Source organism: Amborella trichopoda, chromosome 13 (assembly GCF_054954075.1).
Source record: "Amborella trichopoda isolate Santa Cruz 75 chromosome 13, AtrichopodaSantaCruz75HAP2 v2.0, whole genome shotgun sequence".
Classification (NCBI taxonomy): domain Eukaryota; kingdom Viridiplantae; phylum Streptophyta; class Magnoliopsida; order Amborellales; family Amborellaceae; genus Amborella; species Amborella trichopoda.
The window spans coordinates 27,795,634-27,867,722 of NC_142348.1; the positions used below are offsets into that span (position 1 = coordinate 27,795,634).

At 39.8% G+C, this 72,089-nt stretch overlaps 1 protein-coding gene across 1 annotated transcript; it reads right to left on the reverse strand.

Annotated features, from left to right (window-relative positions):
- Positions 1-16,049: 16,049 nt before the first annotated feature.
- Positions 16,050-36,258, reverse strand: LOC18444981 (D-3-phosphoglycerate dehydrogenase 1, chloroplastic). Its single transcript, XM_006855131.4, has 5 exons — positions 35,555-36,258; positions 29,595-29,971; positions 29,384-29,494; positions 29,187-29,282; positions 16,050-17,097 (listed from the first exon to the last, which is right to left on the reverse strand). The coding sequence occupies exons 1-5, from the start codon at positions 36,153-36,155 to the stop codon at positions 16,426-16,428; spliced, it is 1,857 nt and encodes a 618-aa protein (XP_006855193.1). The 5' UTR covers positions 36,156-36,258; the 3' UTR covers positions 16,050-16,425.
- Positions 36,259-72,089: the final 35,831 nt, after the last annotated feature.

The window sequence follows — 72,089 nt, forward strand, 5'->3', positions numbered from 1 at the left end:
TCACTGCCTTAGACATATCTGATCGCGATAAAACTTGACAGGTGGCCTTTTGGAGTGCTGATGAAGATCGTGACTAATTCTGGAGACATTCTGAGACTATATAAATTTTCACTGTTTTTGTAGGCTTTATTGACCTACTTCCTCTTTATTCTGCGTCAGGGACCAAGGCGCTTAAAAATGTGTTCAAATAGTGAGACCAACCCTTGGTGCAGTGAGGGGTGGAGTACTCGTTGTACCCACTCATTTAGTTGGTGAGGCCACAAAGCCTCGAACATGTAAGTGCACCCATTTAGGGGACTTTCAATTGTCTAGAAAGTCGTGTGTTTGTCGTGCCTCAGCATTTGGGCTGCCTCGAACTAGAAGGTCAGCATGTAAGATATGGGCGATCTTAGGATCACCCCTGATGCGTCCAGGTCGAAAGAGACCCGAAACAGTTGAAGAGAGCGGGGTGGGTTATCGCCTGCCCCTACTCGTTATTGTGACGATTGGACCATCAGCAATAACATATGTGTATGAGCGTGCGGCGGTCAGTCGACCGCAGATTAGCATAAAAGCCGCCAGCATAAGGCGTATCCATGGGTGGGATCACCTTTCGGTTACCCACAAAGGTGGTGGTCCTGCTGGAACCCACGAGGCAAGGAGAAGTATGGTGCGAGGACCACGTTGAGGCATGTGACTGGTGGAGTGTCCGCCAGTGACAAGGTGCTTGTGTGAGGGGTCAGCTATGACGTCGTCCATGCAGTTGGCATCAAGGGATGTTCCCTTGACGTCGGAAGAAGAGGGGCAAGGAGCTTGAGCACTCATGCCTCAAACTTTTCTAGGAAGGACTAAGATAGCAGGGCTAGCCAGTCTGCTTGAGTAGGACACAGGGGAGGCAGAACCAGATGGTCTACTCGCCCCAGGTGAGGCCGCTGATTTGAGGATGTAGAAATCCTCAATTCAGAGAAAGGAGGGACAATGGGATCCCATAGCAACTTTAGACAGAGGAAAAAGAGAGATTGGTAGCTGAAAACATCCCAAGTCAATGATAGGGTGATGTGTCCCCAGTGGAGTCGCTAGTTGGTTGGACCTGGTTCTCGGTGGGTCAGGACGAGAACCCTCTCTCGAACAACCGTGGGGTCACTCGCACGGGGGGATGAGGGCACGCACCGGTGAGGGGTGCGCATGAGCGCGTGGGGATCCTGTGGGTGGATAGGCACCAACAATGACAGAGATTTTTTTTTTTTATTGTGAAAACGCTCTGGGGTGCTAACCTCACCGCTTGGAGTTCGAGGGACATGTCCTGGCAGTCGACCCTCTTAGAACAGCTATGAAGCCCTCCGGTTGTACACTAGCATGGTTTGGACATAGACTCTCTTCAGGCTCACAACCTCTCTACTCTCTCTCTCTCTATTACTTGGGACCGGTATGGGATCCGACTGTCCCTCCTTATTACTATAACCTCGAGGGAGGTGTTGGCTAGAGGCGTGAGAGAACCCGAGGGTTGGTGCCCATGGGTTCACTCACATCCGCGCGTTTGTTGATGATGCGCGTAGTTGCGTGGGGTGGACGATGTGCCGCGTAAATGGAGAGAGTGAGAGAGAGAGAGAGAAGGGTTAGGGCGTGACCCAGTTTAGGAGAGAGAAAGATGCAGTTTGTGAACTCAGGGGTATTTTTGTTTCACAAAGTTTTCTTTCTCCTCTCAGCTGAACTAAGGACTCAAAAGCTAACGACAAGCATAATTCCCTGTTTCATAATGGGAAAATACCATGCCCAAAGAATATTTCCAGCCTTCATTTACAAGTGACTTAAGCTTGCTTATATAGAGGATCCACCAAATAGGGTGAATGCCCAAAAACAAAGCTTAGTTGCAATTTAAGAAATTGGGAATAAATCCCGAAATTAGGCATAATGATCAAAATGTCCCTGAGATCTTTTCAGCTAATGATAAAATTGTCCCTGCATGCAGGTTGTTTCGCCATGGCAAGATCTTGGAAGCTTTTCTTGCAACTTGCGATGATGGTTCAGATGATTCATCAGTATATCTTCAATGTCCTGGCGACCCTGAGCAAATTGATGCCTTTTAGTGGTGTTGTGGTGGCCTTTTCCCACAGGGTGGAAGTCCGGCCAGATTCGTGAACTTTGTTCACCAATGCACTTCGATCTGTGATATCCTGGCTCCTGGCTCTGCTTGTAAATAAGAGAGGAGACAGTCGCGGTCATTTTTCACCAAGTTTGGACTGATTTGGTCTTGGTTTGCATTTTTACCTAATTTGGAAGGTCGCCGGAAAGAGGGATTCTGGCAACCGGGCATAATTACTTCTTCTGTGACTTGGTGACTTGCATTCATCGGACCTTGGAGTAAATGCAAGAGTTATACCATATTGCAGCTCTTCGTGAGGTGATTGCATTGAACTTGGCCCCGCGGTGATCTGATGCTTAGATGTTGAGCTGTGCTTCACTGGATTTGAGGCTTATTCTTCTTCTTGAACCCTGGCTTCTCTGGTTTTGCGGGTACCTTCTTTTCAGGAGAAGTTTGACTCTAGGTCGCACTGCAGTGTGTGCCTTAGTTCAAAATGACAAAGCTGGCGTGATCTAGAACATATCTGAATCTGGGCCCTTCCTTATTTCAATGGAAGGCGTCATGGGTTCTTGAGGCTACTCCCGAAACACGATGTCGCAGTCTCCATATTTGGGGATTGGTTTGGTGAAGCCGCATCGCGCTAGTGTGAAACCCACCTGCTGCGAGGTCGCATGGGCATAGACTCCTTTCGATGGTTCGATTGAGCCCAAATTTGGTCCTCGAGGGTTTTTTGACATTTTGAATGCGATTTTGGTGGTCTGGCATAATTTTGAAGCTGCTAGCATATGGCTACATTTGTAAGGTCCTTCCTTAATGCGATAGCACCGTACCCAGGTCATAAGGTTCGAGGATTTATTTTACAGCACAACTTTGACCCGTCGGTGTCTTGTGTACCCGCAAGACCAAGCTGTTGCTGGCTCTATCCTTGTTCGCTTGGGAGATGTAAGTACGTCAAAAATGATGTACAACAACAGAGAGTGCCCTATAATAGTGTTGTTGGATCTTTGATATATCTTGCCCAAGGAACCAAGCCAGATTTGGCTTTTACCTAGAATGTGATTGGTAGATTTTAGAGTAACCCAAGGATAGAGCATTGGAAAGCTATCAAGAGAATATTGAGATATTTGAAAATAATTGGATCACACATGGAGGTGCCACAGACCTGGTTGAGCTTGGATATTACCAGGGTGATCTGGATGAATAGAAATCTACCTCTGAATACGTTTTCATGTATGAAGGAGGAGCAATATCATTAAAGGATTCATGATATGTGGTAGCCTGCCTGGTTATTAAAGGAGTCAATGAATTTCTCGGCCATCTTAGATATGGGTCATCAGCATATGAAATTGATAAGAAGTCAAGATACATTAGATTTAAATTCTATCTTATCTAAGAGGATATAGAATATGGTAATGATGATTGTACTTATATACCTGCGGAGGCAATGCATGTGGACCCCATGAAAAAAGACTGACATCTAATGTTTTTAATGGGCACCAAGGGCATGAGATTGAGAGTGCATGATAAATGGGAGAGTTGATGAGGTTTGGGACATTTGCATTGGCATCTGTTGGTTTATGTTGATATCCATGTGAGTATGTAAAGCAAAATGTTGCTCACTTGTATGCACAGAGGGCCCAGTGATGCCTAAGGGCTTAGTGTTGCCTGGGAGCATGGTGTTGTTTGGGAGCATGGTGTTGTTCATATGTGAATATTGAGAGCACAAATGTGTTGCTGCCATTTGGATCTAATAAATATAGTGTTTGTATATGTTTTCTAGGCCTCAAAGGGCTAAGTATGAGAATGTTGGAATTATGGTCTTTCAAGGCTTTCTGTGCAATACTAGCATTGTTCAAAATCACAGAGGGAGTGACCAAGAATATAGTAACTGCTGGAATCTTTGTACTAGGATCCGGATAAGCCAAAATAACCCTAATTGAATGGGGAAAAGTGCTTGGACCATGTTTTGAATCGATATGATTTAGGGTTTTCCTCTAGTGAGGGTCAATACGATTGTGTTCACCTCATGTCGGCTAAACCAAGGCTTGGAGATCAGTGGATCCCGATTTGTTTGAGATATTTTTGTAGAAGTCCTGTGTTAGCATAGCTGGGCTTTAAGAGGGCATAAGCCCAAATCCATAATATATGTATCTTTCTCATAGTGAGTGCACATATAATCGCATTTTGGGAAGCCATTCAAATGAGGTAAGATCCATCTATCAGAATTGTGCACACGTCCTGAGAGAGGACCCTCACATCTGCAAGAGTGCATGTCCTTGGGCATGTGTAATCCACTTAACACCCCGGGATCCATCTTATGATTGGTTAGCTTTGATAGGTCCACTCATGTCTAGACCAAAATTGGTGACTCATAGGGGCCTATTGTGTTCGTATGAGCAATTAGATTGGGTTTTTGAGTTTATTCCGGTGGAGTATCATATAGCCTAACCTCCTGTGGGACTCTGGTTTCCCAACCAGATTTATGAGAAGTGCTAAACCATGATAGTTTGATAGAAAATAATAAAAAACAATTTCATAATTTTAGATTATTTTTTGGAATTTTATTTCTAGGAAAATGTTTTATTAAAATTATTGTCTATTAATTCCAAATGAGGACGTTTACACGTGTGGCGTGTGGAACACAAATGGTCAATGTGTGCTACACGTGAATCCCATAGGATTGTCATGTCATTGTCCAGTGGGCATAATGTGGATAGCCCAACCCTAGATGTAAAACCCTTTTATGTTAGTAGCACATAATATTGATAGGTGTAAGTGTTATATGGCATATGTATGAGGCACATGTGTGGTGGTATGTATGTGTTCACATGTGAGAATGTATAAATTTTATATTTTTTAAAAAATATTTAATCTTCTAATTTAATTATTTGAGAACCATTAGAAAATGATGTGTTGCTATTGATGTTAAGAAGATACAGAGGACACACCATAACATAAGTTGAAGTAATGTCCTCATGATAGTGATACTTCACTGCGTTCAGTGAAGTACAAGTTTAATCCTCATAGGTGGTAGAAAGGAGTGGCACGCCACCCTCATTAGGGTTTTTCAAATTTGAAGTTAGATCTATAATGTGATTAATTGTTTTAAAGATCAATGGTTAAGTTGAGTTCAAATTTGAAAATTAGGGTTTATGGCACTTACAAAATTATTAGAGGTTTGGAGGTGTTAAGTGGGCATACTGATAAGGGTGTACTCAATCATCACCATCTATGTGATAGCCATCAATGGTGATTGATAAGACTAAGTATTTAGCCTCTCTCAACCTTTAGATCACTTAATGCTGGTTGAGATCTAATCTATATTTTATGCCCTATATAGAAATTCTGTATAGGCGTCACCCCATTTCATTCAATATTCTTGCCTTCATTTTTAACTTACCTTCTCTTCTCCTCAAGAGGGCCACGCCCCACTCCATAGCCATCTTCCTTTCATCTCAAAGTTGATAACTTTGAGCTTCTTAGCTTCAACAAAATTAGTACATGCTTTCCACCCCATGATGGAAGCATGATTCTTCAAGCTTGATCACATACCCCTCCATAGTTTTAAGTTGTTGTTAAAATGTGTGCTGTTAGAATTATCATAATAGCGAGTTTACTTCCTTCATCTTTTATTTTTGCAGTGATTTAATCCATGCATTAAAGGGATTTTATTATATGCTCCTTTGATAGTGAATTTTGAGCCTATTGCATGTTTTCCACTCAATATTAGAAACATGACTTGTTGAGCACCATCACGCACTTCTCCATAGGATCAACCCACTGTGATGAAAGTATAAGCTATTGGAGCCACTCATAGCAGCAAGCTTACTTGATCTTTCATCTAATGTGTTTTAATCTTACATTAAATTGCCTTTATTATATGCCCTTTTTGATAGTATAGTTTTGAGCCTTTTATGTGCAAAATGTTATGTCATTCATGTTGCTGTAAATGCTAATATAATGTGCATAATAGTGAGGTTCTCATGTGCCACACGCACCAAGCCTATCTCACTTAATCCTATTGATGTTTTGATATTTCAACCAAACCCTAGCGCATAAACTACTCAGTTTTGAGTCAGTTTTGGCTTCGATTTTTCCCACTTTGGCTCTCATGGTCTTGAATCCCATTTGAAGTTATTTTGGACTCTTTATAAGAGTAATAATTCCATGATGTGGTAGTAGTGTGGTTGCTTTCGAGATTAGAACAAAAGCACCCCTTCTTGCGCTTCGGTTTCGAGTGATAGCAAGGTTTGTGATCATATTGTGGTGGTATTCGCATGGCAATTGTTTGGAAATAGCTTCCCATAATAAATAAATTCATGCACATTTTCTTAGTTTACTGCTTTTGATGTATTTTATTTTCAAATAAATTGTAAAAGAGCTATGCTCAAGTACTAAGTTTATTGTTCCTTATCATAGTCTATTATAATTTCAATCTGGTAGTTTGTAGTAATTCGAGGTTTTCCCAAAGTGAAGTAGAAGATTGTGTAACATCCCTTTTGAATTTTTTTATTTTATATACCTTATGTGATTCACCTGGCACTACTTCATTATTAGGGCTTGATATTCCACCTCATTGTTTGAGCACTCCTTCTGCAATCGGAATGCAAAGAGGATATAACCTCCTTTTAGGGTTATATAGAGGATTCCCAGCTCCCAAAGTTTGGGTGGCTCCAACCCTTAAGTTTTCATGATCTCTTTTTCTCCCTATCTTCCTTTTCCCAAGCTCTAGTTGGAGCTTTTTTCGTGTTTTTACAGACAGGTTATCAAACAAGGGTTCTCAACTTCGAGTCACAGTTTTCTACTTCTACATTTTTCTTGTGCTTCCAGTTTCACAAAGATTCTCCATGAAAACAGCTTTCTTAGTTACCAAACAGGGCCTTAAGCTCAAGGAAAAATAATCTTCCAATCTTGGTGCATTTTCCAATCAAGTATCTTCTTACATGATCATGTACAATACATTCAGTATGAGGGAAGCACATGTCACAACGAATGAGGAACGAATGTGAATTTGATAATGAAAAGTTTTCTTTTTTTTTAAGAGGGAAGGTTCCAAGAAAACCTTACGTTGAGGCTGATTAAAATTTTCAAAAGGCGCAATTGATTTTTGTACTTCGAAATTCAAAAGAAGTGTGCAAAAGAATTCGGATTATCATATGTTCAAAAACCAAAACATTCCATAAGTGTTATTTTCCTCGTCTTTTGCACACTGGTCAATGGCGGCAGGGTGAGTCACATTTCTGTCAGAATCTATCTGAACCTTGGTGTTTGAACTTTGAAGCAGGTTTGAGAATTTATTATTGTTTTGATCTTTGTTTTTCTGGCTTAAAAATCCAGTTGAGATGCTAAAATAGAGTATGGTTTGCATAAGGTTGCAGCCTTAAACAATCAAAATAAAGTTCACCTCTAAACTTTATCATAATATGTAATTTTGGTGCAAAATATTCTAAGAACGGTTAGAGAATCTATTTTCATTTCTAACTATAAATTTGAAATTCTAAAATGATCTATAAATATATAAAAATCTTGAAAATAGACTGTCCAAATAATATGTTGTAAGATAAACTATTTTTGAGACTCCATTTTTTTTTTTTGTCATAGCTATATATTGCGATGTCGAGATGATCAATTAAAGAATTTTCCATCATCAAAAAAACCTTTCAACATGAATTTTTGAAGTGTGTCTTAATTTTGTAGTTTAAGATTGCGGAACTTTGTACTTTAAAATAAGCATGAAAGTCATTGTCATAATTTTCTTATTTTTTACAATAAAAAACTATACAAAGAGGTCATTTACTTTTAATATAAGGAGATCACGATCACTCTTATCAGTCAAATTTTATATCACGTAGTTGTTAGTGTGCTATTGACTAAACTCAAAGTTTAAAATAATAATAATAATAATAATAATAATAATAATAATAATAATAATAATAATAATAATAATAATAATAATAATATACTAATAATAATAATATTATTATTAATAATAATAATAATAATAATAATAATAATAATAATAATAATAATAATAATGGTAATAATAATAATAATCATAATCATAATTCCTGAACTTTGTGTCACACCTGAAGCCATCCAAATTGACATCTTATAGCCGGTAACAATTGTGACCTTCTTGTAACAAAAATAAATAGTCTCCTAGCATACAATTCTTTTTACAAGATGATGAGGTTTTGGTTTCTTACTTTTGAACATTAGGATGAGGTTTAGGTAATGTTGTGCCTTCACAAAATGGGGTGGTAGTGCCCACATCGCTTGAAGGGTTGAACCATGTCATATCCAATAGTTAAAAACAAATTTTGTTTCCTAATTTTTATTTATAATCTACAAAACTTGAAATTTTAAAAATATATATATTTTTATATGGCGCATCAAATAAAAATAAAAAAAATATCTAGTATAAAATAAAAACCAAAATACCCCTAAATTTTAGAGGTATTTTGGTCAATTATTTTATTAAAATAAAAAATTTATTATTTTTATTTGCTGTGAGATATAAAAAAAAATTAAATGTCAGCTATAAATAAGATTAAATAAAAATTAAAATTAAAATACAAAATTTAAATTAACCGTAGTTATGGTGTGGAACCGTAGGCAGGGTGCCTGTGCACCTTGCCACCATCCACATGTGGACGGGAGACTTTACCTGAAGGGTGCATGTGCACCTTGCCACCATCCACATGTGGATGGGAGACTTTACCTTACAAACACAGTAATGGGTCATTTGGACCCTAAGGTATCCAAAGTTTTTTTTTTTTTTTTTTAATGAATGTTCCAAATTTATTGATAGCAGAGAAAATTACAAGATATCAAGGATATTAGTAAAAATCAACAACGTGTCCAACTCAACTCCCTTTTTGGCCAAGGAATCAGCTAGAGCATTTGCTTCTCTATAAACATGAACTAGGTACACCGTCAAAGAAGCCAAAATGGCAAAGATCTGGTTCCCAAGTAACTTGAGTTGCCATGGAAGCCGTTGTTCTCTCTTACACCATTTAATCACATTTAGCGAGTCCCCTTCAACAATAAAAGCCTCCATACTATTTCTTACCGCTAAAAGTTTCAACCCATAGAAACTAGCAAGAAGTTCTGCATAATTAGCCGTCGCAACTCTGCCTGGCCCTGCATAAACAATAATGACATTTCCTTGCCAATCGCGAATGGCTCCTCCATAACCAGCCAGACCTGGATTTCCCATCGAGCCTCCATCAAAATTAAGCTTGAGAACACCAATGTCTGGTGGTTTCCATCTAGTGACCGGTCTAAACAAAGGAACATCCAATTAAAACAGGTTGGGGAGGTTAATCCACCTTAGAGATACCCCAACATTCGTTAGCAACATGCAGACAAGACTAGAGAGTGAATTTGATGTTATTAAGAACCCTATCAAAGCAACAAATCTTTCGATCAAAGGTTCTACAATTTCTCTCCAGCCAAACTTCCCATAAAATAATGCCCCACAAGATCCTCCAGATAGAAGCACCAACCTTTGACAAAGGCACCTCAAACTGAGTTAGCAAATCCACCAAATGTTGTGGTACAGTAAGGTTAAACCCCAACGTTTAGAAGCACCAGGACCAACTATTGGAGATAAAGGAGCAGTGTAAAAAACGATGCTCCCCAGATTCTCCATCCTCCTTACACGTCAAATAAACATTTGTGATAATTTTACCTCTTTTGATCAAATTATCCATAGTGAGGATCTTATCTTGAGCCGCAAATTATAAGAACACTTACACCTTATGAGGGATGGGCCACTTCCAAATTCTGACACACTGGAAAAGACTAGCGTACTCTATCAAATAAGAGTAAGCGGTAAACAGACTTGACCGAAAACTATCCATCATTCTCACTTCGTCCTCACTATGCCCCCTAAGAAAAGATTGCTCTAATATTTCAAGCAAATTGATAAGTTTTTGAAACGAAGATTCTGAATTCTTTCATAAGGAAAGCTTATATTCTAACTTACCTTATCGCCACTAAAATCCACCAAAGCAGCAATCATATCCTGGGAGCAGCTAACCTTACCAAAAAGAAGAGGAAATGCATATTTTAGTGGTTCATTACCTAGCCATTTATGGTGGCAAAATGACACCTCATTCCCCGCACTCGGGATCCAACGGACATTGCGATCTACCACTTGCTTGAGTGCTTAGATATCTCTCCACAACGAAGAGGTATTATCCCTACCCACTCCTCTTTTAATCCACATACCGAAACCATCTACGCCATACTTTGAGGCGAGCACTTTATACCAAAGTTGATCTTTATTCAAGAGGCTTCTTCACCACTATTTACATAACAGAGCATCATTCATCACCGAAAGTCTCGTCACACCTAAACCACCTTTACATTTAGGAGTACACACCTTTTCCCAACGAATAAGGTGAAATTTCCTCTCAAACAAGAATTCAAAAGGGTAACTCTGCTTCCTAAAGAGAGATATTTAGGCTTCCAGAGATCAAGCTTGATTTGAACTCTCTGTATGACATATCCCATGCAAAAATAGGTAAGGTTCCAACAGAGATTGGCAGGCTTAGGTATTTGAAGGGAAATTTATCCACCCTACATCCAAGCCTCAATGCTAAATCATTTACCAACCCCTCATCACAATTGACACCAATCAATGTCGTTTTAGAGAAGTTGACCTTGAGGCTTAGTAAAACCTCACAGCAAATCAAGAAAGTTTCAATCTTCTCGATTTGATCTCTCCTCGCATCGCAAAACAGCAACGTATCGTCCGCATAATGAAGATGAGAGATACGTGGAGCATTCTGAGAGACTACGAAACCTAAAAAATATGTTTTACTCACAATGATACAGATCATCTTACTAAAGCATTCGGCATAGAGCATGAATAGAAAAGGTGATAAAGGGTCCCCCCTGCCTAAGGTCTCAAGAGGCCCTGAAGAAACCTTTAGGGCTCCCATTAATAAGAACCGAAAAGTGAGCAACCAAAAATCCATCTCCTCCACTTAGGACCAAAACTCATATATTTCATGACTTCTAACAGAATACACCATTCAACTCTATCGTAGACTTTCTCCATATCCAATTTAATCACAATACCCGGTTGACTGCTCAAAAGTCTAGAATGGATGCATTCCTAGACAATAAGCACGCTGTCTGAAATTAACATATTTTGGATAAAAGCCGATTGCGTATTAGAGATGATCATAGGGAGAACCACTTTCAACCTTTCAGCAAAAATTTTTGCTACAATTTTATATAGGCTAGTAAGGAGGTTGATAGGCCTGATATCCGAAAGAGAGGATATAGCAGTTCTCTTAGGGATTAAGGCTATGAAAGTAGCATTAAATCCCTTAAAAAATTCCCCCATCTCCATGAACTCGCTAACCATATCCAACAGTTCTCCCTTAACCAAGTGCCAGAACTGTTGCAAAAAAGAAAGAGGGAAGCCATCAAGGCCTAGGGCTCTATCTCCTGGAAGTTTAAAATTGGCAAGTTTAAGTTCATCCATAGAAACCTCTCTCTCCGAATCTTTAGCAACAGAAGGGGAAAAAGAAAAAAATGCTAAGCCGTCCAGCTTGGGTTTAAAAGGGATTTCAGTTAATAAGGCTTTACGAAAATGAGCAATAATACCCTCCTCCCACCTAGAGTGGTCATCTTCAGCAACACCAGGAATCACCAGACCAGACAAGTCATTTTGTCTCTGACGAGCACTAGCAATGGCATGAAAGAACTTAGTATTGCGATCGCTTTCTTTCAGCCATCTCACCCTGGATCTCTGTTTCCAATACATTTCCTCTACTTTATTCAGAGACTCCAAAGTGAACAACAACATACTTCTCTCCACAATATCAGCCTCAGAAATGAGCCCTATATGTTGGATACTCTGATCCCACCTTTGGATATCATCGAACCATAGCTGATCAATTTTCCTCTTAACCGAAGACCAATTCTCAGCTTTCCAAGCCAACAACTTATGTTTCACAATGAGGAGTTTCTTATGGAGAATGAAGTCCACTAACCCAAAGCTAACAGAATTCACTCAGGTGGATTTAATAAGATCTACAATACCCGGTTCATCCAACCAACAGAGCTCTAAATGGAAAGGATTTTTTCCACTTATACTAAAAGTAGTATTCAGCAAACGAGGGGTGTGATCAGATGAAAGCCTAGGCAGTGCTTTGACAGTAACCAAAAGAAAGGCTTCCATCCAATCCTGAGTCACCAAAAAATGGTCCAACTTAGATATAATCAGATTATGAGCACAACAATTTGACCAAGTAAATTTAGTACCCGTTACAGGTAAGTCAAACAATTGAAAACGCTCAATAAACGAATTAAACATCCGCATCAACGAGTTAATAAGAGGATTGGATGACATCTCATCCAACCAGCGAATGAAATTAAAATCACAACTAAAACAAATGGGCACATCATAAGAAAGCAGCATATCACCCAAATCACTAAGAAAACCTTCTTTAAAAGAATGCACCACAGGGCCATAGACATTGACAATACCCCATTTGAAACCACCACCTGGTCCCTTAAAGAAGATGCCCAAAATTCTATGCCTCTTACCTACATCAAAACAATGAAAAAGAAGTGGATCCCACAAGATCCATAAACCCCCCGAAACCCCTAAAGCATCCACCCCCTCAAAACTAACTGTCCTATTACCCCAAATGTCTCTAACCACAGACAAATATGGAGCAGAAGACTTAATTTCTTGCAAAATAAGAACTTCAGGTCTAAACTTGTGAACCAACAGTTTAGACCAGAGTATGTTGCACAAAAACATGTTTGGCAACTATTTTGGACACAATCGTGTTTCTGTAAGCAAGAAAGGGGGCCAAATCATGGGTACACAAGATCAAAAAAAAAAGTTGGATTATCCAAAGGAAAATTCTCATACAGGTTGGACCGCATAACTACATATAGGGTCAAAAAAGTGTAAAACATCTATCTTAAAGATGAATGCAAGTAGGTGTTCTATCTAAAAACAATAGAAACCAACAGTCCAAATGTTTTCTTAGGGCCTGTTTGGATAGGAAGAAATTAGGAATCCTAGATATTTGAAATCCAAGGAAATCTATGAATTTTCAATATCAAGGATTTTTGTCATGGATTCCTCAAATCTCTTGTTTGGATAAACTATACAAAATTTATGGATTCCTTGCGAGCACTTCCATATCCATTGTTTGGTTATAAAACTTGATACAATTTCTCTCTCTAAAATTTTTATATACTCTCTCTCTCTCAAACCCAAAATTTTACCTATAAAATTTTGAGATAGTTTCTATATCTTAAATTTGATATAGTTTGTCTCTCTAAAATTTAATGTACCTTCTATCCAAAATTTAAAATTTGAAATTGTCTATCTAAAATTTTTTAAATAATTTCTCTCTCTAAAATTTTTAGGTGTTTTACTCTCTATAAAATTTAATATAGTTTCTCTTTCTAAAATTTAAAGATACTCTCTCTCTAAAACTTAAAACTTGAGATAGTTTTCCTCTTCAATAATTTTGAGATAGTTTCTCTCTCTAAACATTTTTAAATAGTTTCTTTCTCTAAAATATGATATAGTTTTTCTCTCAAATTTTAAGATACTTTCTCTTTCTAAAAGCTAACATTTGAGATAATTTCTCTCTAAAAATTTTGCGATAGTTTCTTTTTCTAAAAACGTTTATGTACTTTCTCTCTCTAAAATTTGATATAGTTACTCTCTTAAGTTTTAAGAATCTTTCTCTCTAAAACTTCATGTTTGAGATAGTTTCTCTCTCTAAAATTTTGAAATAGTTTCTCTTTAAAATTTGATATAGTGTCTCTATAAACTTTGATATATTTTCTCTCTCTAAAGTTTAATAATTGTGATACTTTCTCTCTCTAAAACTTAAATTTTGAGATCGTTTATCTCTCTAAATTTTTGAGATAGTTTCTCACTCTAAAAATTTCATATACTTTCTCTATTTAGAATTTGATATAGTTTATCTCTCTAAAATTTTAATATACTCTCACTAAAACATAAATTTTACGATAGTTTCTTTCTCCAAAAATTTTGAGATAGTTTCTATCTCTAAAATCTTTTAGGTAGTTTCTCTTTAAGGCATGGATTCTTAATATCTTGGATTTTGTCAAAAATCCACCGTTTGGATTGTTTAATTAGGGTACTTAAAATCTGGAAAATCAAAATCATGGAAATAAGACCTACATTTTCATGATTTAATTTACGCACCATTTTTGCATTTTCAGGGCCCATGGATTCACTTATTAGCTCCCTCGACCCGAAACATAGGGAGCATTTGGTAGGTATGAAAATTTTAGAGAGAGAAAATACCTAAATTTTTTAAAGAGAGAAACTATCTCAAATTTAGAGAGAGAAAATACCTAAATTTTTTTAGAGAGAGAAACTATCTCAAAATTAACTTTTAGAGAGAGAAAGTATGTTAAAATTTTAGAGAGAAAAAGTATGTCAAAATCTTAGAGAGAGAAAATACAAATTTTTTTATAGAGCTAAACTATTTCAAACTTTTAGAGAGATAAACGATCACAAATTTTAAGTTCTAGAGAGAAACTATCATATTTTAGATAGAGAAAGTACATGCAGATTTTTAAAGAGAGAAACAAAGTCAATTTTTTTGAGAGAAACTATTTCAAAATTTTTAGAGAGAAACAATCTCATATTTTAATTTTTTTAGAGAGATTAACTGTATCAAATTTTAGAGAGTACCTAAAATGTTTCAAAAATAAAAACTATCTCAAAAATTTGTAGAGAGAAACTATATAAAATATTAAGTTTTAGAGAGAGAGTATTATTAAAATTGTCGAGAGAGAAAGTATTCTTAAACTTTTAGAAAGAAACTATTATAAATTTTAAAAAGAGAAATGACCAAAAAAACATTTGGAGTATCAAATTTTGAGTTTTAGAGAGAAAATATCTCAAATTTTGAATTTTAGAAAGAAAAAATATATTAAAATTTTAAAAATAGAAATTATATTAAATTTTAAAATCCATGCATCCAAACAGGCCCTTACTATAATTATTATTTATAGTTTTTAAAATTTATTTATTTTTTCATATTCATGATCTCCATGTTAGAGATTACGTGTCCTTAAAAATCAAGTCCAAACATCTCAAAAATAAATTTATTAAGCCCACATTTCTACATATGTGGGCTTGGCCGCATAAAAACTGGGTCCATATCCAAAACATGACTTGGTGCAAGCATGAGAGACAATATAATATAATACAATTTACGATACTACTATCTTTACACATTGAAGCGAAAAGTTTATATGAGGTTGCAACCTTAAAATGTAGAATCACATATACACCTCAAAAATCTATTGGAAAGGCTGTTTTAATGTTGAAAAACCCTCTAATTGATCATCTCGACATCGAAATGTATGAATATTAAAACAAAAACGTTTTTATGTGTCAAAAATAGTGCATCTTGCAACATATTTTCTAGACCGTCCAATTTCAAGATTTTCATATGTTTATAGATCTTCTTGATTTTTACCATTTTTGAAGTTTAAAATTTTCTAATTGGATATGAAAATAGTTTTTTAGACAACTTATGATAAAATTTGAGGGTGCGCCTTAATTGGATTGTTTAAGGTTGCAACCTTATAAAAACCGCACCCCCTTATTAAATACATTAATTCTTAGTATGCAAAAGAATTAACCACTACAAAAGAACTTATAATACATGCCCATAGTCAGCAAACAACCAATCATCCAAAAGCCAGAAAAGTTGACTAAAAACAGTTGTAAATGATCATTTGTTATTCCTTCAACGAGTCCATTCAAATTTTCCGATAAATCATTTCCTCAAGAAATTTGACATAAATCAAAGATCAGAGCTATCAAAATAAAAAGAAAATTCCTACAGTTCAAAAAGCAAGGAAAATATCCACAAAAAACTCTTATCGACTAAAATTTCCACACGTATCACGATAAAGTAACAGAACAGATCGTTATAGAGAGAGTATTATGTCATCAGAACTGTGAATTTTCAATCTTGAATGTAGTAACACACTCTTTCCTCGATCAAATTACAAGGAAAGCAAAATAGACTACGGATCCTTACCTCTCTTTGTTTTGGTTAAGATGCAAATCCTAAACAACGGTTGCTAAAAGAGAATGATATCAAAACAACATTACTACAAAAACTCCATAACTAACAAACCAATCAACACACTGATGGCACCACAAGAAAATACCCATAACTTCGAAGAGGTAACAAATCGTTCCAAACGAGCAACACCGTCCTCAATATTAAAACAGTTGGGAAAAAATGATAGCACACAACCAAACAGACTACCGTCTCTTCTTCAAAATTGGCCGAACAAAAAGAGTAGTGTTGAGGCTGCTACAAGTTGAGGAAAACAAACTCTTCAACAGCAGGTATTTCCCCAATTTTCTTGAGAGTTTCCTTGTTGGGCTCTTCATCCACACCAATGGCCATCACTGCGTGCTTCCTTGGTGCAATCCTTCCCACACTCATGAAGCTCACATTAACATTCTCCTCACCCAAGATGCTCCCCACCCTACCAATCATACCAGGCTGATCAACCTGCCTGCAAAGAATAAGGCTCCCCTCTAAGCTCACATCTACCTCAAACGAACCCACCTTAGTGAGATGTGGGATCCCATCTTTCACCCTCCCTTCCACTTTGATTTCACCAGCCTCCGATATGGCACTAGCAAATTTCGACTCCACATTCGCAATCTGAACTTGGATGAATTCCAAGGGACTCTCAGGAGATCCATCTAATAAGATGCGCTCCTCTGTTATGCGAAGGCCCCTCTGTTTTGCTGTGAAGTCAGCATTCACGAGGTTCACAAACACATTTGAAATTGGTTCGATCAACCCTTTTGTGATCATGGCACGAAGTACTCGGGTGTCGAGATCGTCGGGAGCCCGAGCTGATGCATAGGTCACCTTCACTGATTTCACTCCACTTCCTCCAGCAACTAATTGGACAGCTAGTCTGCCAAGCTTCTCAGCCAGCACAACAAACGGTGCAAGTTCTGATAAAATCTGAGTGACAATAGAGAAATTTTCAGAAGTAATATAAGTTGATATCCATACTTTCCACAAAGTAAAGTGCACAATCATACTTAGTACTTATCCAATCCTATTTGTGAAGAATAAAGATCTCATATGAACACTAAGGAGTTGAAATTCATTGATCTAGATATAGGGTTTCTAATATCTATGATATAGGGTGGTTACTCATAGATGGTATAGCAAGTTCTTTCATATTCTTAGGCACCCTTTGAAGAGATTAACACATCCTGAAATTGAGTAAATATCCACTTTGACACTCAAAGGCATGTTCTGCATTTTTGTAGGTAATCCTTTTCATTGGGATTCATTTGCCAAAACAACTAATGATATTTATAAGATATACGATATATTCAATGTTCAAAAAGCGGTTTTATTCAATGTTCAAAAAGCGGTTTGGTCTCTGGGCCGCCTAGGTAGGCGCCCAGACCCAAAGGCGGCCTACGATGTCTTTTTTTTAAAGTTGGATCCCCCACAGCTCCCACCATTTTACTGTATACACTATAATAAGAATTAATACTATTTTTTTGGTTTATCAATAAATTAATAATTTCTACCGCATGCAAAATGCATTTTCAATAAATTAATAATAACAAATTAATAAAAAATTTTGGTTTACCAATAAATTAATAATTATTGTTACATGCAAAGCGGCAAGTGACATAAAAAGTCTAATCCTTCCATATATTAATTAAAACTTAAGTAATACTATGTTTTGGTTTATCAATAAATTAATAATTAAGAGTTAATATTATTTTTTGGTTTACCAATAAATTAATACTTACTATCACATGCAAAAAATATTTTTGATAAATTAATAATTACGAATTAATATTATCTTTTGGTTTACCAATAAATTAATAATTATTATTATATGTAAAAAGCGTTTTCAACAAGTGGCATAAAAAGTTTAATCCTTCCATATAATAATTAACACTGAATTAATACTATTTTTTTACCAATAAATCAATTATTTCAAATGAATATTATTTTTTGGTTTACCAATAAATTAATAATTATTGTTACACGCAAAAAGTATTTTTGATAAATTAATAATTAATAATTACAAATTAAAACTAATTCTTTGGTCTACCAATAAATTAATAATTACTATTACATGCAAAAACATTTTCAATAAATTAATGATTACGAATTAATATTATTTTTTGGTTGACCAATAATTAATAATTATTGTTACATGCAAAGTACCGCAATTTATTTTTCACATGAAAAACACCTCAGTTTATTTTTATTAGCAAAAAGTACCGCAAATCATTTTTTTACCAAAAAATACCTCATTATTTACCTTTACCTCATTTCATTTTTTATTACCGAAAAGTACCTCAATTTTTATTTTTCATGCGAAAAATACCTCAGTTAATTTTTATTAGCAAAACCTACCTCAATTGATTTTTTTACCAAAAAATACCTCAAATTATTTTTCCTTACCTCTTTTTATTTTTTAGAACCGAAAAGTACCTCAATTTATTTTTCAGACGAAAAAAATACCCCAGTTTATTTTTATTTGCAAAAAGTACCTCAATTTACTTTTTTACCAAAAATACCAATAAGTTAATAATTACTATCACATGCAAAAAATATTTTTGATAAATTAATAATTACGAATTAATATTATTTTTTGGTTTACCAATAATTAATAATTACTGTTGCATGCAAAACGACAAGTGGCATAAAATGTCTAAACCTTCTATATATTAATTAAAGGGAAAATATTATATAGAGTTGAGGCTCTAAACAATCAAATTTGAGCCTATCTCAAAAATTTCACTAGAAGAGATTGTTTTGATGCCCAAATATCTTCAAATTGGTCATTTCGACATCAAGATACATGGACATGAGAAAAAAAAACGGATTTCAAGTTTTGGAAATAGTATATTTTGTAACACATTTTTGGACCGTCAATTTTCAAGATTTTCAATTTTTCATAGATCTGTCGATCTACATTATTTTTGAAGCTTTAAACTTTATAAATAAATATGAAAATATATTTTAAGGCTATCACAAAGGTTTCCAATAGAGAAACCACATTTCTCGACACTATTTGAAGGTGGGCTCTAATTTGATTGTTTAGAGCCTAGGCTCAATACAAACCGCACCCTGAATTAAAACTGAATTGATAGTATATTTTGGTTTACCAATATATTAATAATTATGAATTAATACTATTTTTTTAGTGCAGGTCAAGGCGGCGCAAACAGGCGCTTAGAAAAAGCCAGCCTAGGACAAGACGCCTAGTCCACGACTAGGCGTTTTTCAAAAAATGCCGCCTTGGTTGTCATCTTGCCAGCAGCCTAGGCGGCTAGGCGGTCGAATATTCATTCATTGCATATATAGAACTGTAATATACAACAATGCCTTAAAAGCCAGCCTGCCTTGGCACCTAGAAGCAGGCTAAGGCCCTAGGCACCTCACCATGTTGAGGCGCCCTGACATGGATGAGGAACCTTGAGCCACCCATCTAGGTGGTCTGGGCGCCTTGGCTCAAGGTGGGCGAAACCTGCCCAAGGGAGGAAATAGACACTCAACGTGGAGTTTTTCCAACTTCGAGAAGGGCCAAAAAACATCATTCCCTCCCGACTCCAACCACCCCAATCAAAACAACAAAAAAAAAATAAGAATAAAAAATTTCCCAAAAATAAAAATAAAATATAAAAAGAAAGGTGGGGAGGAGAAAGAGGGGGCAACGGTTTTGGGGGGTATTACAACCCCACAAAACCCTTAAAGAATGTATAGAGAGAGAGAGAGAAAGAGAGAGGGAAGAAAACCCCATAAAAACAAATAGTTAAAATCCTTTTCTTTCTTTTTTTTGGTCAAGCTTGGAATTTTTTTGGGTTCTTTCATAATCTTGTAAAACCATAAAGGATAGAAATCATTTGGATGTGAATGTACCAGGTTTTAGAGGTGTTTTCATAACCAAAGCCCTCCAATTCGAGCCTCCTCTCGTTAGGTTCCTGATAGTCAATTTATTTCAATTTTGGGTTCGTGTTTGTTGATACCTTTCAATATTGGGTTGTGTTTTTTTTCTTTTTTTTAATTGGTATTTGTTTTCTTCTTCTTTTTTCCCCAAGCTCAGGTTTAGGTTTCTTGGCTTTTATCAAGGTTGGGTTTGAGCTGTTTCGCTGACCTTTTTTCAATATTAGTTCTTGGTTTTATGATTTCTTCCAATCCGATATTAGGACCTTCTGGTTCTAAATTTTTTGTTCTATGCGTTTGGTTTCTTGATGACTATTTCCAAGATTTTCGATTTAGTGACCTTTTTCAATATTGCATTTTAGTTTTCTACATCTTTTTGAGTTTTGGCTTGGGCTTGTTGGCCTTTTCCAAATATGGTGTTTTGAGTTCTGAAAATTTTTTCTGGTATGGGTTTGGATTTCTTGATGACTTTTGTCAATATTGGATTTTTGTTTATGTGTATTTCTTTTAAGTTTTGGATAAGGTTTGTCGGCTTTTTTCAAGATTGGGCTTTGGTTTTCCATATATTTTCAGGTTTTGGTTCGGCTTTGTTGACTATTCAATATAAGATTACAGTTTTTTTATTCATTTTATGTTTGGGTTTTGTTTTTGTGAAAAAAAAAAAATTTCGAAATTTGTTTACTTCAAGATTGGGTTTTGATCTGTTGCATCATATATTAATGATTGAGTTTTGGTTTTGTTAATTTTCCAGGTTTGGATGTTAGATTTCTGCTCTATGAGACTAGGGACAATGTCATCTTCTATCCGAAATAAACAAAATGATCCAGTATGCCAATACATGGCCCAATGGAAATACATTGCTTACAATGCCACTTGCTTGAAGAGCTTAAGCCATGTCGAGAGTGGTGGGACATTTTGGGCCTGAGTTGAAGGCCCCTACACCATATGAACACTTGGAACTTGCTTAAGAAAGAGGTGGAGGTCATGAATGAGTATTTGAAGACCCATCAGGATGCATGGGGGAAGTAAGGATTGTCATGATGACTGATTCATGGACCAATACAAAGGGGGAGAAGTATTAGGAACTTTTTGGTGACACGTCTAATGAGAACAATGTTTTTGAAACTCCATTGATGCATCCAAGAAAACACAGAACACAGAGTTCATGTTCAGCATAGTGAACCAACGTATAGAGGTGGGCGAGTAGGACATCATCCAGGTGGTCACAGCATAACTGCAGCAAAATATGTCAGTGCCACTATTGCGGGAGCAGAGGCCACATATTTTTTGGACACCATGTAGTGCCTGGCATCGACCTCATGCTTAGGTGAATACTAAATTGAAATTTGTGAGTAAGACAATAAAGAAAGCAAACACCATAATTGTTTTCATATATAACCACACAAAAGTCCTTGTCATGATGTGGCTGCTCACAAACAAGAGGCAGTTTGTGAGGCCACAGGTGACAAGGTTTACCACTTTTTACTTTACCCTTCAGTCTATCTTTGCCAAAAAGACAAGCTCAGGGTCATGCTTGTCACTGAAAAATGGGCCAAGAGCAAGTTCGACAAGCATGCAAAGGGGAAGAGGCTCCCCAATATTGTCCGGCAACCCCAATTAGGGAATGGCTTGGCCTAATCCTTCCAAGCATTTAATCCTTCGATGAAGTCGTTGTACAGAAAAAAAACAACCATAGGTCACATGTACAAGGTGATGGAGGTTCCCGAGGAAAAGAGATAGAGGAACTTCAGGTATGATGTGAAAAAGTATTCATCAATTGAAAGACTGCATATGAAAAGCAGGACAGCCGACTGCATAGGCCCTTGCATGCAGCAGATATTTTCAAAACCCAAAATATTTTATACAACTAATGAAATTGATCTCAAGGGCTAGATCATGGATGGAGTTAACATGTGCAACATTACACTCAATCCCATCGTGAACCTTCAAGACCTCACGATAATACTGTTCATTATGTACAAGTTCTTGATGGAATGGAGTCACATGGTAATTGGGATAGAAATAACAATAAAAACGAGGAATCAACTCAATCCAAGAATGTTTTACTTATTCATTGTGAAATTTAAGGTTTCAAAACATGCTAAGCAGCCAGCCTGGCACCTAGCACCCAGTGTCCAGGCGGGCGCCCAAAACCTTGGGTGCCCTGTTTTACTTTAGAGATAGAAATGCACCCTGGGTGCTGCACCCCCTCTTTTGTTGACATGTATTCTCTGTTCTCATTTTACAATGGGGTTATTGCATCAATATAAAATGGGATTCCTATGATTATGAAAACATTAGCCAATTTTATGAGTTATAGAAATCAATCAAACATAACATTGCATCTCTCAAGCAAGGTTCAAAATTGGAAGTAGGGGAACAATTGGAAGTGGTTGTTTTTGTTTCACATGGTATGAATTGGCAATTATGGCCTCCCTGAGGGTATGGCCTTTAATAGAGTAGAATGGCAGACCAAGATTCATCATATAGCCAACTCCAATTAATTGGGTAAAGGTTCCGATGATGATGGTATGAATTAGCATTAGCCAAAAAAACATTAAAGAATAAGGAGATGTTTGAAAAAAAAATTTAAAAAAATACGACAATCAAAATATTTTGAAAGGACTTTTTTTTTTTTGCTTTATTGAAAAATGGCAGTTTTTTCACAGTAACTACGAATGAAAAATGGTTCTTTCTTCAAAAAAAAAAGGCACAACCCCTGGCCACCTGCCCAGGACTAAGCGTTGGGATCTTGCCTAGTTGCTTTCCTAGGTAGGCGCCCAGGGAGGTCGACCCAAGCTTGGGCATCCACCCTGTGCCTAAGCACTAAGCGGACCATTTTTTGAAACTAGGATGAAATTTGAGTACAAGTTATATAATATTATAATAATGCTATAAATAGTTACTTGGACCGAGATGGGGACTGGTTCCGAGATCGGATTGGGAGTGACGACTCATGAAAGGCTAGATGGTCCCTAGGGTGGGGATCACCATCCTCACACCCTAAAATTTAGGGATCATTATCTCAATGTGTTCGGGAGCTCAATCCCCACTTTTAGCGGTCAAATGAGAAGTTATATGGGTTGTGATCCATCTGGTTAAAAATTGAGGTCCTCCAGTGCAATTAACTAGGATTCTCTAGGTTGAAAACGTAGTCTGTAGAATATTATAAATAATTAATAGTTTAAAAATAAAAGTAAGAAATTCAATTATGCTATAATATTCTAATATTTTCGTACTCCTATGAGAGTAGTTTATCTATACTATGTTATTAAACCACGGATAGGGGATGGACACATGTTGCAATAATAAAAAACGTTCCATACCCCTAGAGATAACATAGGGTAGGGTAGGAGACCGTAAAAGAGAATGATAGAGAGAAAGTTTGGGGAACTCTCATTTCTCCTATAACTTGTGTGTAGAGGTTCTCCCTTAAAATTGTCTTTTCTAATTTTATGTTCAAACCTCCTCAAACATTGAAGGAATTTACGATTGCAAGGATCTCATACCCATTTTATCTTATCTTGAAGTCATAAATTTACCTAAAAAGTAAATATAGACATTCAAAATTTATCAATTTAAGAAGAATATGATAAGCATGAAGATATAACTAAAAGGCTTTTAATGATAAAATATAAAATAAAAATACACTTCATATCTAACAGGATGTTTATCTTTAGATAATATGTGTAAAAGGGTATCATTATAAGCCCTAACCTTTTTTTTGTTGTCCTCTTTTCTCTACTTTTGTTATAGTGCACGAATAGGGCCAAAACTCTAAACTATCATTTTGTCCGCTTTTGTAATTGGGCATATATATAAGCCCCCTCTGCTGTAAGCCCCCCCTTCTGTTGTGTAAGTCTTTGTAGTGTAAGTCTCTACAGGTTGTCCTCTCAGGGACCGCGATGCTGTTGACGACATGCCTGGTAGCCCCACAGTATCGACAAAACTCATGTATATTGTTTTATTTAATGTTTAAGTTAACTTCTATCAAAAAATAATAATAATAATAAAAATACACTTTTTTTAAAATTGTTTGTCTTTTCCAAAGAAATATTATAGTTTGAATGTTTATGTTTTAAAAATGTACATACGTTAAATTGAACTATGAATTCTTATATTTTTCAAATATACAACTTGGCACAATTGAGCTTTGTCTTGTTTTATAATTTTAAAAGTTTTTTTTTTCTAGAATACTATTTTTAAAAATTATTTACATTTTAATATTTCTACCTCATCTAGCTTTTTCTTCCTACATTTCAAGAACTACTTTTATGAGAAGAATCTAAGTTAAAAACTACTTAACTCCCTTGAAATTAGCTGCTCAGAAATTTGGGATGTGTGGGAAAATTAATTTTGATGTTTTCACGTTTCTACTTTGACTTTGGCATCTCTTTTCCCATTTTCATGTCCAATTATTTTGATTTGGGCATCATTTTTTTTATTATTTATTTATTGATTTATTTCTTTTCTTTTCTTTTAGTGTCCATAGCTTGGTGTTTTGTCGACATTCTTCTCCAAATATTTATTGTTATCATTATTGTTTTGATTGTTTATCTAGCAAGATTTCCCATTTCTCAAATTTGAACTCAAGAGTAATTTAATAATTTTGTCGAATAATTAGGAATTTAGTATGAGTTTCTATGTTATTTTTTTACATGGAATAAAGTGAAGTTTTTGTCTTTGTATTAATAAAATTTATTTCCATTTTTTATTTATTCAATTTTCTTTGTATTGCCCTTTTTTTTTCTCTTTTTATTTGGTTTTATTTGTCAAAATTATTATATTTAACGAAATATCAATGCTTGTAATAGAATATGATCAAATTCCAAATTTCTTATAATAAATCATCATCATTTTAGCCTTTTCCCAATTAATTGGGATCGGCTACATGAATCAGGGTTCTCCATTCTGCTCTATTAAAGGTCATATCCTAAATGAGGCCATAAGTCCCCATATCTTTTCGGACTACTTCCAACCACATCCTTTTGGACCTACCCCTTGCCCTTTTCAGTCCCTTCTTATTAGTTTTTAAACTCATGCGTACTTTACTATTGAAATAATTTGGAATCCCCTTCTTTATTACTTTTTACACTTATTTCAAGTTTCAAAAGAGTTATTATGCTTTTAAGAGTGGGCCATAACTAATTTTCAGAAGGTTTTTTTTTTTTTTTGAAGGAATAATTTTCAGAAGTTTTAAACAAAAAAAACTTTATTATTAACTTTTTAAAATTCTAAATCACATTAACTTGTGTTTACTACTGGAAAATAGAACACCATACATGCAATCATATGTCACGCAATCATACATAATTCATGATTGCAATACTTAATTGCTAGCCACATTAAATATGGTAATTACCAACTCAAATATTTCGCAAAATTAAATTCAATTTTTGAAATCTCTAAAACAAATTATATATATTGGCTACAGAAATAGTAAACCAAAATTTGAATCTTTTGTATTGTAATCTTGAATTTTAAATGCTTTTTGAACTTCATTAATTATACTACTTTTTAAAAAAACTCGACATAAAAACTGTTTTTCGTTAAATTTTCTTGACTGAAGATGTTGTAAGACCAATTTTATAAATTTATCATTAACAAATTTTAAACTCCTCAATAGAGATTATGTTCACTTTTTGAAAAGAAAAAGAAATATGAACCCATAGTTTCGTCCATTTTTATATTTACTTAATTTACTTTATATGTATATGAGATTTAATGCTTCTAAATTATTTATAATAAATTTAGAATTTAAATAAAAGGAAATTTTATTAGGATTTAGTGATTCCTTAAATAAAATATGTTGTATTCACTACAAAAACGTTTTTATTTACAACCAAAAATGAAAAATGTTTTATGTTCTTAAACCCTAAAATTTTAGGAGTTTTTTAATTAGATACGACTAATTTCTCCATTTTTAATAACTTTTAAAAGCTGTTCTAGGAAAATTAATGTCAACATTTCATTAACTTTTCATTATTTAGGAATTAGTTTATAAGTAATTTTTATACTTTTTAATTGAATTACTAAATGCTTAAAATTTTAAGCTTAGTTTTTTACTAAAATAGGGAGTAAAAATTCATATGTTGAAGGATTATTAACACAAGATGACAAACTTCATTTAAGGTTTTGTACTTTAAAATGAGTTCTAGTTATTTTTTAGCTTTTTAATTATAATTTTTTAATATTTTAAAATTTTATGTCCATTTTGTTTTCCCTTTTGAATATTTTGAAATTAAACATATTTTTTTAAGATATGCAAGTAACTTCAAACTATATTATTAATTTCTATTTTTCTTTGAATATTTCTTCATTGTTCGATCTGCTGTAACAATTCTCAGTAAAACATATACAAATCTACTAGTATTTAAATTAAGCAATTAAAAAAATTTAAAGAAATTAAAATTTTATAAAAATTAAAAAAATCTGATCACTCTATAACAATTCAACTTCTAGTATTCTTTGAGTGTAGCTTATGACTTTATATAATCGTAATAACAATCACGGGGACTTGCGGCCTCACAGAGGGTATGGCTTTTAATAGAGCAGACTGACGGACCATGATTCATGTCGCCGACCTAAATAATTGGGAAAAAGCGATGATGACAATGACGATGAAAAACAATCATGGACATCTTTATTTGGTGAGAAAAAAGTATCGAAATAACTATTAATGTAGAGGCCAAGGTTCGAACTTCTGTTTTTTCTTTTGTTTTTTTTTTGAGGTACCCAAATTTCAAACTTGTGACCTATTAATAGAGGCCAAGAGGGATAGCATCGTCTGCCACCACTACAAATCATGTTTGAACAAAAGAATGCAGTTATAAAATACTTTAAAGTGCTAACTAATTATGTAAAATAGTTGTTAGCAGTAAGTTGGAGCCCAAGATTCAAACTCATGACTTGTGAAAGAGGTTGACAGGGGCAATAGAGTCCAACACCAAGGATATCTTGCTCCCACGTTGGTGGAACCTCGGTTCAGTTTACCTATAAACCCTCGGATACAATGCTAAGGAATCTGGATCCCCTATAAATCCTTGATAACTATTAGGAAGGATCGAGATCCCAAAGTTTAAAAATCGCAAAGGAGCAAGAACCCCCTCCTTGGTGTGCAAGAGAAAGCTTCCAGAGGGGGATCGACCCCTTGGTTTGGAGATCTCGGTAACAACGAGGCTATAACTATAAATTTGTCTTTAAGAAATGTCATTGCTATGTAATGTAGCTCCATGTTGGGGACACACATGGGGGAAAAGCTAAGCAACTGCAGAGGATGGCCCTTCGCATATTCAACCTAACTATTAGCTCATCTGAGTCAGTAATTTCGTAACTCGCATTGTCCTATAGATCCTCATAAGCCCTAACTTGTAGTATTTTCTCTAAATCATGCATTCATACATTATCCGACAAGTCCATACGAAAAAGAAAACATATTTGAGCAAAAGAAATTGAACAATCTTGTATATGTTCAGTATAATTAAAGGTTGAAGTGGCGATATCAAGAAGGTTATATATCAACTCCATTGCTCCAAGAAATATGGATGATTTTAATAAGTAGTTTGTCGATGCATGATAGGATCAGGTGTTCCTTGGAGAGAATTTAAACTGGCCAAGTTTGTGAGGCTGCAGGAGGCTCATCAAACCTTGTGCACTACCCTATATATTCAAAGAGTTTATTGACAATAGAAGAGGAGGTTTCCTCAAAGGAGACAGTGGAGGACGAGTGTTATGTTGAGAAGGGGGATGACTCTAATGATGATGGCTTGGCATCAAATGCAGCGTTTGTGATGATGCAAGTGGCGGTGATGCAACCTTGACAATCAATCTTGTTTCCAATTTGCAATTTGATTTCTTGTTTAGTTTGTTCAAACCTTCTAGGACTGGAGTGGGGCCTCACATGTCTTATGAGACCTGTCTTTGTTTTTTTTTTTTTTTGAGAAAAGGTACTTGTCTTAGTTTGTATAGTTTATTAATGCATAAGGCGTATTGCAGCATATGGCCCATGTGGACAATGCTGTATGACTGAATATTGTATTTTTTCAAGTTCAAATTCCAGGTCTGCACAAGTTTCTTCAACATCTATGATGATTCAAGTTCTTATGAGTAATGAATACACAATGTTCCTTAAACCATAGTTGTTAGAAGCCGGAATGGGTGAACGAGTGATTTAGGAATCGAAAGCAGGGAATCACGATAGGCTAGAAGATCCATATGGAAAGAAGCGTCGTCCTTGCAGTGCATGTCAAAGGGCTCAAGGTCCCAACCTTTTAGGAGTGCGCGCTTGCGCTCGCAACCACTAAGAAACAAGTTCCATATCACAACAGGTCGAGGTTCTAGAGTATTCTTAACCAAGAATCACTTAGCATTGGAATCACTGTATTGAATGCCCCTAATCAGGGTACCCCAATAGTATTGAAATCAGGGGCCCCAAGTGCCCATGACCAAGGTTTCCTAAGTATTTGAATCAAGGTTAACTAGAAGTTTTAAATACACCATCCTTCTTCATTGAATAAAAAGTACAATTTTTTATTAATGAAGACCATAAAATACTTCTCTTCTTTGTATCATTCTATGAACACATTTATGCAACGGGCATTCTATAACTCTAGAAGTTTGCATTTGAATCTCAAATCCTGTTATCAAAAGTTTGATCGAATGTTGATCTTACTATTTGGTGCACCTATGAAGCCTAAGGTTTGATGTTGTGGGGAGCGAGAATCCTAAGTTGAAAAAATGAGATTTATTGAAGATTCCTTGTCGAGAGTGTCAAGGAGATATTCCAAAGAGGAATCACCACCAGGCATGGAAGACTCCAATAACTATGAGGCTGACTTAATTTATCAATATCATGTATGTGCAACAAAAGAACACAACACACTAGTTTAAGTTTTTTTTTTTTTTGGTTCAAATTAAGGGGGTTTGATACCAAACGCCCCATGACACCACTGAAGTCCAGCACATCAACACATTAATATAATGAACAAGAAAACTGCCATTCGAGTAGGCAACAAATATGACTATTTCCATTGACAGCCTGAATTCCTTCCATAAATAGATTGTAGCATAAAAGAAAGAGGTGCACCTCTCATGATCTAAAAAATAACGAACCTGGGAGACAGTCTTACCTCTGCAGGAACCATGGGTGCATTTACTGCAGTTGAAGCGAGCTCCCCTTTCAAGGCCCCAACAACAGCCTCAGCAATTTCAATGGCCACCCCTTCCTAAATAATTACGAAATGTGAATGTTTTAGAATTTAAAAAAAAAAATGAAAGAACAGGAAAACAGAGAAATAAAGCATGCAGAGTAGCAACAGATACCAACCTGAGCTTCAGCAGTGCTTGCACCAAGATGGGGTGTGACAATCACATTCTCATGCTGCACCAATTTGCTATCTTTGGGAGGGGGCTCCTCAGTGAACACATCAAGGGCTGCCTGATATTCAAAATCAAACATGAACAAGACGCTATTGAAAACTTGTCGTAGGTGTTAACTAAACTTTCCATCTATAAAAAGCAGGAAATAAACAAGACACCTGGGCAACAATGCCAGTATCGAGCGCCCTCAACAATGCTTCTTCATCAATGACACCACCACGAGCAACATTAACAATGCGTGTTCCTTTCTTCATCTTTGCAAATGTCTCATCATTCAGAATCTTTGATGTAGCAGGCGTGAGAGGCATATGGAGTGAAATGAAATCTGCTCTAGATATGGCCTCATCAAAGGTGACCAGCTCCACGCCAATGGCACGAGCACGATCAGCAGGAGCATATGGATCATGGGCAATAACATTCATTCCAAGCCCCTTGGCACGCCTTGCAACTTCTGTTCCAACCTTGCCAAACCCTAAAACAGCAAGTGTCTTTCCAACGAGAGAAACCCCTACATACTTGTTCCTTTGCCATTTTCCTGAACACCGGAGGCAGCAAACAAAACAGACAAGCTTCAGTCAAGTAATTGCTTCAAGTATACTCTGGAAGGATTCTTCCACTCCAGCACTCTGTATATCCAAAGTATTCTATTTTTCCAATTAATTAGTTCTCCAAGCACGTGTATGATTGTGTTGAAGCACTACATCACAAAGGAAAATGAAGAGATTGGATTACCTTTCAAGCAAGCTGGAAGAGCCTGGCATGATAATGAGCAGTACCACAGTATAGGACAAGGAAAATATCAATAATAATCACCTAAAATAATCCTGGTTTGATCACTGATGCCATAGACCAGCGGTGAAACACTTCTAGGAGTCTTTTATCTAACAAATGCCACTAAGATTGTTCCCCAATCCTTCCAATGACACAACCATAAAGAGCAATTGATGTTTCCATCCCCAACTAGCTAATGTATTGTGCTTTAGAACTACCATAGCTTTGAACTTAGTCACTTCAGCGTAACATCACCAAAACCAAAAAAATACATGTTCATTGATTCATATATCGAGAAGACCACTCTAAGTTGTCGAAAGTGGGAGAGGGAGTAGATGCGGGATCTGGAGCAAGATTAGGACCCTGAGATTGAAACAATATTAAAAAAAGCGGACCGCCCAGCGTCTAGGCAGTCCAGAAGGCCTGGGTGCATCGCCCAGGCCTAGGCGGCAGTCCCTGGGCAGGCTGCCTAGACGGTACGGAACCCGCCTAGGCGGGCGCCCAGCGCCAAGCCCTGAGCGCCTAGGCAGTATGGAACCTGTCTCAGCGGTCGCCCAAGGCCTACGCCCCGCCTAGGGGGGGGGGGGATTTTTTATTATTTTTCGTTGTTTTGATTTTGTTTTTAAATATAAAAGGTTTGAATGATGAGTTTTAGGTTCATTTCAAACCTAAACCCACAAGAAACCATTTTAGAGAGACATAAACGTCAAGAAAACTAAATTTTGTGACTTTCATTGGATCAAAGTATTGCTCAAAAATTACATAAAAAAGATCCAAACATCACCCAAGTAGATTTGATTTAGTTTTGAGTTTTATAATTCTATTAGACGGTGTTTTTTATTATTTTAGCACCAGAAAACATCTCAGAGGTGGGAGTTTGGAGTTCGACCAATCAAAGTAAGAGCAAAAATTTATGTTTTAGATTGCTTGTTTTATTTTGAGATGTCTTCTTCAAGATCCAATCGAAGTGGAGATCCGAGTTGGAAATATGGATATAACCCGAATCCAAATGACAATGTGAAAAAGATATGAAATGGGACACAAACCAGTTTAAGAAACATCTTGGCAGTATTAAGGGGGATGTTGCCCTTTGTAAAAATGTTCCTGAAGAAATCAGATAGGAGATTAAGCAATATATGAGTTCTGTAAAACAAAAATAGGAACAAAATCATTGTCATTTGAATAGGTCTATTTATGCTACTTCTAGAAGAAGTAATCCGAGTTGGAAGTATCGTTATAACCCAAAACCAAACGATAAAAACTGTATAAAGTATAATTTTTGTGAAATAGATACCAATGGGGTTATTAACCGATTCAAGAAGCATCTTGTCGGTATTAAAGAGAATGTTGCTTCTTGTAAAAATGTTCCTGAAGCTATTCGGGATGAGATTAGACAACTTTTGAATTTAAAAGAACCAGAACATGATGAAAATGAGTCTTTTTCTGTGGAAATATCTTCTCCAGGTTCTTCAAGAAGTGGTGATCAAGGTTAGAAGTATGGTTATAACCCAAATCCGAATGACAAAAATCGTATTAGATGTAATTATTGTGGAAGTGATACTAATGGGGGCATTTACTTGTTTAAAAAACACATTGCCGGTATTAAGGGGGATGTTACCCATGTAAAAATGTTTCTGAGACTACTAGGGAGGAAATTATACAATATTTGAGTTCAGAGAAGCACAAAAAGATAGAAAAGTGTTAAGCAGCCAAGACTCTTGGAGCCTCATCTGCACATACTAGTAAGAGGGAGGTAGAAGAAGAGGAGGAGGAAGAGGCAGATTCAGAAGAAACAAAAGAGGACGATCGTTATATTGAAGAGGGAGATGACTTTGATGATGATGGCCTCGATTCTGATGCATATGATGAAACTTACCCTATTCCTTCCGATGATGATGATGATGATAAAAGAATGAAGACTCTTGGTGTTGACTGTTGACTGTTGACTATTGTGTTGAGTGTTGACTATTGTGTCCTAGACTGTATATTTTCTTAATTTTTATATATTTCCTTTTTCTTATTTTAAGTTTCTAGTTCTACTTTCTTGTTTGTAGTTCTACTATCTAACTTTTGTCTGTACAGTCTACAGTGTACAATGTATGCTTGTATGGTTTTACTGTTTTAGCATTGTATGAAAATGTGGCACATGGTCATATGGATTACCAAAATTCTCTTCTCGACTTTTATCTTTTTTTTTAACTGGGATTATGGCCATACCTTGAGTCACACCATGAGTCCCTCTATCAAGGGCTAGAACCTGGGCCGCCCAGGTTCTAAGCGCTCGCCTAGGCGATAGGCGCCCAGAACTTGAGCGGCTTGGACCCCCATTGTAAGGACCACAATTTTCTGGACTAAGGCACTCGAGGCAGTAGAAAGAAGGAAGCCCAGTGCCGGCTGTGTATGAGCCTAATGCCGGCTATGTAAGGGACCCAGCGCCGGATGTGTAAGAGACGTAGTGCCGGCTGTGTATGAGCCCAACGCCGGCTGTGTATGAGACCCAGCACCGGCTGTATAAAAGTAAGAAAGAGCAAGCACCGACCGTGAAGAGAAAAGAGAAAGAAGCATTGTCGTGTGTAAAGAGGCCTAGCACCATGAGTGTATGAGAAGAAGAGGAATTTCACAAGCGACGGTAAGACGGAGCAATATAATTTAAAGCTTCCCTAAGGATAGAGAATTTAAAGCTTCCCTAAGGATAGAGATCCCTTCAAACATGATCACCCCCCATTTTCAATGGAATCGCGATCCCCTTCAAAAGCAATCAAGATCCGTTTTATTCAGGAATTGAGATCCTAATAAGATAGGGATTGAGCTCCTCTTGAGCTCCAGTTCCAGGATGCTAGAGCTAGATTCACCACCCCCGAATTGAGTTCTCCCCATCTATTGAGACACTGAGAACACTAAAACTTGCAACCCCAAGGCAGCTTTTAGAGCTCCACAAATTCAATATGTACAGGACCCAAAAGAAGACACCATACCTCTTTAAGTCATTTTTGGTTTGAAACTATCATGACTAATGCAGAAATAAAAGCTATTCACACCAGTATTAAAGTGGCTAGGAACCTCCAAATTCAGTTATGGGTCCCAGTTGATTCCCTCCTAGTTGTAAACTGGTTCACGTCCCTCCACTTGGTTGGCGGGATGTTCATAAGAAATGTAGGATTCATCCTCCTTGAATCAGCCTGCCGACCTATTGCTCAAAACTAGGGCAGCCTCCACATCCATACAACATTGGTCCAATGAGCCAAACTTCTTCAAAAAGTTCTCTTCGGCACACCAAAGACTTAAGTGATTGGTGTTTATACTGACACTTTGTTGCTTTCTTGGGATGATGTGTTAAGTTAGTATGCAACATGTAAGGGATGCACTTAATTTTCTTGGCACACTAAATAAGTTATTTTTCTCTATCACAGATTAAATCTCTTTTTAACATGCATACTTAAAATGTATGAAATTCTTATCCCAAGTATGAAAGAAAATGCCAATTAATCAATAAGAAACGGCAAATAATTCCACTCGAAATGAGGGAAAGCCTACAATAAAAGGATAATCCCGGTATGGGCCCAAAAAAACAAACGGACACTCCTAGTATAAAGACAACTATGCAACAAACAAAAGCAAGAATAAGCCTAATGTTGAGTTACTTGGGCTGGTCCGAGTCTCCTACGTCCTGACCGAGCCCAAAGGGGACAAAAAAATGAAACAAAAGAAAAAAACAAAAGGGTGATCATCAAAAAAAATTAAAAAATAAAAACATAAAAAAAACAATCCAAAAATTACACTGAATAAAAAATGCATATGAAACACGAATAAAAAAATTGATGTTATTGTGCTGTAAAACAATGAAAACTATGGAAAAAATCAAACATAGTAAAAAAAAGAGAATAAACCATAAAAAGTATGAATAAACATATAATCATATATGACACAGTATACACCAATTGCAATTAAATTAATAAAATAATCAATTTATGAATTCAAATTGAGATGTAACATGCCAAAAGTTTTAGGCCCATTTCCCAATCCATGTGATCAATATGAATCATGACTCCAAATCTTTGCCAAAGCTTCCTTATCCAGCCTCAGTCAAAAACCCCAAACAAGTTTGAGTTCGACTTCAGATTTAAGATATAGCTTTGTAATTTTTTAATAAATAAAAAAATTTCCTTTTTGAAGAAATTTAACTTAATAAATAAATAAAAAAAGTTGAAAATTCAAAAATATAATTTTTTTTTTTTGTGGGTGATTTCTTTTAAAAACAAAACAAAAGAGCTTGTTGACAGTCAAGAACAAAAAGTTAGGCCAGGGGTATGATTTTCATTGAAGATCAACAATCAGATTAAAAGAAATCAAAGATTTTCAAAATCAGGAAAAATTGCCCAATTCTTTGATCAATAAACTGAGACAAATCTAATGTTTTTCACTCGAATCTAAGGCTTTTATAGGTAGATCTAGTGACTTTCTTCCTTATACTGAAAATTTGGATCAAAATGCAGTGTTTTGGGGCTCTAATCTTCAACGAAAATGAGAAATGGGAGGCAGATTCCCCGACCCCTTTTATTTTAAGTTTCAGTGTATAACTCAGGTGAGCACTGTACAGACTCGCCGGCATCTTTGCCCAAGTTCTACAATACCCAGGCGAATCTGTACAGTGCACACCAGAGTACTGTAAGGCTTTCTAGAACCCCGAGCCTGTCCATCTGAACTCACCTGGGCAGCATGCCAAAGCTGAGTAACTCAGCCGAGTTTTAAAACACTGACTGAAACAGAAAATCATCCAAGCCAATCAAACGTTAAATGATCCGGACAAATCCAAATTAAATTCAGCTTCCAATAAAAGACAATGCAGATTCATCATAATATGACCAAATTTTACATGCAGAGGCAGATGTGATTAACATAAACAATGGAAAAAAATTCTCCAACTCATCTTCAAATGACTCAGTCAGATTTTATAAACCAAAATCCAAGAAAAAAAGGATAAAAAAGAAGGAGATATCAATCATCAGATTCTGCGATCACCACATAAAACACTAGTACTCATTACTCAAACCAAAGTAAAGGCATCCTAAAAGATTCATAAAAAGAAAAAAAAAAACAAAAAACTATAAAAAAGAATCTATAACTAATTAATAGTAGCTCAATGTACTCTAATCAAAATAAAGAAAGGGAACCTACATCAAACTCTTGGTTAGCATACGGACTAGTTAAGATCCAAAGAAGAACAGATTCAAGTGCTACAGAAATCGCTCATCTCCAGTAGGGTGAGTAGAACAGGAAGAACACATGGTGGTAGCTGTTGTAGAGAAGCTAAACATGTAAAACTTTAAGTACAGAGAGAAAGGAGTACCAGATTTCATGGAGGCATCAGCTTGCGCAATGTTACGGGCCATAGCAGCAACCAAAGCAATGCCATGTTCAGCAGCCGCCACAGTGTTGGCATTGGGAGCATTGACGACCAGGCACCCATGCTCCGTAGCGGCGCTCAAATCAACATTATCGATCCCCACACCAGCCCTCCCTACAACCCGCAGCCTCCCCCTGGATGACTCGAAGACCTCCCTGGTCACCTTGGTGCCACTGCGCACGATGAGCGCGTCGCACAGGGAGATCTTGGTACACAGCTCCTCCTGCGTCAGGTTGTAAGAGCAGTCCACATTTGCAAAGCTCCTCAACAGCTCCAGACCGGCTTCACCCAGCTTCTCCGCCACCAAAACCGTGGGCTTCGCCTCTAAGGAAGCCCTAACCTGTGAAGATGCAAGCGTCCTAGGGTTGCCGTGCCTCAAGATTGATGAGCCGATTCCTAGTTGACCAGAGAGTGAGACTCTCTCTCTCCCTCTGACTAAGAGAGAGGGAGACGGGCGGAGATTTGAGGCCGATGCTGCAATTCTCTCTCTTCCTATTCCTCTAAAAGAGGGGGATGAAAGGAGCTTTGACGATGAAGCTGCCATATTTTATTTTCTCTCTCCTCTCTCTATCACTCTGCAACCTCAAATGGCCGGGAGATCCCTCTCTCACTCTCTCTTCTGCGCTTAAGAAGCTCCACAACTCCTCGCAGAAGTGACGAAGAGAATGGGATTTATGCAGTCCGATGACTGAAATGCCCTTTCCTTTGTAGAAAAATCTCATACAAATAGTGGGGTCGGGTTCTCTTTTGTCCTTAATCCGTATTTAAAGTAGAAGATCTTCCTTTCGCCGGGAAAGGACGCAATACTCACTACACTACACCACAGCGATGGGGTAAAGACCAAGAAGGCTTTCTAGCTCATTTTTTTATTTTTTACTATTTTTCTTGGCTCATCTTTTTATTTAATTTTTTAATAAAAAAATTTAATATAGAACCAAAGGCTTTAAACAATCAAATCAGAGACCACCTTACAAATTTCATTACAAGAGGTTGATTTGATGCCAAATATCTTCAAATTGATCATCTCGACATCAAGATACATGGATATGAGAAAATAATAGATCTTAAGTTTTTGAAATAGCGCATCTTATAACACATTTTTGGACGCTATTTTCAAGTTTTCATAGATATGCTCGATCTATAATATTTTTAAAAGCTTTAAATTTTATAATTAAAAATGAGAATATATTTTAAGGTTATCACAAAGATTTTCAATATTGAAACTATATTTCTCGATACTATTTGAAGGTGCGGTTTATTTTTCGAAGCTTCGGCTCTATACAAAATGCACCCTTTTACCATTTTTCTTGGCTCATCGTTTTACTTATTTTGAAGTGTATAGGTTGGAGTGTGGAAATTAAAAATGCACAAGTAAAAGAGGAGTTTCGTCCAAGCTTACTCTTTGCACAAAAGAGGTACAGGCATTTTTTTTTTTTTGGAAAGTGGTTTGATAGGGGTCAGCTCTATCAAAATAAGTAAAACCTTACTTAATAATTCGTGAAAAATTACAATTCAAAATCTTTATGTCAATCATCTTGGCTTGAAAATTATAATTGTGAAAAAAAATAGTATTTCAATCTCTAAAAATAATGTTATTGTAATTAATTATCTACACTGTCCATTTTGTCTTAAATAGATCCACAAGATCTATATCTTTTTTTTAATTTCAAATTTCATTGTTGGCGTTGAAAATTGATTTTAGAGCCATCATATAGATTTCTATTGCCGAAAGTGTTTTTCGGGCAAGGATTTGAGGTGAGGCTTCTTTCTTTTCTTTTTTTTTTTTATAAAGGCAAGTCTCATCCATTTTTTTAAATAAGGAAAGTGTTTTGCATGTGTAGATGTGCCGCCTTTTTTAAAATGTATTTTTAACATCCATTTTGGGTCCAAATTTTTGGTATTTGTTAACCTTAAAATTTAAAATTTTTAGTTTTTGAAAGGTAAAAATCAATGTTTTTAATATATTATTCACCAAATTTAAAATTTTTAGTTTGTGAAAGGTAAAAATCAATGTTTTTAATATATTATTCACCATCTATTTTGAAGTATTGTGGAAGCACCATTTTTTTTATCGTCCGTCTTGGATAAGAATGTCTGAGACACATATTTTAGTAAGTTGGCTGTACCCAAACCGTACCCTTCTCTTATATAAAATTTTGAGAGGAATATAAGATCAACATACATTTATTTTAAGAAAAAATAGATCTTGATTTTTAAATACTTACATCAAACCATTAAAAAAAAGCGAGAGTTACCATTTATTATTATTTTATGAGGAACACATCTGTACCCAAAATTTGGGGTCTGGTATTGGGTTTTATCCAGGAGTAAATGGAAAAAATGTTCTAAATAATCACTACAAATTTAAGTTTTTAGCATCATTTAGAACATCAACTCACTAGTTACTCCTTTTTTGTCCTACGTCCCATCCCAACTTTTTTATCCTGCTTCTGCAGAGATGTTATACAAGGGATTGTCTACAAAAAGATCATTTGTCATCTTTTTTTTTTAAAAGTTAAAGGGACCATTTATTTTTGAAAAAAGTTTATATAGAAACGAGTCTCTAAACAATCAAATTAGATACCACCTCAAAAATTTCATTAGAAGAGGTTGTTTTGATGCCCAAATATCTTTAAATTGATCATCTCAACATCAAAATGCATAGACATGAGAAAAAATATAGAATTCAAAACTTAGAAATAGTGCAGCTTGTAACGCATTTTTGAACAGTCGATTTTCAAGTTTTCATAAATCTACTTGATCTATATTATTTTGTAGCTTTAAATTTTATAATTAAAAATAAAAATATATTTAAGTCTATCACAAAGATTTTCAGTATTGAAACCATATTTCTTAACACTATGTGTAGGTGGGCTCTAAGCATTGACTTGGGCAGATCAAAAGGAGGAAGAGGCATCTCAATGTCTTCCAATCCAATTACATTAGATGAAGGATATAGAGGTACAAATGAATGACTTGTTTGGATGTGCTCGTTACAACTAGTACGGTTAGATTACTCATCATAAATGATTTATTTTTGGGATTGTATACAAGGGTGTGATTTGTATAAAGTTGCAACCAAGGTTTAAACAAATGGATTGGCATCCCGGATCGTCCACTCCAAACACCGTGTCGGCTCGGTGGGTCGGCGGTCAGATTGGAGAATTGACATATCCATTTTTTAAAAAAATCACTATAAATTTCTAAAAATAGTGTTCTTTTAGTTTCTAAAAGAAATTAGGAGTGGTGCATTATGTAGTTTTATTATTTGAAAAAAAATATGAATATTGAGATGTTGTTTCCTTATTTGGATGTATGTATAATTATTAATTATAATATAGTAGTCTAATGTTGCATCAAGATAATTTAAAAATATTAAAAAAAACGTCCATATTATAAGATTAAAAAATAGTTTCTCATACAAAGTGAAAGTATCACATCAAACATTTATTAATTCTATCTACTCGTCCAAAATTATCACAATCTAACTAACTATAATATTATACATTTGAAATTAGAATTATTGATTTTATTTTATAATTATTTACCATAAAAATAAGAATAAATTTAAAATATGTCTTAAAATATCATCTAATTAAAAAAACCATTATTTGCAACTATAACAAAAAATAATAAATTATATAATTTATAATATAAATAAATTAATAAATAAAATACAAAATTTGATTATCACAATTATTAATTTTAATATTATAATTAAACATGATTAAAAAATATTAGAAAACACTTCGATATAATATGATTAAAAAAAAAAGAAAAGCTCTTATAAGCTTCAATGTTACAATTGGTCCGGCTTGGATCTACCTCGCTCGAGCTGCCTCAGGGACTTGAGTTCGATTGAGCTCGTCTCGAACAACCGCTTGACCTCATGAGCATGTATGTGTCTCGTGTGTCACATGCGGATAGGTGTGTCCAACTATGGGAGGATTTTTAAATGATGAAGAGGTGGACTCGAACACCTACCTCACTGTGGTTGAGTTCATGGGATACGCCCAGGCTGCTACCCTCTTAGATCAATGAATGAAAGCCCTCTAGTTGTCCAGCATTGGGGTTTGAATTCGACCCCCTCTCTAAACTCAACATCTCACCTGGACGCTCATTGAAAAACTACTAATGAAATCCACTTAAAGTAAACTCCTCTTTGATGTGCTTTATGGGTTAATGACTCTAGTTTTTGGGGTAGAGTGGTAGGAGAAGTAGGTAAGAAAGAAAGGAAAGAAGAGAATAAGAATGAGTTGATAAGGACTTGGTTTAGAAGTGAGAAGAAGAAGAAGGTGAACAAAAAAAAATGAAGTAAAAGAAGTAAAAGGATGACCTAAATAAAATTGAGTAGCCTCTCAGCATAACCTCTCCTAAGAGATATTACAGGAGACAAGGAAAAGCACCCTTGACCTGCTGGTCCAGAATTGCCTCCCTTGACTTGCAATCCTCTTGTTTTCTACACAACTCTTTTATGGTTAATTTGCAAGACAAGTGGGTCAAAGAGACCCACCCTTGTCTTAGGGTAACGTACGCTCATGCGAGAGGGTGATGAAGCATAAGGTTTAAATAAAGATAGAAAAGAGAAAAAAACTTGACGAAGAGGCGAGACTAGCATGATAGCCGAGAGGCGAGACTAGCATGATAGCCGAGAAGTTATCGACTCAGAGTGGTAGTAAGATGGGCATGGTTCTCAAGACCAGCACGACGGCAATACTACTCGAAACCGAGACCGTTATGGCAGTGTTAGGCTAAGTCTACCCTCAATCAAGCAAGAAGAGACAAGAGAATGAAAAGAAGAGAGGAGATGACAGAGAGATGAGGTCTCGATGAAGTTAGACGTTGCCATTCGTGACCGTGGGGTAGTAGTGTCTGGCCCTTTGGCGGCGCTCTACAGTATTGCTCATGGCTAGAGAGTGAGGAATGAATTATAGACGATGCTAGGCATTGTCGTTTGCAACATAAGAAAACAACATGCCCTCGCATGGGTGGCGATAGTTTCTGATGAACTGCGCGACGATGGTCATTCGTGAAGCGCACGACGGTAATCCTCGCGAGGCGCACGACGATAGGCGTGAGATGCAGGAAGGATGGTACTGAACACCGAACACACGACCTATAGCGGCGGCGATGGGTATCGCCTTCTGCTATAGGCACGCAACAGAGAAGGACCCCTACGTGCGGCAACAGGTTTCACTGTCTGGATTCTTCATTAAGACGTCCAAGCTATGTCTGTGGATAGTGATGGGCAGCGCCATCTATAGGCCCCACTGGATGAAAGAGATAGAAGAAAAGAAGGAGAAGGAGACTCCATGCGTGACCTGTGCGACCTCAGGGAAGGCATGCACAGCACTGCCACTGCCGTGTGACCTCTGCGAGGAACTTAGACGGAGAAGAGAGAGAAGAGAGGCAAGAATAGAGAGAGAAGAAGAAAAGGAAAAGAAGATAGAGAAGATTTACCTCGAACCTAGGGGTACCGGTCAAAAAGTTTCCCCACCTCACTCTCTCTCTCAAACATGACCCAACCATGAGAAGAAAGAGATACTTGTATTAAGTAAAAACTTCCTCTTTTTGTGAAAGGCTGAGTCTTCTGGTGCATACAATGCTGGTATGTATGTATAGAATTTGCCCCAAACATGGGTGGATGATCAAAATTAACTTAATTGCTGGAACTTAAGATTAAATTGAATTAAAAGAAATTAGAAAATAAGGTACAAAATGACTTATTTGCCCCTTCCTAACAATTCATGGAATTCCAAAACAGTCCTTGTGTTGCCCTAGAACTTGCGTGATCTTGCATGGCCGATCCGGGGACGTTCTGATGCTCGGTTGATCGTAAGATAATTTTTTTCTTGTAGGGCTCGGTATGTCGATCCATTTGATACCAACTTCGAGCCATGGATCATTTTTTTAGTGCATGATCATGTAACTTGAAATTTGAATGGATCTTAAAACTTCAGATCGATAATGTACTCGTTTCTTGATTTTTTTAGTGATTTCATCACTTAATTACACTAAGAATGCCGTTACGATCGCGAGGCAACAAACGCAACTTGATCCCGTGCCCGAACGAAGATTTTGTAAGTTTGGATTTTTGGCTGGAATCTAGAATTCTAAAGACAGAATTTGCAGTCGCTTCATAGGCTTTGTGTGTAGAATTTGACCATTCATCATGTACGGGGTTCGGTTCAGTGATAAGTCGAGACCTTACGCACACGATGAAATTAGTCTCGTGAAGATCGGGCTCATTAGCGGCGTGATCTGGCTATTCGAGCAAGGCATGATGCTTCTAAATTTCTTGCACTTTCTTCATAGATTGGCAACTTCTCTCTAGCTTTTCTTTGCACGTGGGTGTCTTCATGGGGCGTGTCACATATTGAATCGTTCGTCTTGACTAGATGAACATGCTTACCAAATTTGAGCACGATCTGATTTGGGACGAGTGAGATATGAGTATCGAAAGTCACTGGTCGTAACTGGCCCTTCCATAGCGTGGAGTTGCAGGGTGGCCGCACAGGAATAGCATGCGGCCCCTCGTGTTTCATTCTTTTGCCTATAACTTCTTCCTGAAGTATCCGTTCAGGCTGAAATATCCCTGAGGGTTTTAGACTGTGCTGGATCTAATGGTGGTGGTCCCACAGCAATTTAACATACCAAAAATGTAGCTCTAGTTATAGGGGTCGTTTCAGGGTGCTAAAGGCCGATTTTGCTGGAACTGTTCCTCAGTGTGCATTACCTTAGACATGTTGGACTATGATGAAAATTAGTAGGAGACTTTTGAGAGACCTTATAAAGATCTTGGCCAATTCTAGAGCTATTATGAGACTGCCAGAATTTCTACTGTTTGCTAGGCTTTATTGAGTAGGGCCCCCATGTTGATGAAAAATACCTTCCAACAATGATAACCTTACTTTGATCTCAAATTTAGTTTTCCTTAATATCAGTTTAAAATTTCATACAGTTTGATGGTTGTTAAGTGAGTAATGTTTATACCTGATTTTGAGGCAAACGACATTTAGACCATTCGGCATAACTGAATCACTTAGAGGTGCTTTTAGGGTTTTGTCAAATTGTAGTCTATAAGAGAAACTAGTCATGAGACCGCTCTCTTATGGACCACCAGTTGAGCTAGCTTGTGAGGTAGTGAAACTAAAAATCTGGAGAAAGTTTGGGAAAAAGGTTTGCAAATGAAAGAGAGGGAAGTTTAGGAAATAATTTGGAAAATAGTGAAATTAATTAAACACGAGAGAAAAGAGACATTTTCTTGAAGTTTCGAATCTCAAAGTATAGGAAATGACCCCTTAGATGCATAATAAGAGCTTTAGATAAGCCTTTATGCTCTAGGGACACATCAACCTAGTACACCATACAACACACAAAACCATAGTCATATCCAGACCATAGTCCATTATAAAAAATCCAGAAAATCCTATCAAAACCTCACTTTAGAAGACGTTGGATAAAAAGTGGCAGGTTTATAAGTGAAATGGAATGGTAAGATGTCAGTACTTCCAAACCGTGGGAATTGTTATCTGATATAGCGATATTTCATCATGAAATTCACAATCCTAGGGAAATCTATGCTAGCCCAAGTTGGTTGCCTATCGTGCCGGAACTTGTAGCGCGCTGTACATCGGATCTATGCCACAATTTGTGGAATAGAACAACTATCAACCCTTGATTGGTGTAGACAATTGCCTCACGCCTTTTTAGGACACCTTTTCCTATAAAAACTCCTATTTTTGATGTCTCAAAGAGAGGGAGAACGACACATACTCAAGAAACCTGTATTTCCTCTCTCCAATCAAACCCTAACCCTAGTATCTAGGAAAACCAAACTCAGAGCCTTTACAGCCTTAGTTTCTTGTAGCTATGGCCAACCACCACAGAGAGAAGGAACTACATCTTTTCATCAACTAAAGCATAAAATATTTATAAATTCTAGATCCCTCATCAAGCTAGTTCATTCAAGGGTCAAATTCATTCATTCATTCTATCAAAAGGAGTTCATTGAATCAATCTAAGTTCTGATCAATACCTCCACTCCAGGTGCCAGGCCTTGATTAGTATGTAAGTTATGTTACTATGCTTTATTTCAGTTTTTTGTCTCATTTTATCATTTCATCTAATATTATTTCGTTTTCTCTTAATTCTTCGAATCTTTTTATTGTATCTTGTTTTCTTTAATGAGATTTACAAGCCGGCCCTACCGACAATCCAAAGAGGGTGGGATCTCTAGCATGTGAGCAGATCACCTTTGGATCAGAATTCGACTGGACGCCCAAGCGTATTAATTTTGACTAGTTACTGAAGAGAATATTTTCTATTGATCTCGTGCGAGATCAATGTTGAATCTAGCTAAAGACAATTTGGCACCCACTGTGGGGCCAGTTGAGTTGCAAACTGCATCAAAGTCATATTTGGAAAGTCTCTGATCCTGTGAACAGAGACCTTCTAGAATGCTTTCTGGAATCCAGAGAAGATTCCAACACTAACTAGTCCTTTCCTGGGTCTGTTAAGGTTCCGTATCAGGATCTACGTCATAGAACAATCCCTCTTTGTCGGGATTTTGTGGCCATTTAAAGGCCTTAAGAGATCATGTAATGAAAACTTCTTTATAGGTTGTGGGGGCTCAAACTTTATTAGGGCCCACCACACATGAGCCCATTAAGTGAGGGGCTTAGGGCCCACATTGGGCTCCATATGTGGGACACGCCACACATTACATTTTCTTTTTATCGACCTAGATGATTTGAAACTAAAAGGGGAACTTTTTATGAAATGAGGTTGATTGTTTCAAAATAGGAAGGTATAGAGATTGATTGAAATTAAATTAATTAAAACATATATTTCTACACACAATTATTTGATGGGATTAGGTTAATTAAGCTGAGGGATAAGGCTCTAGCATGTTCATTTTGATCATAAGGGTTGATCAAAGGATTTTATGGCTAAAGTCTCTCACCCTACATGTCACCGATGATATACGGTCAAGATCAAATATTTATAATGATGGTTAACCCTAATTCACAAAACCCTAGCCTCACATATTGGTGGGGTCATTCTTTGCACCCTTACTTGATAATTTCTCTCTCTCTCTCTCTCTCTATCTCTTAGGTGGCACGCCGCCCTCTCTCTACTTTCATCTCTCTCTCACCTTCTCCAAAGAGATAGAAAAGAAAAAGAAGGGGCATGTCCCTAGTATGTTAAAGAAGAGGGCACACCCCCACATAGTTGGAGGCACCATATTTCACTCACATGCTCACATTCTAATAGAAGAATTTTATGCAAATCTTCCCATTTGTTGAGATTCAAAAAAAGACCAAAATCTTGTGTGCCATTGTTGGAGAAGGCCCAGTTCAGGGTATACCAAGTCCATTGGAGGTAATCCTTTGGCATCTAGTTTGTTATTTTTATTGTCTTATACTTTTTGGTTCACAATCTTCGTTTATGTAATTTTGGTTATGTAATAAAAGAAGTTTTGAAAGGTGGTAGCAAGTAAGAATCCTATCCTTATTTTTATGTATTCCTTTGAGATAAAATTGTAATTCTTAGACGTATGTAAGTGTTCTAGTCTGTAATACCGAAGAAAGAGAAGAAAAATTTTAAATTATAACTGTGCTTGATCATATCGTCCACATATATTGATATTAGAGCAAGGGTTTCTTGCTGCTACCATTTTATTTTCTTTTTGTTATTTTTGTATTCTTGGGACAAGAAAGCATGGTAGCTAGAAGTTTTATAGCTGAAATTTTGAAGTCCGAAAGGTTCATTGGAATAAACTATTCCTCATGGAAGCGTTAGATTCATTGTGTATGTTATTACGCATTGTTTATGCATTTGCCCCCCCGTGTGAATAATAGAGGAGATGGCTGCAACTGTGGCTCTCAGACACCAATTACACCTGAAAAGCCACATACGCACTTGCATAATAAAGCCCGTATTTTGAAGAGCCCCTGTATGACATCATCTTGAACCTAGAAAAAGCACATGGCCCCTAAAACCAAAAGGATATCCCCTAAATTTCAGCCCAATCTAGCATGGTAACGACCCAAAATGAGGAAAGTAAGGTCAAGGGTTACTGTACTCCACAAGTGTACAGATGAACAATATAGTAAAACTCTTGGAAATTGATCTCAGATGGAATCTAAACCATCACAGATGAATTCAGAAAGCTAAAAACTCACTAATCCTGAATCTTCAAGCCAAAGAAATCTTCTTAGGCCTACTTTCGAAAAATAGGTTGTTTCCATTCCACAGCTAGAAATAGTTTCTAAACATAGTAAAATCTTACAATACTTCCTAAATCTGTTAATCGGATTGAGCTCAAATTTGGATATGTCATGCTCCTTGATGAGCACGTATTTTTTGTATAGGGCTCACACATGTGAGTGGTCAGGGACTAATTTTCTTCGGTCCTCATATGTGTGGGCGCGGGGGGAAAATCCTCTCTCAAACAATCGTGGCGGGTCCACTCACGCTACACGCTTGGGGTGCACGTATGCAAGCTCTCTTGAGTGTAGATAGGAACCAACAAGGAGAAAGTTTTACGATGGGGATATGTTCAGACAGTTACCTCGCCATTTGGGGTTCGGGGAAACACCCGGGCAGTTCGCCCTCTTAAAAAAATTATGAAGCCCTACAACTATCTGTCAGCGTGATTTGGACATGAACTCTCTTCAGGCTTTCAACAAGTCACTTCTCTCTCTCTCTCGTGCTTAAAGTTGCGATGCAAGTTCTATTATCCTCCTCTATAGTGGTCCTCTTAGGCAAGACTGACTGGCAAAAGGAAGGAGTATGGAAGAAGGACAGTAAGATTCTTCCCGTTCATGGGAGCGCTGGGCGTTTGGGCACTTGAGGCGACCAAAGAGTTGGATCCCTCTTGGCTACCAGCTCAGGATGACTCTTTCCAAGTGATTGAGGAAGAGAGTGTATTTTCCTTGTGCTTCCTTGGGATGGAGCACGATCTTTCACTCGTGTGACGCTTTGTTTTGTACGCCGTTTGTACTTCTGTACTCCTGAATCATGCGACGTTTCACATGTGTGGAGCTTCATTTCTTATGTCGATTGTGCTTCTGTGCCCTTTATTTACCGATGTTTCGCCTCGCGTGTCGTTCATGCTTCTTTGTGAGTGGTCCACATGTCACTTTGTCGGTTTGCACGATATGCTATCTTTCTTCAGTTATAAAAAGGGCGAGCAGGGGTAGTTTTCATTTTTACCAAAGATTTTCATTCGAAGTAAAAACCCTAATTCTTTTTCTGTCTTCTGTTTGCGCCTCTTTCGTCATTGTTCTTAAGTAGAGTCTCTTGCCACCGAGCGCTATTGATATCAATGGCTGGTAAAAGCTATGCCCCTTCTTCCGATAAGGCTCCTCTTCTTTGATTTAATCATGGATGTTTGGCTGTCTTTTGACCTTTTGTTCCTTTTCTTGCTGTTTATTGAGCCATGTGGCCATGAGCTTCTTTTTCTCAAAACCTCTTTATTTCCCTATGTTTGTGGTTGCTTGATTTGCATTGATGTTGCTCAGGAGTGTTTATGCTTGTATTTGTGTATTGCGGGCTTTCCAGCCAAGCCCTGGCTTGGTTGGATGAGATTAGCCATGAGCCAATCTCATTCTTGGCTCGGGATCGCTACACGAGGCATCTCTCGTGTCACCGTGTCTTTTGAAATTCTTGGCGTGTGGGCCTTGGGTCAGATTCGTGTGTCTGCACGTGCACATTTCAGTGTGCACTTATTCTAGCACGTGTTTCAAATTTGCACTTATAGTGGGTGTGTTTACCCGACTGAGGCATGAGTTGTGACCCTAACTGTTGCTCACTCTTTTCTTTTGTTCTTTGCGGTGAGAGTCCTCGACGTGAACCAGTTACCTCATGAGGGAGAGCTAAGGACTGATTCTTACACGGGTGCCTCTCTAGTTAGGGGAACCTCACTTGGGGACCTTGAACTTACTCGAGAGAAAAAGTGGCCTTCAAGCATTACATACGCAAGGGAAAGAACTGAACTCTTTATGTACGGGGATGCTGAAGGGGAGCCTCTTGTTCAAAGGGATGGCATACCCCTTTATCATGCCATGCACAAGGATTTACTTCCAACGAGGATATGCTTATGCTGAGAAAGAGGATGTTGGCAAAGTCGGGCCTTCAATGGGCTGCTGGTGCTCTTCGATTTGAGGGGGAGCATCAATTTATGCCTGAGTACAACACTTGGATGTTTGACGTTGTTGATTCTTATGCTGATACCTTGAAAGAATGCGGGCTAGCTGCAACATGTCAATGCTCGGCTGGCTATTATGACCGTTGCTCCGACACCAGCAAATCTCTGTTTGAGACATGATGCCACAGGACACACAGCTGGCACTTGGATGGAGGTGAGGTAAGAATCACCCTCCTAGATCTATACTTTGTGGGTGGCTTGCCCATGTTGGGGGAAATGTATGAGGAGTTCATACATAGCAACAAGGCTATTTTTGGCAACCAACCCATCAATGGTAAGCCGACCCCTTATGGTCTTTGCGAGCTATTTGAGATTTATCAGCTTTTGCACTCGGAGACCAAGCTCAAGTTTGGCGGGGTGCACTTCGAAGCATGGAGGGATTATTTCCATGGTGACTGCCAAGATGGCGAGGATTCTAGTTCGAGCGTCTCGTGGACGGACGACGCACTAAGAGCGGAGGCAATCAAGGCCTCCAAGAGAACAGTTACCCCTCCCAAGAAAGGGGAGCGGAACCGTGTGTACTTGGCTGCTTACTTGGTCCTCTTTCTATGCAAGTTCGCTTTGTCGGGGCCAAGAGGCTACATCATCTGGCCAGGCTGCTTTTACATGGCTTGCATGATGGCCCAAGGGACTGGCTTAGCATTGGCTCAACCTGTTTTGTGCAACATCTTCCATGGGATGGGGGCTATTGCTCATGGTAAAGCTCCTTCAAAGGACAGCAAGATCGAGGTCCTCATGGACGAAGGCTTTCCAAGTCGGGATGAATGTTGTGCCAAGGGAGCTGGGGGGAATCCATGAGCTCCTGATTGATACCACTTTCTTTACCAACGGAAGCCCTTTTTCAGTAGGTGGCCCCTCTGATAATGTCTTCATTGACACTTTCAGAAGGGTGCTTGATGGGGCGACCACAGAGACGAAAGAGGTCATGTACCTCGTAAGTGTATGGAGATGCATTCTTCCTTACAGAGGTGTGGGCAACAGAAAGCTGGAGGGCTATTTCCCTCACCGCTTCGCAAGTCAGCACAACCTGGATCAGGGATGCTGTGCGACCATATTCTTCAGGAAGAAGTATGGGAAAAAGAGGGCACTGCATGACCATGAGGCCCTAGCAGTGAGTCGTGAGGCCTGGACTGACCTTGACATGAGGATGGCATGAGAGACTTGTCTTCAACTCCCAAGACTGAGCAAGTTTGTGGTCCCTCATTATGGTCACGTGGGTCGCGCGACTGAGACTTATCGGCTGTGGTTGGACTCTACGAACCGTGTATACTGATGCTTGGATCACCCATAATAAGATATCAATAGCTGTAAGCAGGACGGTAGGGCTGGGAAGCGCTTTACTCCTCCCTCCTTCTCTTAGGTTTTCGATTTAAACTATTATCCTGGTAATTGGAGAGGGCTTGCTGAACCTCGCTCTTTGGACAAGGTTGAGGCTGGAATGAAATATTTATTGCTGCAGGGTAAGACGAAGTCCCTTTTTTATGACCTCAGCTCCGTGTTTTGGTGGACTAGGGGAGGTGTGTCCTCAGGTGGTAAAGAAAGACTCGTCTAGAGCTTGAATGTTCCAAAAGGAAGTGGGTTGCGCTCCGACCTAGTTAATAGGCCTAAACGTGGCTTGAGAGTTCCTGTGGTTGTAGTGCCGATGAGTGTTCTTCTTAGAGAGAGGTAAGATAGAGCAGGGGGAAGAAAGAGGAAAAGGACGAATGAACAGAAGTCCGCTTCCCCAGCATTGAAAGGAGGGACGCGTGCAGACAAGAAATGTTCATTCACCACAAACACATCTTCGACACCTCCTCTTATTAAACATGCATGGGTGGGAGTCCATATAGCCTTGACTCTGTCCTTTGCAATGCCACCTTTGGCCCCTATAGTAGAGCTAAGAATGATCGTGACTCAGGTTGAAGGGTCAAGCATAACCTTATCCAGTTTGGGACATGAATTACGAGGTCTTCTCTCGAGAGTTGAGGCAGAAGCAACGCCTCCTGTAAGCAGCTGCATTGTGTCTTATGCGTGTCCTGCAGTGCCTGCCCCGACTATCGGAAGTGGAGCGGGAAGAGACACCCTCTTTGGGAGTCCCTTCTTCGGGGTCGGCGGTAGTGTCGACTTCAAAATCCTCAATCCTAGAGGTGCATGTGGAAGACCCTCGTCAAAGCCTTTTGCTGCCTCGAGTAAGTATTTGGCCATCATCGTTGGGGACCTTATTCTCGAAGTCCCTCCTCTCAATGTAGTCGATTCCTCAGTTCCTCCCCCATCACCCCTAGATGCAAAGGCACTCATGGCAAGATGTAAGCTACCCTCAGGCCTTCAGAGGATAAAGGGTATCCTCTTTCAAATTTCAAGGAAAGAGTAGAGGCCTTTAGGGCTTGCATAGCCGGTTTACAAGTTGTGTACTATGACAAAGAGACCTTCGACCAGCTTGAGAGGCTATTGTGAGATCTCATAGATTGGAGAACCAAAGCTCTTTTATTCGACCCTGGAGTGAGAGCATCTTATGAGGAGTGCTTGGCCATTTTGTAGAAGAGTTTGGCCATCCAGTGAGATCTTATGCAAAAGCATGACCAGTCAAGGGCTCGGCTCGTTTCTCGTCAGGATCGCCTTATAGAGGAAATCGCGGATCTCTCTAGTGATATCTAGGTCGTGGGGGGCGAGATAGGGGTGTTGCAGGTTCACTAGGCTACCCTAAAGTCCCAGCGAAGCCTATGGCAGGAAACGGTGTGCTGGTGGTCTTAAGAATTGAAGCGGCAGGGTTCTAAGATGGCAGCAGTTGGTGACTTGGAAAATGCAGTTTCCAAGGAAATTTCCATTCTTAAAGAGTAGAAGCAGGTGTTTGAACGTATTTTTTAGCACCTTGGTCCCCGATAGAAAGTAGGTATATAAAGCCTACAAAATAATGGAAATTCCCGATAGTCTCAGAATGATCCCAGCCAATACTTTAAAAGACCACTTGCCAAGTTTCATCACGATCAGACATGTCTAAGGTTGTGAACACAAATAAACAATTTCAGCGAAATAGGTCTCTAACACCTTGAAATGGACCCTGTAACTAGATCCATACTTTTGGTATGTCAAATAACTGTGGGACCACTACCATTAGATCCAGCATGGTTAAAAATCCATATGGGTCAAATTTCACCTTAATCGGGCACTCCAAGACAAAGTTATGGGTGAAATACCGAAAAGGAGTAAGCTGCACACTATTCTCGTGTGGCCACCCTGACTAAAACACCATTAATGGTGGTTGTTTTTACAGTAACAGGAAGTCACTTTTGAGGCCTATATCTCACTCGTTCCAAGTCAGATCGCTGTCAAATTTGGTGAGCGTGTTCGTCTCATTAAGACGAGCAATTTGATATGTGGTACACCCCGTGACGATACCCGAGCAGAGAGAAAAATTGAATGAAAGTCGTTGATCCGTGAAGGAAGTTGCAGAAAATTCAGCAGCAGCACGCCTCGTTCGAGCAGCCAGATCATGACGTTCGCATATTCGATCAGCATGAAACTAATTGCATTATGTGCGTGAGGTCCGAGGCTATCTTTGATCCGAACCGCACGTACAATGAACAATTGGATTTCACACGCGAAGGAAAAAAATTTGCTGTAAATTTCGACCTCCGGATTTCAAGATTCCTGCAAAAAACTCATGACGACAAAATCTTCATTCAGACACGAAATCGAGCTGCGTTTATTGCAACATGATCGTGACGACATGCTCAATGTGATTCAATGAAGAAGTCATGAAGAACATTAAGGAAAGAGCACACAATCGATCCGAAGGTTTTAAGATTCATCCAAAATTCAAGTCTCATGATCATGGCTCAAAAACATGATTCATGGCTCGAAGTCGCTATCGAAATGATCGTCATGCCGAGCCCTACAAGAAAATAGTATTCTTTTGATCAAACAGGCATCAGAACGATCTTGGGTCAACCACGGAAGATTGCGCACGTTCTTGAGCAGCAGCAGGGACTGTTTTGAAAATCCACACATTTTTAGGCAAGGGTAAAACAATCCTTTTGCACCCATTTTCAGAATTTCTTTAAATTCAATTAAATTGTAACTATCTTCAATTCCAGGTAGTTTTTGGGCGTACATGCACATTTTAGCCCAATTCTATATAAATAAGCAATGTCTCAACATTCAAAGGACAAATTGATTCCTCTTGGATCAATTAATAAAATTTTGAATTTTTCTTAAGCTTGTAGGTACGTCTTGGAGAGAGAGAGAGAGAGAGAGAGAGAGGAGAGAGCAGAAAGGGGCTGGTGCCCTTCGGGGAGGTAATGCTCTCTCCTCCCCTCCTCATCTCTATCTCTTTCTCTCTCCTCCACTCTTTCTCATCTCTATTTCTATCTCTCTTCTTCTCATCTCTATCTCTTTCTCTCTCCTCCCCTCCTTCTCATCTCTATCTCTATCTCTCTTCTTCTCATCTCTATCTCTTTCTCTCTCCTCCCCTCCTTCTCATCTCTATTTCTTTCTCTCTCCTCCCCTCTTTTTCATCTCTAACTCTATCTCTCTTCTTCTCATCTCTATCTCTTTCTCTCTCCTTCCCTCTTTCTCATCTCTATATCTTTCTCTCCCTCTTTCTCATCTCTATCTCTTTATCTTGCTTCTTCTCATCTCTATCTCTATCTTTTCTTCATCTAATGCAGTTGGTAAAGCCTAGCATCCGCTGGATTTCTCTCTCCTTCTCTTTTGTTGCAATCGGTGAAGCCTAGCACTAATAAGATTTCTCTCTCTTCTTCTCTTATGTTGCAGTAGGCGAAGCCTAGCACAGGGAGGATTTCTCTCTCTTTTTTTTTGTCATAGTCGGTGAAGCTTAACATCGGTTCAAATTTTTTTTCTCTCTCTGTTCTGTAACAGTCGGCGAGCGTAGCAACGGTTCAATTTTCCTCTCTTCGTTTTCTTCCATCACAACCGGTGCAAGCCTAGCACTGGCTGGGTCTCTCCCTTTCTTCTCTTTTGGCACAGTCGGCAAAGCCTAGCGCTGACTGCATCTTCTCTCATTTCTTCTGACACAGTCGGTGAAGCCTAGCATCGACTGCATTTTCTCTCTTATTCTAACACAGTAGGTGAAACCTAGCGTCGATTGTGTCTTCTCTCTTTTCTCCTCTGTATAACACAGTCTGTGAATCCTAGTGTCGACTGCATTTTCTCTCTTCCTTCTAACACAGTCGGCAATACCTAACGCCGACTGCATCTTCCTTCCCTTTCTCTCTTTTATTCTCTCGCCTTTCATACTCTTCTCTTCCTTTCTTCTCATTCCTTCCTTCTATTCCATTCTTCTCTTATTTCATTTCTTATTCTTTCCTCATAACCATCATTATATTATTCTGTCATTTGACTAAGAGGGATTGAGGTTAGCCTCTCATGGTAGTCCTGTCGTCTAGTCATAATATTGTTGTGCCAAGATTAGTTGGCTCGCTTTATTTCCATGATAGACTAACCATCGTGCCTAGCTAGTTGGCACTGGTAATGACATATAATAGTAATCTTATGAGCCAGTCTTAGTTACCGAGCCCGTTTTTCTACCACTTCAGGCCAATTAATTACCAGCTTAGCCATCGCTCTGATCCTCCGGCTCATTTGAATTCTTCTCTCCCCCATCTTTCTTCTCTTATTTTTCTCTTATTCTTTTTGAATGCGCATGCATGTGTACGTTCATCAAAGAAGAAAAGGGTGAAGTCTGACCCACCTATCTTATAATCTTTGCCATATGTGTGTGGTTGCAGAAAACAAAAGAATACAAGCCAAGGGAGGCGATTCCGAACAAGTTTTATTATGAAGGGGCTTTCTTCGTCATCTAAGAGGGTGCCCACGTGAGCCAGCCCGAGTAAGTCCCGAACCCACCTTAAATTCCTCTCACCGGTTGACAATACCTTAAATTCCTCTCTCACCATCGTGCCTAGCTATTAGTTGGCCCGCTTTATTTCCATAATAGACTAACCCAAGACGCATTCCGTCCATTTCTCAAAGGATCCGGAGGGCGAGATCGAGGCACCTAACCAGCTTGGCGACTCCACTGTGGACTTACTACCCCTTAGTCGGATTGTTCTTGATTGGGTAGTTTCTTTCTTTTATTATCTGCTTTCATTATCTTTTCACATTTTATTTATGGCTTGCGGGTTCTATAACCCATTTATCCGGATTGGAGAATATCTTATCCCTGTATTTGAGAGTGTCCCTAGGGAACAAGTTCCTTCGATGTCGATCCCAACCATCCTTTTGAGCAAAGACCCCTTGTCTAGCTCCCTTGTCTTAACCTGGACCGGTTTGAGGCGGGACTTAAAGATCCCTCACTCCCCATCTCCTCGCTCTAGTGGAAACTCCACCAAGGCGCCCTGCATCGGCAACACTTTTGTTGCCCCACACAGCACGCACCTAGCAACAGGCAAGTCACTTGCCAGTCGTGTTCCTGAGGTATGCCAGAAGGCTGCCCAATTCCTTTTGCAAAAGGCAAACAAGTTCCCATTGCTTCGGTGGGTCGCATAAGGCTCCCCCCGACATTTCTGCACCATTGGTCTCTATCCCTAGATGCTCAACACATTGAGGCGAAAACCCCAAGGTCTCCACCCCTCACATACACCACAAGGCTCATGGGTCACCCACTCGAGCCACATTTCAACCCTTGTGCTACTTGGAGTCAGCATCTAGGATCAGCCCTTCTAAGGTCAGGTCCTGCGCACGCTGATCACATGCGTCTTACTGTTCAGGCCAACGCCGTCATTATGCCAACCCAAGTACACAGGAGACGACCTCCTCTTTTTCCATTCAGCTCACAGAAGTGCACCCTGTAAGGGAAGACCTACACCTGTTCGCTTATAGACACTTGCTCGTAATTCTTGGCTTCCTAAGGCCAGATCACTTGCACGAGCCCGGGCTGACCCCTAAGCCTCCCGTAATCCTCTTCAAGGGGCGCACATGTGTCTCCATCACAGACGTCCCGTTGCCTTAGACTCGGGCCTTCTCACGACTCAATCCTGCTCCGAGCCAGTCCTCCTTCATCGAGCAAGCACCTTCAGCCTTGACACTCAAAGGTTTTCCTCAAGAGTACCATCCTGAACCAACCCCATCACTTTGGTCGTGTTTATGGAGCTCATAAGAGAGCTTAGGGCATTGACCTAATGGAAGATCGAATCCTTTATCCTCCTCGGCCCAAGATGACTCCAGTTCCTAGCCCTCATCCATTACCGCACCTGATGGAGACAGCTCTCTCTTGTGCAAGAAGAGTTGACCAGTCGCAACCTAGATCACAATTTTCGCACGAGGTCCATCAAAACCGCAAGGCTAAATGCGATAGAGGTCTACAAATTTTGATTAGAGAGGTGACCAAGGAAGTCAAAACAACTAATTCTGATGACCCTCTTCTCCTGAATCCCTTCTACGCCCTTCAGATGATGAAGCTTGAAGAAGAGCTCCATCAGTCATGTGCTGTGGTTACTGTTTTTAGAAGAAGACCCATCCACTTAGTAAGCATGGTCCCAAGACCATCAAGAATTGGTCTAAATGCGATCAGCATACAAGAGTCGAGTTCAGTTAGGGCATGCTGGCCTCCTATTGACTGACCTACCATGTATGACCCCTCAAGCTCGCAAGCTCTCAGTTGCCACTAATGTTGACATCCATAGAGAAACGGTAAGCATAATGGTTGTAAGAGTGCTCGGTGATGCACAGGAAGAGCGCATGAACAAGTTTGAGGATATGGTGTGCGCGATGATGGAAAAGATCGATCATATCAACGTCGAATGCCAGCTAACCATGACGTCAATTCCCATCACTTTGATGGTGTACCTCGACGGCAGCCCCCTCCTTCTACCTCACAGGACAATTTTGTCCCTCATCTCGTCTCTCATACAGACATTGACGCTATGGTCACTCATAGCGTGAAGAAAAGACAAATCTCGAGGATACATGGTGCTATGCCTTATCAAAGGCCCTACCCCTCGTATATTGATCAGGTCTCGTTTCCCTCAGATTATAAGAAAGGGAAGTTTCCTTTATTCAACTGAACCACGTCCCCAAACCAGCATATTGCCCATTTCTAGGCATCATGTCGTGAAACAACAGCTGACGAGAGACTTCTTCTCCAACAGTTCGTGGAGACGCTCGATGGCCCAGAATTTCAATGGTATGCCCGACTTCCTTCAAACTCAGTGCATACATGGGAGGAGATGGAGAAACTATTCTATCAACGCTTCTATGAGGTCGAGAGAGAGGTTCAAACCATTGAACTTCTCACCTTGACTCAAGACCCCGATGAGCCCGTGGATCAGTTCATATCAAGATGGAAAAATTTTGCTTCCCGCCATCCTAATCCAATGCTTGAGAAGGAAGCAGTCCAAACTTGTGTGCAGAACATGCGGCTCAAGATCGCTCTACATGTTGAGGCCTCTAATCCAACCTTCATGTTAGAGTTGATCTCTAAATCAGTTTGCATAGAAAGTTTATCACGCCACCATGGAGGGACACGACAACCATCTACAATCTCAGCAAACAACATGGGCAATGATAGCTCTCGGAATAACACAAGGGGCAGCCAACAGAAGGGGTAATCAGTGCAGCCGTCATGGTCACTAATTCAAAGAAGGCTCCCTCCCAAACTTTGGACCTCTCTAAAGGGGTAAGCATGACAAACGTAACACCCCAGGCTGGCAAGCAACAACAGTCATACCATCGGGTACCCCACCAGCCAACCTTGATTGGGGTGATTATTTCACCAAGCATAGGAACACGGTATATCCCTTCAAGAAGGAATGGGTCCTTGCGTTGTTCCGATTATTATTAGAGCAGAATATGATCAAGCTTCCAAAAGCCAAGTTCCCCGAGCAACCTGGCCTTGACACCCAGGCAAATTATTGTGCCTACCATCGGAGGATCAATGATCCCATAGATGACTGCTACACGCTGAAGGATATTATCGAGGCCCTGACTCAAAAGGGTTAGATAAAGCTTGAAGACTTTAAGAAGGCATTTGAGGCAACCGAGGCCTCCCATGCCGTAACCATCCAAGAGGAAGGCGAAATGCCTGGTATCCTTTACGCCTTCTTCATTATAATGCTTCAAGAAGGCATAATCACACTGAAGCAGGCAAGGCGATCCCGTCGCATTGCTAAGGGGACTGAATATCATTGGTGCCCGTACCATCATATAAGAGGCCATTACTTGTCAGAACACAAGTTTCCTTGATATATTCGCAAAGAAAATGTGGGAGTGTCAGGAGTCTTACAATCTCCCCGTAAGTGATCCCCAAGCCATTCCTCTATCGAGGCAAGTAGATCTCACAAAGAAGGACCTTCCTATCAATGACTCGGACTCTGCCGAAAGCTCGACTTCCCAGCCATGGATAGTCTACCATGGCCGAAGCATACTCAAGTCCTTAAGGCGAGAAACAGTTTGCCAAGCTAGAGCTGTTCGCCAGCCCAGTGAGATGAATCAAACATCACCTCAGAAAACCAGAAAGAGATGGGCACCAAGGGTTACTTGCCGAAGAAACAAGACCGCTCAACCCATAGTCGAGCAGGAGTTTCCCAGGCCCCTTCCTCGACTATCAACTTTACTGGACTTCATCTCTGGCATGATCCTTCTTCCTTCTTCATTTTGTCAAGAAACGTTCCCGTGTCATCTCCCACTCAACACACGTCCAATGAGGGTGACGACGTTAAAAGCACTCCCCAACGGTCTAAGTAAGGGAAAGACTTGAAAGACCTCCTGCACCCGTCCAACCTTGGTGATGACGTAAAAAGATACTCTGATCGGTTTGATGAGGGCAACAGCCTTAAAGGTCCCCCACATTTTAACCCTTCTCCTTCTTCTTCTCCTGCTTCTCATTCTCCCTCTTCTACATCCCCTGCAGGTACAACCTTGATATGCCCAGACTTCGAGGCTCTCAACCGATAATTTGAAGGAATCAATATAAGCAGGACGCAGCGAGGACGATTGAGAAAGACCCTGACACAAGCAGCAAAATTCCTAACAGTTGCTGATGCCCTGGTAGTTAAAGCCAAGGCAGATCCACCTTCTTCAAAGAAGCACAAGAAGTCGAAGCCAAAGAAACCTCAGTGCCCCCTGAGCCTGACTTTGAGTAGAGACTGAGAGAATCAAATGGGAAAAGATCCTATTCTCAGGGAGCTTGCCACATGGTGCAAATTTCAGAAGCAACACCCACCACGGGTAAGATAAATCTCCTATCAGGGAGGACGCTGCAGCCTCCACTGCAGAAGTCGGGCATCTTGAAGTTCCCCAATCTACGATTACGGCATAATACAGAGACTAGTCTGCCTACCTTACAGCTCCTCGGGCTCCTTCTTAATCCCAATACTTCAAACAATCCAACTATTCTCCAATTCCCTGGGACCCCTTTGATCCCATACACTCAGTCTCTTCCAAAACCTCAAACTTCTGTCACTCAAATCAAGCCCGTTGTGCAATCAAGTCAGCCAGCCAACCAAAATAAACCTTTTCTACCAAAACCTGCTCCTCAACCCAACATACCACCCAAATCAGTGGCAGGACCCGGAGCACAAGGCCTTGATCAAGAAAAGGTAAAATATGATGTGATAGGGCACATACGGAAACTTTTGGCTCTTCTCAGTATCTATGATGCCCTCATGCTCTTGAAGGATTATTTCAGAGGAAGATCTGCAGCTGGGGGAAAATTTCATAATCACCCTTTCTTTGTTACTGGTGAATTACATGCATGCCCCATCAACCGAATTATGTTAGAAGGAGGGTTAGTAGTCAGCCTTATTCAAAGTAGGATCCTTACTCGATTAGGGTTGGGGTCCGAAGATCTTACCCCAACCCACATCACAGTTCAAGGGTTCAACCAATCAGAAGAGAAGCCAGCTGGCACGGTATGCAATCGTTTTAAGATTGGTGAGCTGAACGATTACGCCCAGTTTCATGTAATCAACACTAACACTTCCTACAATATTCTCCTCGGTCAGCCACAACACGATGACCAGGGGGTGGCTCCATCAACATTACACCAATGTTTCAATTATAGCCAAGACGGGAGACAACATACAGTCTATGCTAACAAAAGACTGTTCCCTATGGTCCAAACTCACTATGCGGATGCTAAATATTACTTCACGGATCTGACGTCACCCCAGAAGCCAAACGATGGAGGTCATAAGTCTACAATCAAGACATCGACTTTGTCTCATGAAGATGTTGAGGATGTTGGGAGAACATTGGTAAACATGTTCAAAGAGGAAGAAAGGCAGGGCAGAATTTTACCCCTAACCACCCTTCATTCTAACATCCCAACCATCATCCCTCAAGAAACTCCTTCTTCACTTGAAAAGAAGTCTTCGCCCTCTGCCCCTAGTTCTGAGCCACCTTGGTCGAAAAATGAACCAGAGGTCATTCCTGAGATTGAGCAAGCCATGGGGATAGAATTCTTGGCTCCAAGGATCACCTATATGCCGGACTAGCAAAAAGTCCTGCATATCCCCATTGCTCTCTTGAAAGCTGAATTGGAGCGATAACCGCCGTGAAATATTTTCCAAAATCCTGTTGCTATAAGTATAGAGGATGCTCGTCGGACTGGTGACCAGCTGAAAGTTCTACTTTTCCCTGACCTCTCAGGAGGAGAGCAGTTCGTTAAAGAGTAACTTTTTTAGCCTCAAGGGCAGGATCCCCTAGCAAACTTAAGAACCGAAGTTCACAGTCTCCAGAGTCAGTTGGAGGTCAGGCATCTCGCTTCAAACTATCTCAAGGAGTTCGTACAAGAGACTAATGAGCTTGAAGTAAATTTGCCACTAATGGAGGCCGAAACTCCTTCTGACTGGACTATCTATAGCAACCATGCTCACCAAATCAGACATTAATTGGAGAAAAAGCATTGAATCCCCATTTCGAAGCTATCCAAGCTGCGGCAGCCCACCATAGGGCTAAACAAGGCCTAGGGTATTAGCCTCTTGGGGAAATAAAAGTGTCGAGAGGCATTCGAAAAAAGAAATCACATGAGGTGCAGCAAAAGTAAGAAGAAAATGAATTCATGCAGCAAAGTCAATCAAAAGAGAGAAGCACTTTATTCATTAGTTAAAAACTTTTACAAAGTACTGGCAAGAGGGAATGACATGTTCAGAAACTATTGATCATCTTATTGATCTCTGCGTTGCGCGCTGCAGGAGAAGTCTTGGTGCCTTGGACATGCTCCTTCAGTTCCGCCACCGTTTAAGTCTCCTCTATCATCACCATAGTTTCCAACTCAATTGTGCCATTGAGTTCGGATTAATCTTCAACCAATGAGGCCTCCATGGCCCTCCTCTGAACCATCTCTATCTCAAGGCTCGCAAATTCCTGTCTCAATGTTCACATCTCTTCTCTAATTTCGATCTTTCTCTTGAAGCTTCCTTGTGCCTCCCTCTTGAGATCATATTGACAGCCAGTTATCGTGGCCTTCTTCTCGATGCAAGCATCTATCTCCTCATGACAATGCAAGATCGACTCTTCCAAGAAGGCTAGCTTGCTAGTTTGTTCCTCATGATGTAGCACCCCCAATCGCTTGCTCTCCAACTCGTTTAGAGTTGCATTAAAATGGGAAAGTACTTCTGGTGCTCTCCCAATTACGGTGGTCGTAGGAAACTCCTTCAGTCTTGCCAAAGCTTCGCCTAGCTTGTTGAAAGGCATATCCCTTAAGCCCTGAAGGCTTGCTTGAAGCATGCATGCAATCATGTTAGAAACCCCGCTAAAAATGAGCCTAGATGGTGTTCTTGGGATTACTACTTCTGAACAAGCCTCAACCTGCCCAGGTTCTTTAGTGCCAACATCCTGCCTTGACCTTCTCCCATAGGGACCTCTACTTCTATCTCAGCAGGTTTTAAAGAAATATGTTCCCCTTGCTCTTCATCTTCCTAAACTGCCACTTCAGCATTAGAAAGTTCAGGAACTGCCTCGTCTCTAGCCACAGCTTCTTCCATTTGGCTTACACCTTCAACAGCCAGCACCTCGGCCACAAAGAGCTCAGTCCCCTCATCTTCATGACTTGGGACCATGGACGCAACAACCTCTTGAGGCCCGAGTGCATCGTCAACTACGGGCTCTTCTTCTTGAGTCATAGTCCCTGCCTCAGTCAGGGCACTGAGCTCCTGATGCACGGAGACCACATAAACATCAGATTCCCTTCTTAAAGCAGTTTCTTTGGGACCTGCATCCTCATCAGTACCCGTCCGAGCTTCCTCTGACTCAGGTACTTCCCTTGTACTTACTTCTACAGGATCCGGAGTCACCTCCCGTCAGAAGTAATGATAATGGGTTCAGAGTGGCTGGAGTCATCAGCCTCATTTTTTGAAGAGAAAGAAGACAATTCAGGAGAAGCAGAAGGTGGTCCAGAGAGCTCAGAGGGTGATACTAGGGGAGTTCCTAAAAGATCAGAAGAGGAAGAGCTACCTCTTGGTTCTGACATCATAGGAAGGTTGACACTCTTTCGCCTCCGAGTACGCCCACTAACTGAAGACGGTGCATGAGTATCGGCAGCGGTCAAGCGCTTTCTTTTCTTCCCCCCTGTCTGAGTAAGAGCAGCTGCTTCAGATCCGCCCCCCTGAGAAGGCCCTATAGCCAATTTACTGTGGGGACCACTCCCGATTAGGGCGTCCAAGTCCTATGGGGGACTCTTTTCATAACCCGGGACTTGTCGCACCTCATCCCACTCGAAGATGGAACTAATATTATCGAAGACACTCCTAGTCCTCGTCTTCATTGCAAGAAATTCTGGCGGGGCTTCATCAGCTGCTATCTCATGCGAAAGCCCTAAAGCTCGCCAGTTAGAGGGATAATCTAAGATAAATACCGCATCAGAAGCAGGAGCATTCGTCAGTCTCCTTTGCCTGGTATCTTGTGCGAATTACCATTTTCTCTTTTCCAAGGGTGATCTTTATCCCAATATCCCTTGTTGGTGATTCTCCACCAGTTCACATAGGCCTTGGTCGTTCGGACCCCCCTGCCAAAGTGAGGTAATACATATTTGCTGGTTTCTGTCATCTTTAAACACATAGACCAAGCGGTCCATATATGCTCTGGCAGCCAGCACTCACAGAAAGTTTCAAACTCTTATGTCTTCCCCTTGTTCACCTTACTCCTACGCTTTTCGAAACACACCGAGAAGGGGTAGCCTTGATCAAGCCCGTGTTGATGGGCAAAGCGGCGGGGGAATTACCCCTCTAACCTGGCACTGTGCGGAGTCCAATAAGGTAGAACTCCTCCTCAGATGCTTATGATGAACATGAGCCCCTTAATGGTTGTTGGAGAGCCATCTAGCTCCTTCCCTAACTCATCAATGAAAGCATGGTAGGTGAAGCTCGCAACCAGGAAGGGGACCCACCTCATGTTCAAAGAGTCATTCCCAAATAGACTTCGAGCCTCCACTGGGGTATGAAAGATAGCCCTCTGCTTGGCAATCCTCATTAAGAATAGCCACAGTTTATTTCCTAAGCATTGATGCTTGATATAGGTGTCAGGGAAATAGGCCCCTAGCCACCTGTACGCTTACTGGTGGAATGGAGTTTTAAAATCCTCAGGAAATGCCTCTCCTCCTACTATGCCATTCCCTCTCTCTTTGCCCTTGTAGGCTTTTCCACTGGAGATGGCCCCCAAGCCATGGTAAATGTTACACAAGACTGGCTGAGCAAGGGCATACTCACGCCCTCTAGCCATATCGCATGCCACATACAGTACACCTAAACGAATGTCATCCCCCTAGCCAGGGAGAATGAATTTGCACAAAAATAAGCCCAAATACACGACCAAGAAGACACGGTCATCGTCGATCTCAATTTGATATATAGGAGGCGTCTCCTTTGCAACTGCCTTCCCTTTCCCCTTCGGAGTGCCCTAACCACCCACGAGATAATCCCCACAAAAGAATTTCACCCATTCTGTGAAGGTGACCCTGCCATTGCTAGACCAGGCAGCAATCGACTGGTAGGCCTCGAAGATCTTTTGAAGACTGGCAGGCGGCTCTTCATCCCCTAAGTTAGCACCACCGAAGATGATCGAGTTCGGGGGCACAAACTCGTCATACATAGCCCCGATCATCGGGAGACCTCCAATAAAATGAAGATCTAATAAAGAGATTCTTGCTTATCCATGTCCAAGAAGCCAGGTATTACTAACATGGCTCCACGTCTCCAGTAACATCTTTACTGTGTTGGAGCAACGGTCATAGTAGCTTCCCGAACACTGGACCGTTGCTAATAGTGAAGCACTTTTAAATGTACTTCTGTACGACCTCAATACCTTGGTAGTCGAGGAAGAGTATCCCTTTAAGTAATGGTGCTCCCCTTGAATTCGAAGGCCTTTTACTGACCACGTTAATAGTCCCTTTGCCTGTACCATTCGTTTTCCTAAGGTAGGCAAGTTCTCTCCAAAAGCTATGTTCCAATTCATAAACTGAAGAAGTGCCACCCCTTCTTTAGGACTGACGTTGTCATCATTGCCCTCGTGTACTTTGAAAAAAACAAGGTCAATAATGAAAGTGACACTGAGGGACCACTCTAGTTCACATACTGGCTGGGTCAGCCAAATGGGCTCTCCCCTTGATAAAACCTCACTTGTGAAATCACAGACACCAATTTCTCCCTCCCTTGGAAGCCTCTTCACATCAGGAATTTGATAAGAAGAACCATCCATTATAAAAGGCTTAGTGGTGTATTCCCAAAGAGTTGCTAAGACACCCATCAGTGCCAGCTGTGTCCGCTAATACCTAGCGCCGGCAGCATCTGCCAATCCTCAATGTTGGTTGAGCTTATCGATGCCCAATGTTGGTTGCATGCCAATGGCTAGCATCGGCTGAGTCTATCAACACTCAGTGTTGGTTGATTGGATCTCTCACACATGCCACACCTAAAACTCAGCTACCGACCGACAACCGTCACCACATCTCCTGCAACCGCACGATTCCCAAGTGCGATGGTTCACCTCCAACAACTGTTCACCTTCCCTACACCATTTTGTCCCTTCGGTTTCCCGCTGGAACTTCTTCTACGTGGATGGAAAAACCCACTGAAAGACTTCCCCTACCTGTGTTTTTAGCCAGGAAGTCATTAAGACCTCTGAAAACTCACAACAACGCTGGAAAACCTCACTTAGAGATTTTCCTCTGCCGCGTTTTTGGGCCGGGAAGTCACCAAGACCTCTGAAAAATCACTACAACCCCCTAGAAACCCCTTAAGACTCCTCGAAAAATTTCCAAGATTTTTGAAAGTGCCTACTACTACAGTTCCCGCTTGTTCCACCTTCAAAATAACCACGTCAGAGTTCTTCTTTTTCCCAGGAAGTCCCATGTGCTAATCGCAAAACTTTTGCAAATCCTCGGCAGAGTCTTGCTTGCTAGAAAACTTTTCCTAAAAACATTTTCTTACTGAAACCTTCCCTGAAAGGTTTCCCGAAACACTTGACCTCTTACCAGAATCTCCCTTGCCACTGGCCGCAACTTCTACAAGGCACCCTTTACTCACAGTTAAAATTTTTCTCAAGTTTTTACCTTTGGTGAAAAGTGACGGAAAATGGGGTCTTAATCCCCTTATGTAGCCTGCACTACCCTCAAACATCCATCACAAACTGAGAATCCCAGTTGCGTCCAAGGGAAGCCAAACGACGATGAGCCGGGATGGGCTTTCACCTGAGGAGCAAGTCAGCACTCATCGCTACCTGAGGAGCAAGTCAACACTCATCGCCACCTATCAAATTCCAACAAATGGGCCGGAACGGGTCAGGCTCGGGTCATGACTCAAGTATCAATCCATGCCCAACGCCGGCTACTCGGTTGAAGGGACTTGGCACTGGGTGAATTTCAAACAACTCTTGCACCGGTTTACTTGGCGCTGGGTGAATTCTAAACAACCCTAGTGCCGGTTGACTTGGCGCTGGGCGAATTCCAAACAACCCTAATGCCGGTCGACTTGGCACCGGGTGAATTTCAAAAGACCTTAGTGCTAGTTTACTTAGTTCCGGTTGTGTTCAAACAATGTCACGGCTCGTTCACAGCACCAGTTGAGTTTTAACAACCCAGCACCAATTGTGTTTTTGAGAACTCAGCACCAGTTGAACAATCACAAGAAACAATTATTGCTACATTGGACGCTGGCTGTATTTCAAGCCGTCTATTGTTGCATATTTCCATCTGGAGCCTTGTGTGTCCTTTCATCCCTAGTGGAGTTGTACCGAGGCCGTTGCACCCAAGCTGTGACTTATCATCCCCAATGGAGTCAAGAGTAGGCCACTATCCCTCATCCCCATAGAAGTCACACCTATACTGTAGCCCATTATCCCCAGTGGAGTTAGGTTCATTCTTACCTCTTCAATTCTCAGTGGGTCTGTTTCACACCAAGCTATCTTATCCCCAAGGAGTCGGGTTACCTGTCATAAGTCAATTATCCATTGAGTCTCATATTTCACCCCAGGGAGCCACACTTGGCCCCCTAAGCCCTAGTGAAATTCGCTTCTGTTGGCCATCCTTCATCAGGTCACCATTTCCATCTGAGCCCTCAGTTTGTGAATGGTCTTAACCAATTTATCTTTCCATCCACATACCTATTCCCCATGGAGCTCCACCTACACGGGAACCCAGCCTCGGTCCGTACAGCACGACCCTAAACTGCACAGCCTAGGTCCGTGCTGCATGACCCTAAACTGCAGAGCCTCGGTTCATGCTGCACGACCCTAAATTACACAGCCTTGGTCCATGCTGCACAACCCTAAACTGCACAACCTCGGCCGGTGCTGCACGACCCTAAACTGCATAGCCTCGGTCCATGCTGTACGACCTTAAACTGTACAGCCTCGGTCTATGTTGTACGACCCTAAAATGCACAGCCTCGATCTATTAAACTGCACAGCCTCGGTCTAGTTACACGACTCTAAAACCACATGGTCCAAACTATATGACCTTAAACTGTAGCAGAGGTCTAGTTGCACGACCTTAAACTGCACGATCCTAGTTGTATGACTTTAAACTGCATAACCACGGTTCAGCTGTATAACCTTAAACCATAGTGTATGTCCTAGACGTATGATGTTAAAGGACTTAGCACCATGGTCAAAACTATATGACCATAAACTGTAGCGGAAGTCTAGTTGTATGACCTTAAACTGCACGGTCCTAGTTAAATGACTTTAAACTGCATAACCACGGTCCAGTTGTATTACCTTAAACCATAGTGCACGTCCTGGCTGCATGATGATAAGCTGTTTTGCACAGGTCCCGGAGGTATACCTTTAAAACTTACCCCCACATATGTGCATATGCTTTTACGTGCACTTTCACGCATGCCTTCTCTAACCTACCTGTTAGTGTGCACTCGCCACCTTCATTACCTCCCCAGTGTTTCCATTCATTTCATCACCATACCTCATTTCCCTAGTGAGCCTCAACCGCGCTCATAGAACGGTGAACTATCTCACCATCCATACTCATCGTAAGTTAGTGGGTCACCATCGTCCACTCACATTTCATACATCATCCATCTTTCATAAGTAGCCTAATGCCATTTTCCCAAGTGAGTCAAACCACCACCATACTCACTCCATGGCCTCCACAGACTGCCATTCATCACCACCATGGTCTAGTTGTATGACCTTAAACCATAGTGCACGTCCTGGCTGCTTTTACGTGAGAACTTCGACAAGATCCGTCAAAAAATTTTATTCTCCCCCTAAAGTCTCCACAGATGAACTCATGAGTAATGCATCCCTACATCTGAGCATCTTAGTTGCATCGATACGTGAATCTCCTCGACGTTCATGTGGTCCTGTGGCTAGGAAGAAAAAAAGTAAAAGCCGAAGAATGATTGTCCTTATCTCTTCTCTTGAAGTACAACATTCGGTGGGGCAAGCTGTTTGAACGTATTTTTCAGCACCTTGGTCCCTGATATGAAGCAAGTCAATAATGCCTACAAAATAGCGGAACTTCTCGATAGTCTCAGAATGGCCCCAGAATTGGTCAATATCTTCATTAGCACTTCAAAAGGCCATCTATCAAGTTTCACCACGATCAGACATGTCTAAGGCAGTGAACACAAAGAAACAATTTCAGCGAAATCGGTCTTTTGCACCCTGAAATGGACCCTGTAACTGGAGAAATTCTTTTGGTGCATCAAACAGCAATGGGACCACCACCATTAGATTCAGCATGGTAAAAAACTCCTATGGGTCAAGTTTCACCTTAATTGGGCACTTCAAGACAGAGTTATGGGTGAAACACAGAAAAGGGGTAGGCCACACACTATTCCCGTGTGGCCACCCTGCACTAAAACACCACTAGAGGTGGCTGTTTTTACAGTCACAGACAGTCAATTTCAGGGCCTATATCTCATTCATTCCAAGTCATATCACTCTCAAATTTGGTGAGAGTGTTCGTCTCATCAAGACGAGCAATTCGATATGTGGTATGCCCCATGAGGACGCCTGAGCAGAGAGAAAAACTAAATGAAATTTGTTGATCCTTGAAGGAAGTTGCAGGAACTTCAGCAGTAGCATGCCTTGTTCAAGCAGCCAGATCACGGTGCTCGCATATCCGATCGACACGAAACTAATTGCATTATATTAGTGAGGTCTGAGGCAATCACTGACTTGAGCCTCATGTATGATGAACGGTTGGATTTCACATACGAAGGTGCCAAAATTGCTGTAAATTCTGGCCGCCAGATTTCAAGATTCCAGTAAAAAATGCAAGACGACAAAACGTTCATCCGGACGCGAAATTGAGCTAAGTTTGTTGCAACTTGATCGTGATGGTATGTTCAGTGTGATTCAATGAAGAAGTAATGAAGAAACATCAAAGAACGAGTACACAATCGATTCAAATTTTTCAAGATTCATCCAAAATTCAAGTCTCATGATCATGGCTCAAAAATATGATTCATGGCTTGAAGTTGGTATCAAAATGATCGCCATGTCGAGTCCTACAAGAAAACATTAATCTTTCGATCAAACAGGCATCAGAACGACCCTTGGTCAGCCACGGAAGATCACACAAGTTCTCGGGCAGAAGTAGGGATTGTTCAGAAATTCCACATATTGTTAGGCCGGGGCAAAATAATCCTTTTGCACCCAGTTTTAGAATTTCTTTAAATTCAATAAAATTGTAATTATCTTCAATTCTAGGTAGGTTTTGGGCGTGCACCCACGTTTTAGCCCAATTCTATATAAACAATCAATGCCTCAATATACAAAGGACGAATTCATTCCTCTTAGATCAATCAATAAAATTTTGAATTGAGCTTAAGCTTGTGGGTACATCTTGGAGAGAGAGAGAGAGAGAGAGAGAGGAGAGACAAAAAAGGGGTCGATACCCTTTGAGTAGGTAATTCTCTCTCCCCCTCTTCATCTCCATCTCTTTCTCTCTCCTCCCCTCTTTCTCGCCTCTATCTCTATCTCTCTTCTTCTTATCTCTATCTCTTTCTCTCTCCTCCCTTCCTCATTTATATCTCTTTCTCTCTCCTCCCCTTTTCTCATCTCTATCTCTATCTCTCTTCTTTTCATCGCTATCTCTTTCTCTCTCCTCCCCTCTTTCTTGTCTCTATCTCTTTCTCTCCCCTCTTTTTCGTCTCAATCTCTTTTTCTCTCTTCTTCTCATCTCTATCTCTCTCTGTTCTTCGTCTAATGCAGTCGGCAAAGCCTAACGTCGACTGGATTTCTCTTTCTCCTCTTTTGTTACAGTCGGTGAAGCCTAGCATCAATTGGATTTCTCTCTCTCCTTCTCTTCTGTTGCAGTCGATGAAGCCTAGTGCCGGTTGGATTTCTCTCTCTCTTTTTCTGTCACAGTCGGTGAAGCTTAGCGTCAGCTCTATTTCTCTCTCTCTCTCTCTCTCTCTCTCTCTCTCTCTCTCTCTCTCTTCTGTAATAGTCGACGAAGCCTAATGTCGATTTTATTTTTCTCTCTTCCTTTTCTTCCATCACAACGGGCGCAAGTCTAACGTCAGCCGGGTCTCTCCATTTCTTCTGTTCTAGGACAGTCGGTGAAGCCTAGCGCTGACTGCATCTTCTCTCTTTTCTTCTGACACAGTTGGTGAAGCCTAGCACCGACTGCATCTTCTCTCTCTTCTCCTCTGTATAACATAGTCAATGAAGGTTAACGCTGCCTTTATTTTCTCTCTCTTCCTTCTAACGCAGTTGGCAATGCCTAGCGTCTACTGCACCTTCCTTCCCTCTCTTTTATTTTCTAGCCTTTCATACTCTTCTCTTCCTTTCTTCTGCCTCCTTCCTTTTGTTCCCTTCTTTTCTTATTTCATTTCTTATTCTTTCCTCATAACCATCATTCTATTATTCTTTCATTTGACTAAGAGGCATTGAGGTTAGCCTCTTATGGTAGTCCTGTCGTCTAGCTGTAACGTTGTTGTGCCAAGATTACTTGGCCCACTTTATTGCCACGACAGACTAACTATCGTGCCTAGTTAGTTGGTACTGATAATGACGTCTAATAGTAATCCTATGAGCCGATCTTAGTTATCGAGCCAGTTTTGCTACCACATTAAGCCCATTATTCACCAGCTTAGCCATCCCTCTGATCCTTCTGCTCAGTCAAATTCTTCTCTCCCCATCTTTCTTCTCTTATTTTTCACTTATTATTTTTGAATGTGCATGCTTGTGTACGTTCATCAAAGAGGAAAAGGGTGAGGTCTGATTCAGCTGTCTTATAAGCTTTGCGATATTTGTGTGATTGCAGAAAATAAAAGAATACAAGCCAAGGGAGACGATTCCGAACCAGTTTTATTACTGAGTGCCTTTCTTTGTGATCTAAGAGGGCGCCCCACGTGGGCTGGCCCTAGTAAGTCCCGAACCCACCTTAAATTCCTCTCTCACCGGTTGATAACACCTGTCCTTATTCTCAAACGAGGTTCTTGAGAGTGCAATCTCAAAAATGTCCTGGGTCTTCCCTTGAAACTCGAGAAGCATGCCGTCTGATCCTCAAAGGATCCGGAGGGCGAGATCGAGGCACCTAACCAGCAGGCTGTGTTGCGGCGCGCGGGGGAGTTAAAAGCGAAGATCAAAGAAGCTTTAGATCGTTTTTAAGGGTTCGAGGGCTCCTCATTCCCTCACTTATTTTGTTCCTTTCTTATTTGCGGACTTCAAGACTTGCCCAAATTTTTTTAAACTTTTGACGCATGAATAAAATGATTCTCTATCCTTTTCTTGTTTCCATGCCTAGTCCATTAATGGTTTGCTTCTCTTGCTTCTGCTTCGAATGTTTTTTTTTTTTTTTTTGAGAGGTAAGTTTAAGGTCATTTCACCGCAACCATGGGGAGGCATTTTTAAGGTCTTGACTTCGAGATCACAAGACCGGTGTGTTTTTAGGATTTTTCATCCTTATAGGGTGTCTCCTAGATGGCCCTTACAGTGATGTATTGACCACCCTCAGCAGAGAGAACTTGCCTTGGGATGAAGTCATACAGGGTAGGAAGAGGGGCAAAGGATCCCGCTTTGGCGGAGTGATGAGAGAGTTTCACCTTGTGGCGTTGTGCCCTCAGGTTTATTTTATTTTTCTCCCTTTCTCTATGCAGACGAGGCTCTCAAGCTTGGGGCGCTGGTACCGCATTCGCTTGACAAGCAACCTCCCTTTTGAGACTTTTGATTCTGTCACGACCATAGTATACTTCCCATGGTGTGGGTGCTCTTGCAGGGACACGGTGAACAGGTGTTTCCGAGGTGTTAGGGACAGGCCTTTGAGTCTGCTCTGACCTCTTTTGTTGTGAGGCTTCGACTTCATGAGTTTCCCTCAGAGGCAGAGACTGTGCATCGGTCAGAATTATCTCACCATTTCGTACATGCCTTTTTAGGATAGATTAGAATTTGAAACAGTGGCATAAGTCGTGCCCCTTTAGTTGATGATAGTGGCACCAAGTCATGATATATTTCGACAGTCTGCCTCCGTTTGTTAGATGCACAAGGTGATATCATCTTGTCCTGCACCATTATGTCGAAGAGAACAGGAAACATGAGGGGAGATAGTTCAGTCATAGGGGCATTGTCAGCTGGTTCCTCTTGGACTGTGACGATATGGGAAGCTTCTGGTGCTTTGAATGCCTTCTTGAGGCTTTCCAAGTCAATTTGTCCTTTTTGGATTAGGGCCTCAATGTGCTCTTTCAGCTGAACGCAGTCCTGCACTGGGTGGCATAACATTTGGTAATAGACACAGTAATTGGTTTGATTGACAAGTTCTTCCTATTCCACCCGTTTGATGGTAGGGAGGACCACCATGTCTTGTTCAATCAGCATCTTCAAGAGAGTAAACACCCATGCCTTGTTAAAGCTGTATTGCTGATTTAATCTCCGCCCGAACTCTTTGGTTCGATAATAGCTTTGTGACAGAGGAACTCTATTGTAATTATGTTTCTGAGGTGGATGTTGCTGTGACTCCCCTTGATTCCTGGGAGGTAGCCCTCGAGAGGTAACTAATGTTGGCAGGGGAGGAACATTAGCTGCGGTTTAGGATGAAGAGGGGTGGCCGTGACTATTCCGTTGATCAGATTCTTTTGTTGGCTAATGTGGGGGTTAGACCTATTGCCAGAATTACGAGTTTGACCTCCCCTCGAGGTCTGGGCTCAATTTCGTCCATGTTGCATTAGCAAGCTTTCGAACTTAGCTGCCTTTGTGATCATGTCAGAGAAAGTGGTGGGGTTAGAAGCATCTCAACATGTAAGGAGATTTCTTTATACATGTTTGTACAACCTCAATCTTGCCCATAGGGTTGCTCTGACACATGGAGAGATCTCTCCACCTTTGCATATACTCGCCCATTGACTCATCTGCCTCTTGAGCCATTATGAGGAAGTCTATTTCTTGGACTTCCAGTTCCGCTCCGTAGAAGCGCTTGTAGAACAAGTGTTCCATCTCTTGTCAGGAATGGATAGAGTTTGGTGGCAACCGCATGTACCACTTGAAGGCAGGCCCAATCAGAGTATCTACAAACTGTCGGAGAAGCAGTCTGGGGTCCGAAGCTGATTCCTGGCATGCAGATACGAAATGGGCCACGTACTACTGAGGTGAGCTCGTGCCGGTAATATTCCTTTTTGATACCCGATAGGGAAGGGGACTTGATCAATAGAAGGTAGATAAGGCTTCTTATGTGAAACACTTTCTTGTGTTTTCGATGTTTGTAAGCCTTGAATGCTTTTTTTTATCATCTACTGGACGTCCTCTTGCGTGAACATCGATGGCATAGCTTGGGAAGCCACTTTGGGCTAGTCATTGAAGGAGACAGGGGGGTTTAGAGGTCTTGGGGTTTGGGCTAAAAGAGGAGGCTGAGGTCTTTCTTCCTCTTCATGT

Coding starts and splice junctions, on each gene's coding strand:
- LOC18444981 (XM_006855131.4), bottom strand. CDS start 36,155: ATGGCAGCTTCATCGTCAAAGCTCCTTTCATCCCCCTCTTTTAGAGGA. Junction 29,972..35,554: donor TGATGCCTCCATGAAATCTG/GTACTCCTTTCT, acceptor TCCGGTGTTCAG/GAAAATGGCAAAGGAACAAG. Junction 29,283..29,383: donor CAAGCACTGCTGAAGCTCAG/GTTGGTATCTGT, acceptor GTAATTATTTAG/GAAGGGGTGGCCATTGAAAT.